We start from the raw sequence: 72,089 nt of genomic DNA, 5'->3' as shown, positions 1-72,089 counted from the left end.
CTGTGGGTCCCGGCCGCACTTAGGACTATGTGGATTATGTAATTAGACAAGGTGATCAAATAAACACAGAGAATATAAAGGTTGGAGAAGTTCATTATAACACAATTGGTACAAATCTTAAGGACTACAAGGATACAACTACAATGTTTAAACGACTAAATGTAGATATCAAGTATATAAAAAGGGGAGGGGGGGGGTCCTAAGTTTTTTAGCCTAAAGTTTCACCCCGTGCAACATAAATAATACTTCACAACTCCTTTTAGATAGAAGTTGCTCATATTATTCAGCGGGCACAGACTATCATCTCCTGCTACCCGATTACTATGTTAAAGCTGTTTACCTAAAGTGTTCTAATTCAGTTCTAAGTCGTGTCCTATACGTGCACTACCCGTCCAATGCCTATGGCCCAGGAGGCTTTGGACCTACTATTTGGATGGTTCTAGACTTTACTTAGGTTGCTCAAAAATGATAAATCTAAGCGACACTCAAAACATGTAGGACTGCACATAAAGACAATAAATGACTCAAGTTGGCCTCCATATATAAGCAACAAATGCACGCGAGCAAGTTCATATTATAGGCAGTAGACAAATTTCAGAATTAAGACGAATTCGAGTCTTTAAGTCCTATAGACATGCTCCTATGTGATTTTGATTTTTCAAGCATACATGCAGTGCTATTCTTCTGGAACAACGAATTTGCAGATTATAGGTATTATAAATCCTATAAGCATGATCTCTAAATTGTTTGCACAATGAGGCAATAAAACCGTTTGAAAGCTTAAAAATTATCCGCGTTTGATTTTATTGGCATACTTTCCAGGCGAGTAAAGTATCCTATAGGCAGGATTTCTAAGAGTTGGCAATTGAAACTGATTCTATAATACTTCATCCCTATAGGCATGTTTTCTAGGCGAGCAATATAATGGAAACAACAATAACAGTAGCCAATTAATCAATTAAGGTCCTATAGACATGATATCTAGATGAGGATCATAAGTTAATATAATCCTACAGGCATGTTATCTAGTAAATACACTGCAATAGCACAAATTGAAGGAGTGGAGACCTGATTCCTATAGGCATATTGTCTAATAATGCATGACTGTAAACATAGTGAAACATGTTGAGTGAGTGTGTGATTCCCTATAAGCATAGTTTCTACTAGTGCACATGAAACACCAAATAACATATATGGCAGATTGGATAGAATAACAAGTAGGTCACATAAACCCTATAGGTATCTTCTCTACACTTTTATGCAAACATTAGAATATACATGTTTCCCCAATTTCACTAACACCCCAATTGTTTGTTTACAAATTATTACAGGCCCAATTAATGAACATAAATAAATACTATACACGAGAAAATTGCAAGCCCAAGAGCAGGTCCCAAAAGAAAAAATTAAGAAGACCCAGCACTGCCTGGGCCTTCCACAAGCTCAACCTTCTACAAATAGCAGGCCCAGATGCGAATTCAACTCAAAGAAATAGAGGTGTCAATTGTACAGCCCAAGCCCAGGTTTTGGAACCATGTTAGAACCCAGATGGAGCCTCACTTACCAAACAATTGGGAGTTGACGATTTGACAAATACACATAGCAATTACTTTAAAGAACTTTGGACCCACTAACAACAAATAAGTGACAGAATTTGAAGAAATGCATTTTGTATTTTAGAAGCAGACATAACAAGATTGATTAAACAAAAGACATACAAGTTAAGAGGATCAATAAGGCTTAGATTCCTCATGGCAAGTTGATATAACAATACTGACATTCCAGACTCGATCAATTAGGAGGAGATAGTATATTGAACAGAAGAACATATTGAGAGAGTTAGGGGATTCAGGTTTTCTAAGGTTATAAGATAAACATATCAGAGTGTACAATGCCAAACAAGTCCAGAATAGGGCACTGACCTAAAGGATTTCAAATGTCTATCTGGTACAATGAAAGTTCTAGCATGACAGTTCTAATAAGGTCACAAACATCATATCAACATACTAGTAGTATAACTTGGTCAATAGCATGAAACTTAACATGGTGGGGATAGATCATAGTACAAAGGCTTTACAAAAACTTATGGCATATGAAAGGCAGATTAACTACACATTAACATGTCAGTTGACCATACATAAGAGAGAAAATGTGACATTTACCCTAAAGTCTTAAATGATGCTGAAGATCAGGATTACAGATAGCAAGGAAACATGTTTAGGCTAGATCTTAAGACAGTGTGAGATCCATATAGTTGTGACCAGTTTGCAAAGAACAATCGACTAAACACAAGACTCAGTAATTCATTCAAAGTAAAGGAATGTCTTAAAAGTTGTGACCAGTTTCATAAGAGTTTTAGCATAGTACCCAAAGCAAGGCATGAAAAGGATTCTATAACTAACAACATATAGTCAGTTTCATTAAAAGAACATCCATAATAGGCATGCATTGAAACTCAAAACTCAAACATGTTCGGATACTAAGAAAAAGACAGAGGTATGGAACTAATTCTAGAGGAAAACAAGGAAATTCAACATAGAAGTGCAGGATATAGTGAAGAACACATATTATCCTAATGCAAACTAAGAACAAACTGGAATCTACCACATGTACTAAAATGCATTCAACTATCAAAGAGTACAGAATGACAGGAGAGTATCATAATAGTGCAGTATCAAGGATTCACTACTAATAAAGGAACTAAATCATGCTCACAGAATTTTAAACGTCCTAAATACCTAGAACACATAGAGATATACAGAAGGAAAAATACTGAATATTGCAAGAGTTAAAGGCACTAACCAGTAGCAAAATTAAACGAGCAAAAGAATAAAGATTTTAGAATACTGGTAGCAAGAACCCCAAATCTCCGATGCTTCAGAGTTCACAAGAGCCTCATAAGGGCCCCGAGCAGTGCTTGCACAGGAGGAGGTTGATAATATTATGGCCTTGGCTTTTAGCTGGCCAAAGAGCCAAGTGTTTTAGATAAGATGAACGAGTGAGGAAAATATATTGAGTGCAATAGTCGTGGAAACTTTTTCGTCCTCTAGAGGGGAATTGGGAGGGGTTTATATAGTAGTAGAAATCAAGCAAACAAACAAGGAAATACTATAAAATCAAACATAAATAAGGAAATAATAACATGCAGAATTAATTTAATCGGAATAGGAGAAAAATTAGGTAAACCCTAGTTCATGATGGAGAACCAAAAAATAGTCAAAAATCTCACTGAATCGAACCCGTACGACCTTGCCATGATGCAAATGGACGAAATATCGTCCAAATACCAAAGGGTGAAGCTGATCTTCCTTGATTCAAAGATTGATATTTGCCAAAAATGGGACAAATACTAAGTAATACCACAATCTTGTAAGTAATATTGAGGTAACACATAAAAGGTAAGAAAATCACAGAAGGAATCCATGATTGAACCGGATTCAGAGAAGATTGAGAAAGGGCGGCTAGGGTCTCTGAAGGAGGGGGGAGAGCATTTAGAGGCGGCGGACGGGTGAAATGGGTTAGGGTTTTTGGGTGAGGGGATATAAAGAGATGGGTAGATTAATTATGGGCTGTTGATCATTTGAGATCAACGGTCAAGATCAAAATGGGAAGCGGGGCGGGTTATTTTAAAGGGTACCGACCGTGTTGGGGAATTAGGAGTCGTTTGGCTTGGGCTTGGGGATTGGGCCTGGGATTTGGTTCTTGTTTGGTCCGAAAATTAGCTCAAAACTTGGGCCAGCTTTTAAATAAGAGATTAAAAGGGAAATAATTTAATAAAAAGTAGTTAAATAAATATATAAAAATGCTATTTATGTAAATTAATACTTTAAAATAATAGCAGAAGATTATAAAAATGTAAAATATTATTTTGCCTTTGAATAAAATGACAAATGCAATAAAATTATAAAATATAGGCTATTATTGTAGGATTGTGCGAATAGCCTAAAAATTCCAATACAATTATATAAAATGAAGTAAGAATATTTGAAGCATGTATATAGGTGCAAATATTAGTTTGGATGATTAAGTCATCACAAGAAATAACTGGAAAATATTCAGGTAATTTAAATGCAAGAAAATTAATTTTAAAACACTAAAAATTATGAAAAATTATAAAAATGCTCATATAGATCTTGTAAATTAAATAGTGATGCAGAATGACATTTTGAAAGTATACATGCTAGTTGAAAAAATATGAGGGAAAAATTGGGTATCAACACTAAGCGATGCTCCAAAAATGCCATCCCACGCGTACTGACCTCCGAACGGCTTGAAACTAGCCAAAAAGCAACTCAAATGCATCAAATAAAGTCAAAGAAAACAAACCTAATCGATAAAGATCGAATCTTTAATCAAAGCACAAAATCAACCCAAAAGTCCAACCCGGGCCCGCGCCTCAGAACTCGATGAAACTTATAAAATCTGACAACTCATTCAATTACGAGACCAACCATACTAGTTTCGCTCAAATCTGACTCCAAATCGATGTTCAAAACTCAAAACCTCACTATATGAAACGTTAGGCTAAAACCCCCAATTTCTCTTTAAAATTCATAATCCAATTACCAAAAACGAAGATAGAATCACGAAATAAAATCACGAGTGAGTCAAGAATACTTACCCCAAGTTACATGGTGAATTTCCTCTCCAAAGTTGCCCAAATCGAGCTCCAAAATTCCAAAATGAGAATAAAACGACCAACTCTCGAAAATATAGCTTCTGCCCAGCGATTTTCGCTTTTGCGAACCAAAAGTCGCTTCTGCGGCGTCGCTTTTGCGACAAAATTCACGCATGTGCAATCACAACTAAGCAGCCAAACCCTCGCACCAGCGGAACAGTATCCGCTTCTGCGACATCGCATGTGCGAGCTCCTCTTCGCTCCTGTGCAAGACCCCGCTTCTGCGCCCAAATTCACTGCACCCGCACCTTCACAGATGCGAAGAAACCTCCGTTTCTGCAGCTCCTGCTCCCAGCAGAATTCCCACCTCTGCGATTCCACTGATGCTGTTGTGGCTCCGTACCTGCACCGATAACTCTGCAGTTTCAGAAAATAAGCATGCTTTTCAAGTATGTCAGTGAAAACCCAAATCTTTTACCGAAATCACCAAAATATGAGTACGCTTGCAAAACTGTGATTTTTTCCAAAACTTTCAAAAGGTAAATGTTTCATTTTCAAATGGAATGAGGAAAGTACATCTCTATGCCTACATGTCAATGTGTATGTGAAGTCATGAATGACGCAATGTCGTACAACATGAGGAAATGCATCTCTATGCATGTATGTCAAGTGTGCATGGCAAATGCAATGCAACTCAGTGATAAAACCATATGCATGCTCTCGGAGTATCAATTCACCCCGTCATCCCAGTCACTCAGTCCTCCCAATCACTCAATCCTCTCAATCGCTCGGCACTCGCACTCGGCACTCGCACCCAGTAGGTACATGCTCTCACTGGGAGTGTGTACAGACTCCGTAGGGGCTCCTTCAGCCCAAGCGCTATACCAAGCCAATCATGGCATAAATCAATAAAACATGATGCACCGTGCCGCACGATCCTATCATAAATCAATAATACATGTTGTGGCGTACATCCCGATCCCATCAATATCCTCACCATCAGGCCCTCGGCCTCACTCATTCATCAATCTCTCCAGTCTCTCGGCCCACAATGTCATAAACATCAGCCCAAAATGATGATGTGATGTATCAATAAATGGTAACAGAGATTGAGATATGATATGCAAATGAATGTGTATGACCGAGTATGTAATTGCAATGTAAGCAAATAACTCAACAACAGAAATGACCTTAGTGGGTCCCAACAGGATAAGCATATAGCCTAGATATGGTTTCTAACATGGATCAAAGCTCAATTACTCTAGCACGTAGAGATTTTATAGATACAAATAAGATTAGGTAACTACACAGTACCACATAAATAACAGATTCACAATTCACACAGTGCATGCCCACATGCCCGTCATCTAGCATGTGCGCCACCTCAACACCAAATACATATCACGTATATTCAGGGGTTCATACCCTCAGCACCAAGTTTAGAAAAGTTACTTACCTCGAACAAGCCAAATCAAATACCGAGAAAGCTAATAGATGCTCCAAAAATTCCATTTCACTCGTACTGACTTCCGAACGGCTCGAAACTAGCCAAAATCAACTCAAATACATCAAATAATGCCAAAGGAAACAAACCCAATCGATAGAGGTCGAATCTTTACTCAAAAGCCCAAAATCAACAAAAAATCAAACTCGGGCGCGCACCTCAGAAAAACTTACAAAATCCGACAACACATTCAATTTTGAGTCCAACCATACTAGTTTAACTAAAATCTGACTCCGAATTGATATTCTAAACTCAAAAACTCACTCTATGAAAATTTAGGCTAAAACCCCCAATTTTTCTTTATAATTCATAATTCAATTACAAAAAATGAAGATAGAATCACGAAATATAATCAAAACTGAGTGTAGAACACTTACCCCAAACCACGTGACGAAAATTGCTTCAAAAATTGCTTCAATCCGGGCTCCATAGCTCCAAATATGCTAAATGACCAAACCCTCGAACTAAAAGCTTCTGCCCAGTCCTCTTTGCTTTTGCAAATAATGACCCGCTTCTGCGGCGTGGCTTCTGCGACGTGAAGCCTGCTTCTGCGGAAAAGCTGGAAAAATTATTCTTCGCACTTGGTAAAAACATTCGCTCCTGCGCAATCGCAAGTGCGGCCACTAAACGCGCATCTGTCCATGGGATCGCCTCTGCACCCAAGGATTGTGTTTCTGCGCACACGCAAGTGCGCCTCTTCCTTTGCATCTGTGATGATCTCCAGCCAAGCCTGTTTGCGCTTCTGTGACCAATTGTCCGCATCTGCGGACTCGCATCTACGTCCATTCTTCCCCAGATGCGGAAGCACCGGAACCAGCATACCTTCAACAATGTAACATAAAACAAAAATGATCTGAACCTCGTTCGAAACTCACTCGGGCCACTCGGGACCCCGTCCGAATATACCAAAAAGTCCCATAACATAACACAGAACTACTCGAGGCCTCAAATCACACATAACAATATCAAAACGACGAATCGCACCACAAATCGAACATAATGAACTTTTGAACTTTCAACTTCCAAAACTCGCGCCGAAACATATCAAATCAACTCGAAATGAAATCAAATTTTGCACACAAGTCCCAAATGACATAACGAAGCTATTCCAATTCCCCGAACCACAATACGAATCCAATATCTTCAAAGTCAACTCCCGGTCAAACTTATGAACTTTTCAAACCTTCAAATTTCCAACCTTCTCCAATTAGTGCTGAATCCTTCTAGAAATATCCAATTGCAAATCTGGACATACACCCGAGCCCAAAATCACCGTCCAGGCCTAACAGAATCATCAAAACTCCATTACTGGATCAAATTCATAAAAAGTCAAACTTGGTCAACTCTTCCAACTTAAAGCTTAAATCATGAAATTCATTCTTCCAAATCAATTCCGATTAACCTGAAAATCAAAACCGACGATTTATATAAGTCATAATACATCATACGGAGCTACTCATGCCCTCAAACTACCGAGCAAAGTGCAAATGCTCAAAACGACCGGTCGAGTTGTTACACTGGGCGTAGAGCCATTGGGAACAAATGGGTTCTCAAAGTTAAACGCAAAGAGGATGAGTCAATAGAAAGATACAAGGCGTGATTAGTGGAAAAATGCTTTACTCAAGAACCTGGAATACATTATAAAGAAACATTTTCACCAGTTGTGAAGTTTACCTCAATTCACTTATTTTTGGCTATTGTTGCATGTTTGAATTTAGAACTACACCAAATGGACGTGAAGACAGTTTTTCTCAATGGATAACTAAACGAGAAAATCTACATGGAATAACCTGTAGGCTTCATCATTAAAGGCAAAAAAAAAGGTCTGTAAATTAAAAAGATCTATTTATGGCCTGAAAAAATCTTCAAGGCAATAGTATTTGAGATTTCACAAGGATGTGATCTCGTATGATTTCACCAGGATTAATGAAGATCATTATATTTATGTGAAGAAGTCCAATGGGATGTTTGTAATTCTTTCTCTTTACGTGGACGATATTTTATTGGCCAGAAAAAACTTAAAGTATTTGAAAACTATCAAGTCTTGGCTCACAAAGTCACTTGACATGAAAAATATGGGTGATGCAGACTATATCCTTGGATTTAAGATCCAAAGATATCGCTCCAAAATATTATTGAGTCTATCGCAAGAAACTTATATAAAAATAAATTGGAACGTTTTCGCATGAATAGTTGCAAATCCATGGATACTCAAATAGCGAGAGCTGAAACTTTAAGCCTTGAAATGTGTCCCAAGACTGAAAATGAAAAGGAAGACATGTCTCGAGTTCCGTATTCAAATGTTGTCAGGAGCTTGATATACGCTATGATGTGTACTCGCCCAGACATTTGTTATGCCATAGGTATGGTTAGCAGGTATCTGGAAGAAATCATTAGAAAGTTGTGAAGAGAATTTTCATATTCCCGAAGGGAACTGCATATTATTCACTATGTTATAGTGGAAATGATTTATACTTGAGAGGATATACAGATGCTGATTGGGCTGGTGACCGGAATGATAGAAAATCAACATCCAATTATGCTTTCTTACTTAATGGTGGTGCTATTTCATGGAAAAGTAAGAAACAAACTTGTACTGCCCTTTCGACGATGGAAGATGAGTTTGTGGCTTGTGCGTTAACAGTACAAGAAGCTGTTTGGTTGAAGAGATTCTTTGAACATTTGGATATTACAAAGAATTCTCAGGGTCGCATGACTCTTTATTGTGATAGTCAAGCGGCTATTGCATACAAAAGATCATAAATATCACAACAAGACCAAATATATTGACATCAAGTATAACTTTATGAGAGACATGGTAGCAAGTGGAGAGATAAATTTACAATATATTCCTATGCGAATTATGATAGCTGATCCTTTTAGAAAGGCAATATCTAGAGACGTTTTTGAGAAATATGTTATGGCTCTAGGTTTGCGAAGGATATGACCATGTTTATGTATTGTAAAATGAATTAATTATTACAATATACTCATCAATATTTGACTCTTGAATTTATGTTCATATCTAGTATACATGTGATGATATTTTATTGATAAAGTATGTCGAATAAGTCGCAAGATTGACTCTCTCACACGAGTAATCGTCTCTTACATTGAGAATAAGAGATGAGACCTTATAGAACCTTGAATAATGTGAGGTCATATTTCACTTGTAAAGGTCGGTCTTGACAACTAGTCAGACTTACGAATTCCATCATTGAATTATGACTTGTTTTGTAAGCCAGAAGTTTCTCTAAAGAAGATGGATTGAGGATTATTGAAGTGACGAATTCGGGTTAAGACATTTGTAGGTGTTTAGACCAAGATCTGTACGGTGTTGAATAAGTAAAACAATTACACACGCGCACTAATATATGGTGAGAATACTGTAACAACTGTTTCATACCACGTGTGCTAACGACCAATGGGATAATGGAAGAATTGATCCCTTCTTCTTCATTGTGTGAGATCCCCAAAAGTTATATTAACTTTTATTGGAATACCCTTTTACCTTTTACTGTTTCTTGAAGTGCCAATCGATGTTGCTACTTTAGCATGTCACTAATAGCCATGAGTGATTCGGCAATGCAGTGCATGTCTAGGAAAGCAGTTGATTTGGGATGGATAGTTTTAAGTGGAAAGGGAAGACAACTAAAATAAATAATATAACTTGTATTCATAGGTCGACCATTGCACTTACCATAGGGTAATAAGTATAATTGTGGATAAAGTTATTCATGAACTCGAGTTCACCTCTTTTCGAGGATGAGGGATCGGATAACAAGCTATAGGAGTAGCGAATGATGTTTGGGGTATTGCGAGTAATAAGATCCTTATGCTACTAGTGAATCCTTTCCGTATGTGATTGGATTTTTACATAGAGCTTTAGTACAACCTTAATTGGTTTTGCAATGTTACGGCTCTTAGTGCTCGCAGGTCGCACCAACTATTTGCCAGTATGAATTGTGTATCAAAGACATCGGTCTAGCCCACTATGAGAGAAGTCGGAGATGTTGGATTATGGGTCACGGGTCGCTCCATGTGGGCTGACCCGACCCCGTTAGGAGAGATAAGTAAGAGAGGTTAAGAGAAATTACGACACAATCACAAACTCCCACTAAAGTAAACGTGCAAAAGGGAGTGGTGAGTTATCTTCCTTAACCGTTATTACTCTGCCTATTTATGTACTAAGTACATTACGAGAATATATACCAAGTGACTTGTAAAATAATGAGGGTTTTAGAGCAGGCAACTGTCAAACTCTTGTCAAACAATGTAAAATTATTACTTATATAGAGAGAAAAAAAGTAACGATTGTATGATGGATGAAGAATGTATAATATCATCTAACAGAGTAGTATTAAAATTATATATATTGAGAACTAACTTAGATACATGATAACTATATAACAATGTTAAATATTATGTTTAGAAATCTATTTTTCAACAGTCCGTGAGTTCATAAAATTTATCTTTCAAGAGTTAACATACAGTTAATGTATAAATTAGATTCTACAAAAACATCTTATGACGAGCCAACATATTTTGAATTTAAAAATGACAAAGCTGTATGAAAACGATATAAAAAAGTGAAAATCCAAAAAGTGCTCAAATGCATATCATATAACTGGTTGTTGTGGCAAATAAGCCAGTGCCATGGCGGAGACTACCCTTACTGTTGGTTGAGAACCATAAGATAGTAGATACTACCCTTCAACAGTCAAATATCCGATAAGAATCTTAGGAAGTTACAATATTCTATTTTGGCTGTTTCAATATGGCACATAAATGTGAAACATGTTATCATGTAAAGCTTTGTCTAAACTTTAAAGCTGTTTCCAAAACATTGATGGCAATGGGGCGGGGCGGGGCAGATTTTATTTGATGCGGGGCGGGGCGAGTTTACTCTTGTGATGACCCAAAATATCATCTTAAAATTTAATAATTAATTCTGTATTCTAAGACCTCGAAAAGTACTATTTATCACTCCTCGACTTGTGTGCACAGTCCGTATAATTTTCTGGAAAGTTTTTATGTGAAAAATAGATTAAGATGTGAAATAGAGCCTTAAAACTCAATTGAGTTGACTTTGGTCAACGTATTAAGCAAACATATCCGAATCAGTGTTTTGACAGTTCCGGTAGGTCTGTATCATGATTTGAGAATTGGGCGTATGCCCGAAATTTAATTTGGAGGTCCCTAGCTCAAGTTATGGTCATTTAACGAAAACTAGTAATTTAAAGGCTAAAGATTTTCAAAAGTTTGACCACAGAGTTGACTTTTTGATATCGGGGTCGGAGTCCGATTCTGGAAATTGAAATAGCTCCGTTATGTCATTTATGACTTGTGTGCCAAATTTGAAGTTATTCCGGATTCATTTAATATGTTTCGGCACAAGTTTTGAAAATGAAAAGTTTTAAAACTCTTAAGTCTGAATCGAGGTGTGAATTATAATTTCGATGTTATTTGATGAGATTTGAGACCTCGAGTAAGTCCGTATTATGTTACGGGACTTGTTGGGATATTTGGATAAGGTCCCGAGGGCCTCAGGTGAGTTTCGGACGTGTTTCGGATCATTTTTGTAAACACTTGCAGGTCTGGTTCTGGTGTTTCGCACCTGCGCAAGTTTGGCCGCAGGTGCGTGGCCACTTCTGCGATTCATCGATCGCTTCTGCGCTCCTGTTTTCGCTTCTGCGGTACCGCTGGTGCGACTACATTGTCCGCAAATGCGGACCCAGACGTGGTAACTCAAGTTCGCAGATGCGAACATTTGCCCGCAAATGCGATAGCGCAGATGCGGAAGTCCTAGGCAGAGAGTTTATATTCGAGGGTTTCGCCATTTTCTCCACATTTTGAGTTTTAGACTTCGGTTTTGGGAGATTCTTCATGGGTTTTTCAAGCAAATCGACTGGGTAAATATTCTTCACCCAAAATTTATTACATTCCATGATTATATCTTTATTTTTATCATCAAATTATTGTCTTGAGTTGAGAAAGAAATGGGGATTTTGAAGAAAACTTTCAAAACGAAAATTTAAGATTTGAGGGTCCATTTGATATCGGAATTTGATAATTTTCTTATGGTTGGACTCGTCTTGGAATGGGTATTCGAATTTCGTAAGTTTTTTTTGAGATTTGAAACGTGAACCCCACTGTCGATTTTTAAATGAATTTCGATTTTATCCGAAAAATTATTAAATTCATATGGACTTAATTCCTATGATTTATATTGAGTTTATCGAATTGTTTGTGAATAGATTTGACGCTTTTGAAAACAAATTTAAAAGGAAAAGTTGTGGTCGAGTAATTGATTGAAATTTGCAAAGCGAGATAAGTGTCGTGGTTAACCTTGACTTGAGGGAATAGAACCCTTAAATTATTTATTATGTGAAATACACGTGAACGACGTATAGGCGCGGTGACGAGTGTCTATACGTCGTCAAATTAATTGTTTGCATAATTATTTGAAAATCATAAATCATTTTAAATCATGAATCAATTATTATATTAATTGTTTCACTCATATTCTTTGTCAAATATTAATTCTTGAATTCCTGCAATAATTGTTACATGCTATTTGATTTATGTGTCTTAATTGTTATTTGACATTTAGTATACTAAATATTAACTGCCTATTTTCTCTACGATTTTCACAATTAATTGTTAATTGCCATTGTTTGTTCATAAATAAATTATAATTATTGTGCACCTTGATGCTTAATAGTTTATATATATATATATATATATATATATATATATATATATATATATATATATATATATATATATATATATATATATATATATATATATATATATATATATATATATATATATATATATATATATATATATATATATATATATATATATATATATATATATATATATATATATATATATATATATATATATATATATATATATATATATATATATATATGGGATCGGGTTGCCCGCCGCAACAGACTTATTAAAAAGTTTATATTGGAGGATCGGGTTACGCGCCGCAACAGACTTATTAAAAGTCAATATTGGGGGATCGGATTGCACGCCGCAACAGACTTATTAAAAGTCCATATTGGGGGATCGGATTGCACGCCGCAACAGACTTATTTAAAAGTCTATATATATACTTGATTATAAATAAATATATGGGAGGATTGAAAATGAATATGTTGTGTGAGCTGGTTGCACGCTGCAACGGAAATTGATTGAAATAATAATTGTTTATGACTGCTGAGTTGACTTCAACTATTAAAAATGAGTTACCTGATTTATTTCTATTATTATTGTTGTTACTAATATTGCGTACACGTAATGTAAGTGACCCACATTAGCCTCGTCACTACTTCGTCGAGGTTAGGCTCAGCACTTACCAGTACATGGGGTCGGTTGTACTGATACTACACTCTGCACTTCTTGTGTAGATTTTGGAGTTGGTCCCAGCGGCGTACCATAGACTTACTCGGATTTCAGCTACCAGAGGAGACTTGAGATATAACTGCACGGCGTCCGTAGTTCTGAAGTACCCCATCTACTTAACTTTAGATGTGTGTTTGTTTCCAGACAGTTTTATTTTATTGAGACCTTTATTTGTATTATTCTAGAAGCTCGTGCACTTGTGACACCAATTCTAGGATGATATTTAGATTTCGTTATTTTTATGGATTATTTACTATATTTCAGACTTTACTTTAGTATTTGTTTCTTTGATAGTAATAAATTTAAAAATGTTTTTAAAATTGATTATATTATTCTAATGTTGGCTTGCCTAGCAAGTGAAATGTTAGGCGCCATCACGGTCCCGAAGGTGGGAATTTTGAGTCGTGACAGTTGGTATCAGAGTACTAGGTTATATAGATCTCACGAGTCACGAGCAAACTTAGTAAAGTCTGAAGGATCGGTACGGAGACGTCTGTACTTATCTCTTAGAGGCTATGAAGTTTAGGAACAATATCACTTCTTTCTTACTCTGTAGTGCAAATTTATTCTATCATCGATGATTAAACCATTATACCCTTATTCTCTCGCAGATGGTGAGAACACGTAATACATTTATCGATGGACAGGAACCAGAGCCCCCGGTGGCAACTATGGCCAGGCGTAGAGGTCGAGGTCGAGGTCATGCTAGAGGCCGAGGCAGAGGCAGAGGTAGAGCTCAGTCTAGAGCTCAAGTAGCTGCACCTGTTGTAGAACCTCAGGTAGACCTTCAGGAGTAGGTTCCAGTTCATAATGTACCAGTTGGACCAGTTCAGGTCCCGGAAGGATTCATAGCTACTCTAGTACTTCAGGACGCTCTAGTCCGTTTGGTGAGTCTTATGGAGGCTGTGGCCCAAACTGGTACATTTCCAGTGGCACCAGCCATCTCACAGGCTAGGGGAGGAGCACAAACTCCCACTACTCCCGCTCCGGAGCAGATGGCTCCCAAGAATCAGGCTCCAGCAGCCCTGCCAGTTGGGGAAGTTTAGCCAGTTATTGCGACATAGACCGATGATAGGCCCGCCATGTCTTTTGAGGCCTTATTGAGACTGGATAAGTTTACTAAGCTCTTTCTAGTTCACTTCAGTGGTACACCTCCTGAGGACCCACTGGATTATCTTGATCGCTAGCATGAAGTGCTGCGAAACATGGGTATAGTTGAGATCAATGGGGTTGATTTTGCTGTATTTCAGATGACGGGTTCCGCCAAGAGGTGGTGGAGAGATTATACATTGGCCAGACCAGTTGGATCGCCTGACCTTACCTGGGAGCAGTTCTCTCATCTATTTATGGAGAAGTTCCTTCCTATAATACTAAGAGAGGATTAGCGCAAGCAATTTGAGCGTCTACAGCAGGGCAGTATGACTGTCACTCCGTATGAGTCCCGTTTTGTGGATTAGGCCCGTCATGCTCTCCTTTTACTACCTACTGAGGGAGAGAGAGTGATGAGGTTTATTGAGGGACTCACTCACCCTATCAGGCTTCAGATGGCCAAGGAGACCAGAAGTGAGATTTCGTTTCAGGCGGCTGCTAATGTCGCGAGGAGGATCGAGATGGTTCTTGCATAGGAGAGACGATAGAGGTCTGATAAGAGGCCTCGTCAGTTCGGTGGTTTTAGTGGTGCCTAATCTGGAGGTAAGGGTAATTTTGGTAGGGGTCATCCTCCCAGACCGTTTCATTCAGCACTTCATGAATCTCACGATGCTTCAGGGAGTCACGGTCCTATTATGCCTTACTCTGGGCAGCCATCATTTAGTGCAAATGCAGCTCCTATTAGTGCACCACCACTCCAGAGTTACTACAACGGTTATTCGGCCCCTTCGGGTCAGCTTCAGCTTCAGCAGCCACGGCATCAGGATGGGTGTTATGAGTGTGGGAACATTGGTCACATCAGGAGATATTGCCCTAGGTTGGCGAGTAACAGATCTCGGCAGGATTCTCGTGCCATCATACCAGCACCGGTTGTTTCGCCGCCTGCTCAGCCAGCTAGAGGTAGGGGTCAGGCAGCTAGAGGTGGAGGTCAGGCCATTAGAGGTGGAGGTCAGGCCATTAGAGTGGAGGTCAGACCGTTAGAGGTGGAGGTCAGCCAGTTAGAGGCCGTTCCAGGGACGCAGTTCAGAGTGGTAGGGCTCAGCCCCGACTTTATGCTTTTCCAGCTAGGCCTGAGGCCAAGTCATCTCATATTGTGATCACAGGTATTATTCCAGTTTGCCATAGAGATTCTTCAGTTCTATTAAACCCAGGATCTACTTATTCATATGTGTCCTCCTATTTTGCTTCATATTTAGTTGTGCCTTGTGATTCTAGGAGTGCTTCTGTGTGTGTATCTACACCGGTGGGAGACTCTGTCATAGTAGATCATGTCTATCGTTCATGTATGATTACTATTGGTAGTCTTAAGACTAGTGTAGATCTTCTACTTCTTGATATGGTAGATTTTGATGTCATCTTGGACATGGATTGGTTGTCCCCTTATTGTGCTATATTGGATTGTCATGCCAAGACAGTGACCCTAGCCATGCCGGGGTTACCTCAGTTATAGTGGAAAGGAACTCCTGGTCATTCTGCCAGTAGGGTTATTTCTTATATGAAAGCTCGGCGTATGGTAGAGAAAGGGTGTCTAGCCTATTTGGCTTATATTCGTGATCCCAGTGCGGATGTTCCTTCTATGGACTCAGTACCAGTTGGTTGTGAATTTCCAGAAGTATTTCCTATAGATTTGCCGGGGATTCCACCCGACAGAGATATTGACTTCTATATTGATTTGGCTTCGGGCACTCAGCCCATTTCTATTCCACCATACCGTATGGCCCCGTCGGAGTTGAAAGAATTGAAGGAGCAGTTACAAGACTTGCTTGATCAAGGATTCATTAGAACCAGTGTCTCGCCCTGGGGTGCACTAGTATTATTTATAAAGAAGATATATGGTTATATGCGGATGTGTATAGATTATCGACAGTTGAATAAGGCCACTATCAAAAAGAAATATACGCTACCAAGAATTAATGACCTATTTGATCAGCTTCAGGGTGCCAAGGTATTTTCGAAGATTGATTTGAGGTCTGGTTACCATCAGTTGAAGATTATGACATCTGATGTCCCTAAGACAGCTTTTCGGACTCGGTATGGGCATTACAAATTCCTAGTGATGTTATTTGGGTTGACAAATGCTCCAGCAGCATTTATGGATTTGATGAATCGGGTGTTTAAGCCCTATTTGGATTCTTTTATGGTTGTATTCATTGATGATATCTTGATTTACTCCAGCAGTCGAGAGGAGCATGAGCAGCATCTTCGGAGTGTGCTTCAGACTATGAAGAATAATCAGTTATATGCCAAATTTTCAAAATGTGAGTTTCGGTTAGACTCAGTTGCCTTTTTGGGGCATGTTGTATCAGCAGAAGGCATAAAGGTGGATCCTAAGAAGATAGAGGCTGTTCAGAATTGGCCTAGACCTACTTCAGTTATAGAGATCCGGAGTTTCCTGGGTTTGGCAAGTTATTATCGTCGGTTTGTGGAAGGGTTTTCATCTATAGCAAGCCCATTGACCTGACTGACCCAGAAAGGTGCCCCATTCAGATGGTCAGACGAGTGTGAGTTGAGCTTTCAGAAGCTCAAGACTGATCTAACTACGACGCCAATGTTGGTATTACCCACAGGTTCAGGATCTTATACGGTATATTGTGATGCATCTCACATTGGGCTTGGTGCAGTATTAATGCAAGATGGCAGGGTGATTGCATACGCGTCGCAGCAATTGAAAGTTCATGAGAAGAATTATCATGTTCATGACTTAGAATTGGCAGCCATTGTTCATGCGCTAAAGATTTGGAGGTATTACCTCTACGGTGTCTTGTATGAGGTATTTACTGATCATCGTAGCCTTCAATATCTGTTCAAACAAAAAGATCTTAATTTGAGGCAGAGAAGATGGTTGGAGTTGTTGAAAGACTATGATATCACCATTTTGTATCACCCCGGAAAGGTCAATGTGGTGGCCGATGCTTTGAGTAGAAAGGCTGTGAGTATGGGCAGTCATGCGTATATTCCGGTTTGTGAGAGGCCATTAGCTGCAGATGTTTAGACTTTGGCTAATCAGTTCGTGAGGTTAGATATTTCAGAACTCAGTCGGGTTCTAGCTTGCACAGTCGCTCGGTCTTCTTTATATGAGCACATCAGAGAGAGGCAGTATGATGATCCTCATTTACTTGTCCTTAAGGACACGGTGTGGCACGGTGATGCCAAAGAGGTTGCTGTGGGGGAAGATGGAGTTCTACGAATGCAGGGTCGTATTTGTGTGCCTAATATTGACGGGCTTTGTGAATTAATTCTTGAAGAGGCACACAGTTCTAGGTATTCTATTCATCCAGGTACCGCCAAAATGTATCGAGATTTGTGGCAACATTATTGGTGGAGGAGAATGAAAAAGGATATAGTTGCATATGTAGCTCGGTGTCTGAATTGTCAGCAAGTTAAGTACGAGCATCAGAGACTTGGTGGTTTGCTTCAGAAGTTAGAAATTCCTGAGTGGAAGTGGGAGCGTATCACTATGGATTTTGTAATTGGGCTCCCATGGACGCAGAGAAAATTTGATGCAGTCTGGGTCATTGTGGACAGGCTAACCAAGTCAGCACATTTCATTCCAGTGGCCGTTACCTATTCTTTAGAGAGGTTAGTTGAAATTTACATTCGTGAGATTGTCCGCCTACACGGTGTGCCCGTGTCTATTATTTCAGATCGAGGTACGCAATTTACCTCACACTTTTGGAGGGCTGTACAGCATGAATTAGGCACGCGGGTTGAGTTGAGTACAATATTTCATCCACAAACAGACGGACAGTCAGAGTGCACTATTCAGATATTGGAAGATATGCTTCACGCTTGTGTTATAGACTTTGGAGGTTCTTGGGATCAATTCTTGCCACTTGCTGAGTTTGCTTATAATAATAGCTACCAGTCGAGCATTCAGATGGCTCCATATGAGGCATTATACGGAAGGCGATGCCGATCGCTAGTTGGTTGGTTTCAACCGGGAGAGGCTCGATTGTTGGGTACCGATTTAGTACAGGATGCTTTGGATAAGGTCAAAGTTATTCAGGATCGACTTCGTACAGCTCAGTCTAGGCAAAAGAGTTATGCCGACCGTAAAGTTCGTGATATTGCATTCACGGTTGGAGAAAGAATATTACTCCGGGTTTCACCTATGAAAGGTGTAATGAGGTTCGGAAAGAAGGGCAAGTTGAGCCCTACGTATATTGGACCCTTTGAAATTCTTGAAAGGGTGGGTGAAGTAGCCTACATGCTTGTATTACCACCTAGTTTATCAGTGGTTCATCCGGTGTTCCATGTGTCTATGCTTCGAAAATATCATGGTGATCCGTCCCATGTGTTAGATTTCAGCTTTGTCCATTTGGACAAAAAATTGACTTACAAGGAGGAGCCCGTGGCTATTCTAGCCCTGCAGGTCCGACATTTGAGGTCTAAGAGTTATCCTTCAGTTCGAGTGCAATGGAGAGGTCAGCCGGTAGAGGAATCTACCTCGGACATGCGGAGCAAATATCCGCACTTATTCACCAGCTCAGGTACTTTTTCTAACTTCGTTCGAGGACGAAAGTTTGTTTTAGAGGTGGAGAATGTGATGACCCAAAATGTCATCTTTAAATTTAATAATTAATTCTGTGTTCTAACACCTCGAAAAGTACTATTTATCACTCCTCGACTTATGTACGCAGTCCGTATAATTTTTCGGAAAGTTTTTATGTGAAAAATGGATTAAGATGTGAAATAGAGCCTTAAAACTCAACTAAGTTGACTTTGGTCAACATTTTCAGCAAACGGATCCGGATCAGTATTTTGACAATTCCGGTAGGTCCGTATCGTGATTTGAAAATTAGGCGTATGCCCGGAATTTAATTTGGAAGTCCCTAGCTCAAGTTATGGTGATTTAACAAAAACTAGTAATTTAAAGGCTAAAGATTTTCAAAAGTTTGACCACGGAGTTGATTTTTTGATATTGAGGTCGGAGTCCGATTCTGAAAATTGAAATAGCTCTGTTATGTCATTTATGACTTGTATGCCAAATTTAAAGTTATTCCGGATTCATTTAACATGTTTTGAAAATGGAAAAGTTTTAAACTCTTAAGTCTAAATCGAGGTGTGAATTGTAATTTCGATATTATTTGATGAGATTTGAGACCCCGAGTAAGTCTGTATTATGTTATGGGACTTGTTGGGATATTTGGATAAGGTATTGAGGGGCTCGGGGTGAGTTTTGGACGTGTTTCAGATCATTTCTGTAAAAACTTGCACGTCTAGTTCTGGTGTTTCGCACCTGCGCAAGTTTGGCCGCAGGTGCGTGGCCGCTTCTGCGATTCATCGATCGCTTCTGCGCTCCTGTTTTTGCTTCTGCGGCACCGCTGTTGCGGCTATATTGTCCGTAGATGCAGACCCAGACTTGGTAACTCAAGTTCGTAGATGCGAACATCTTCCCGCAAATGCGATAGCGCAGATGCGCTTATTTGTCCACAGATGCGGAAGTCCTCGGCAGAGAGTTTATATTTGAGGGTTTCGCCATTTTCTCCACATTTTGAGTTTTAGACTTTGGTTTTAGGAGATTCTTCGTGGGTTTTTTCAAGAAAATCGACTGGGTAAGTGTTCTTCACCCAAAATTTATTACATTCCATGATTATATCTTTATTTTTATCATCGAATTAGTGTCTTGAGTTGAGAAAAAAATGGGGATTTTGAAGAAAACTTTCAAAACGAAAATTTAAGATTTGAGGGTCCATTTGACATCGGAATTTGATAATTTTTGTATGGTTGAACTCGTCTCAGAATGGGTGTTCGGATTTCGTAAGTTTTTTCTAGATTTGAGATGTGGGCCCCACTGTTGATATTTAAAATAAATTTCGGATTTTATCCGAAAAATTAGTAAATTCATATGGAATTAATTCCTATGATTCGTATTGACTATATCGAATTATTTGTGAATAGATATGACGCTTTTGGAGATAAATTTAAAAGGAAAAGCTGTGGTCAAGTAATTGATCGGAATTTTCAAAGCGAGATAAGTGTCGTGGTTAATCTTGACTTGAGGGAATAGAACGCTTAAATTATTTGTTATGTGAAATGCATGTGAACGACGTATAGGCGAGGTGACGAGTGTCTATACGTCGTCAAATTAATTATTTGCATAATTATTTAAAAATCATAAATAATTTTAAATTATGAATTAATTATTATAATAATTGTTTCTCTCCTATTGTTTGTCAAATATTGATTCTTGAATTCCTGCAATAATTGTTACATGCGATTTGATTTATGTGTCTTAATTATTATTTGATATTTAGCATACTAAATATTAACTGCCTATTTTCTCCACGATTTTATAATTAATTGCTAATTGCCATTGTTTGTTCATAAATAAATTATAATTATTGTGTGCCTTGATGCTTAATAGTTTCTCATTGGACGTGGTATTTATTGGAGTAATTTTTATTACATTTATGAGTTGTTTAAAGTTATATTGGGGGAACGGGTTGCACGCCGCAACGTAGATGAAAGTATATATATATATATATATATATATATATATATATATATATATATATATATATATATATATATATATATAGATATTGGGGGATCGGATTGCACGCCGCAATAGACTTATTAAAAGTCCATATTGGGGGGATCGGATTGCACGCCGTAACAGACTTATTAAAAGTCCATATTGGGGGATCGGATTGCACGCTGCAACAGACTTATTAAAAGCCCATATTGGAGGATCGGATTGCACGCCTCAACAGACTTATTTAAAAGAAAGTGTACATATACTTGATTAAAATAAATATATGGGAGGATTGAAAATGAATATAATGTGTGAGCTGGTTGCACGCTGCAACGGAAATTGATTGAAATAATAATTGGTTATGACTGTTGAGTTGGCTTCAACTATTAAAAATGAGTTACCTGATTTATTTCTATTATTGTTGTTGTTACTACTATTGCGTACAGGTTAATGTGAGTGACCTGCCTTAGCCTCGTCACTACTTCATCGAGGTTAGGCTCAGCACTTACCAATACATGGGGTCGGTTGTACTGATACTACATTCTGCACTTCTTGTGTAAATTTTGGAGTTGGTCCCAGCGGCGTACCATAGACTTGCTCGGATTTCAGCTACCAGAGGAGACTTGAGATATAACTGCACGGCGTCCGCAGTTATGAAGTCACCGTTTACTTTACTTTAGCTGTGTGTTTGTTCCAGACAACTTTATTTTATTCAGACCGTTATTTGTATTATTCTAAAAACTCGTACACTTGTGACACCAATTCTGGGATGGTATTTAGATTCCGTTATTTTTATGGATTATTTACTACATTTTAGACTTTACTTCCGCATTTGTTTCTTTGATATTAATAAATTTAAAAATTATTTTAAAATGGATTATATTATTCTAACGTTGACTTGTCTAGCAAGTGAAATGTTAGGCGCCATCACGGTCCCAAAAGTGAAAATTACGGGTCGTGACAACTCTTATGCGGGGCAGGGTGGGTTAAAACAGTTTTTAAAAATTTTAAAGCGAGGTGGGGCGGGTTTAACGCGGGTTCAATGCGGGGCAGCTATGAATTTTTTTATTTTGAAATAAAGAAATCACTTCACCTACGATTTTACATTCTTTTTTAGTAGCAATTTAACATTCGGTCTTTTCCTAGTAAGCATTCTTGTTTCTTTATCTTGTAATTGTTTTATTTTCAATCTTTTCATATTTAAAAACGATAATGGTTACTATTTTAGAGTGTTCATATCGAAAAACATGGCAATGAAATACAGTATGAACTGTTAAAAAGAATGGTTATAAAGCTTTTAAGATTTGTTTTATTTTAGCTCTATTTTGCGGGTAGTAATTAAATATTCCTAATTAAGGATGAACGCAAAATTGAAAAGGAATGTATTATGCATATAACAACTAACTGATTAGGTGAAAGAATCTTGTCTCTCTTATTTCATGGGCAGTGTGTGGTTACTTTATACATTTGAAAAATTATGTTACTACTAGTGAGATTAATTGGTATGAGCATATAGTTTCACACTACGACAAAGAGAAAAATATAATTTCTTGAATAATATTAAACTCTCCATTTTATAAAATAGTAAAATATCAAACTAGTTTGTTTTAGAAAAAAATAAAAGAAAAAAGAAGAAAAAAAACTTAAGTGGAGCGGGCCGGGGCCGGGTCCAAGCGGAGCGGAGCGGATTGAAAACTGAAAAAATAATTATGCGGGGCGGGTTGAAATTTTTGTGGGTTTTGCCAAACCCACCTTGCCCCGCCCCGTTTCCATCCCTAAATTTTGTGTATCACCATTTTATTCTTACATATAGTGCATGTGGGATAAGGAAAGTCAAAAGCTCAAAATTATGAGAGGCCTTCGATTGTTTTGTCATTTGATCGACTATCTCGCGGTTCACTACAATAGAGCTTTAATTATAATTGTTCGAAGCAATTTTAGAGAGAATTGTTTTTACAATAATTAGACCTGAGCTTAGCAATTGGCCCGGGCTAATCCTAACTAGTTGTAAAATATGGCAGTAACAGTTACGGAGAGTACACCTATGAAAATCTTAAATAAATGTCTCAAATAAGTCTCAACTTGCCAACATCTAGCCATTAATCATAGATTTACTAAAACTAGCCAAACATATATGAAAATTAAAAACTCAAATAAATAAGGTTCTGTCTCTCCAAGAATCACATACAAATATCTCCGTCCATATTTTTAAGCGTGATTAGCAACATTAGGTGCAAGACAGAAAGGAAATTTCATAGATGAGATAACAAATAAGGTGATAAAATACATACATATATACATATATATATATATATAAATAAGATTCCAAAAATCTAAGCAAAAAAGGACTGTTTTCAATGGGTATGGTTGAAATTCATTAAAAACATATAGATGAGTCAATATACAAAATTTGAGGAAGATTGGAGGTGATTTGGACTAATTTAGTATCAAAATTCGTAATTAAAATCGAGTTCAAAAAATTCTTCTGCGACACATGTATCAAACTTGTATCACGCATGTATCTCACACACGTGTATACATGTGATACATATGTGATATACAGTGTGATACACATATTATTATTTTTTCATGTTCATCTTCTATTTCGAATTTTCAATTCAATTCACCTCAAAACTCCATCAAATCATCTCAAAACTGAGATTCAAGCTCCTTGAGATGTACCCTATCAATTCTAATAACACCCATTCAAAAAAAAGCCAAATATTGACCTTTTTTTGCTACAAATACCTAATTGGCTAATATTGATAATAGTTGGCTAATATTGATAATATTTTATGAATTTACCAATTTTTATAATAAACTATTTATAAATGTACATAGTAGTTTCCCTACATCCATTCCCACCTTCTAAAACACATAAAATAAAAGAAAACGAGAGCCCATTTGGCGTTTGGATTAGCGAAAAGTAGCTTTTTGGGAAATTTACCTTAGTAGACAAGTTTTAAAGTATTTATTTTTTGTCAAAATACATAATTTACCCATCAACCTTATAGTAAAAACACCGTTACACGCTTCTACTTTACGAAAAACCTTTTATACACTTAACCTTTCAAAAGTATGTCTAGGACACACTACTTTTGACCAGATAGCACTTGCGTATTTACACACGAAAAAGCTCGTGAAGCCCGTAAAGAAATCCCATTTTTTTTGTCTCCCCTCTCCACAAGAACCCCTCTCCCTCCCCCTCCCTCTCATCTTCTTCCTCATACCACCTTCTCCCTCATCTTCTTCCCCAAAATAGAATTTTTGAAAGAACATAAAATTTTAGATCTAAAATTGAGCAGTTTTTGTTGGTTTATTGTCAAAATATTGTGAAAATTATTTATTTGTGATATATTTAAAAGGTTTAACAGTAGTATTGAAGGTTTGGTGAAAAAATCTAGAATCCATCATTGTTGGGGTATGAAAAAAGCTTGAAAATTTAACTGGGTCTTGTTGATTATTGGGTTATTGAACTCAATTTGTTGCTCGATTATTTTCGGCTAGTTGTTTAGATAGTATAGTTGAATTTTGGTGTTGTTTAAAACTTTCTCACAAACAACCATGGTGGTAGCAACAATGATGTTTAAGATAGAAAATGAGAAGATGAAGAAGATGGGTATTAATTGTAATTTCTAATATATTTTTTCCTTTTTAAAGTCAATGACACGTGTCACGATCCTATTAGAGCGTGACTTTCACGTTATCTGAAAAATTGGTCAAACCAAAAAGTGGTGTGTCTTACGCATACTTTTAAAAGATTGAGTGTGTAAAAGGTTTTTCGTGAACGAAAGGTTTGTAACAGTGTCGATGGGTAAACTATATATTTTGTATTTTTTTCAACACAGGCGGTACCAATTTTATAGGTTTTTTTTTTTTTTTTTTACCACTTTTTAACATTATTTACTACTAGTACAATTGGGTAGAATCTTAAATTTATTCCTTTTAAAAGTGGGATCCTGTTCCCCTTTTATCCCACTAAAACAGGTGTGTGTATATATATACTAGTTTTGTATTAGGTATATACAATTACTATGGAAAATATCAAACAGTAATTTATTATATGATTTATATCTTCACTTTCAACACATTATGTATATATAAACTATCACTTCTTAGCAAATATTATCTAGAGAATACAACCAAAACAAAGAGAATTATATTAGACAAACATAATATGGAGATGAGGACACGGAGTATAGAAACGATAACTTTTGATAAGGATCTCTTTTAGTGAAATGCTTTAATTTAGGGATTTTATTTTATTGTAAACAAGTTAAGTACCGCATGGAATGTGGATCTTTTTTGGTATAGTATGTAAATCCATTTTTAGTACCAAATGTAAAAATAAAATCATTGGTAATCAATGTTAATTGACCTTATAAAATCACTGGAATGTAAAAATCCCTACCATTTTTGCATTCAGTTTCAAAGCAAAGTGCGTCTATTATCAATTGCTTAGCATGTTTATTTGATAAAATGCCTCGCCTCACGTTCGCTTCTTTTAAAACACTGGTAAGTCTATAATAAATTTTTACCCTACTTTTAAACTCCCCCACCCCCATATAGTCTCAGGAGCTCCGACTTGCTCACTCGCTTGTTCTCGGTATGTCTTGTGCAGTAGTATTTTTCTTCTCACTTTCAATTCCCTGTTTAATTTGCTTCCTTACTCCTCGTAGCATATGCTATATGTAATATCTATTTTCCATCTTTATTGCACTCAAAAGTGAAGTTTGAAAGATGATACTTCTTTCTATGTACAGATTAATAAAATGCATTGATTCCCATATACTTGCATACTGTAACGGCATAGAAATGATAATGTCCTCTTATTCAAAATGTGATAAAAAAGAAGAAGTTAACATTGCAAGGAGATGCGGATTTAGGATATAAGTTCAATGGATTCAGCCTTTAAGTTTCTTAGCATTGAGCTTATTGTATTCTTAAAATTATGGATTCAGCCTTTAAGTTTCTTAGCATTGAGCTTATTGTATTCTTAAAATTATAGGTTCAGACCTACTATGCGGTGCAGTTTTAGAATTTTTACCAGTCTCCGTCAGTTGGAAAGATCTGAGCGTTGTCCCTCCTTTGTCATACATTCCGTAAGCAGATATTATTGTCCATGCCATGTATTTAATATTCGTGTGCTCAAAGACCAGGATAGCATTACTTAAACTCTCAGTTTCGAAGATCATTCCAATCACTCCATTTTTAACAGGGACACTTGACTAAAATTGAACCTGATAATGCATCCCATTGAACTCTTTCCCCCGTCTTATTGCTGCAAGCTACAAATCTAAAATGTAGGCAACATCTGCCATAATTCCCTCTAGTTCTCATTCTATTGAACATTGTGAACATACCTCAAATTGACTACCTGAAGCAATAAGGATATTCCATGTTAAAATATCTCTAGCATTTATGTTCTTGAACTGCCCCAATGAATGCTCCATTTTTCCACCTTCGGCAAGCATGTTTATTATGATATTGCTTGCAGTAGCAATCCTCCACTTATTTCCGGGCCATTTGGTCTTAATACAGCCAAAGGTCATCAGGTTCTAGGAAACAACATTTGGTACAGCTACTTTTACAAGTAGCTTGACCAACAATCCATTCTTATGCACCAATTACCACAAGATTATTCTTGTTTACACTAAGCTTATTTGCCAAATAAGTCTTTAGCCGAGGGTCTATCGAAAACAGCCTCTCTGCCCTTCGAGGATAGGGATAAGGCTGCGTACATCCTACCCTCCTCCCCAGACCCACTTACGGGAATTCCCCGGGCCCACTTATAGGAATTCACTGGGCTTCTTGTTGTTGTTGTTGTTGTTTACATTTGCCAAAGAGAATGCGGAAATGAGGCATCTAAATCCACCAGGATCATATGGAAGAGTGGCTGCTATTCGTATTTGTGAGGTTGAAAATTGCGCAACAAGGTAATCTAAGGAGGACTTGCAATTGTAGGCTTCACAACTGATTCAACTTTCCAAGGAGGTGAAGTTCTTCTCACAAACTCAGTATCATTCCTTTCTTCCTCTTTGTAAACTCTGTCATTTTCAAACAGAGCACCATTCTTAGTTAGTGACACCAATTTCTCAACCTTCAGGCTGCTGCAATTATCAATTTTCACCTCCTTAAATTCTCCAACACCCTTCTCATCATTGGAACACATTTCTACATTCTGATATGCTTCAATCTCAATGTTTTCTTCGTTAATTCTTGCAATCATGTTAAGTGATTCATTCAGTTTTACCACTGTTTCTGAATGATAAAAAGCAAGAACATTCTCATGACAAGTATCCTCTGCTCCATCATTTTGTGAATACTCACTAATTAATGAAACTCCAAAACTCCTATCTCACTTTAGCATTTCCTCAAGCATTTGTGAGCCTTCTTCATAGAATTTTCCCGTGCCTGAAATCGAGAAAAGTCTTAAGGGTTCGGAATTCACCTTCTTAATTTGGGAAACTAACAAGGCTTTCTCTCCTTCAATGGCTTGGCTTCAGCCAATCGCTCCCTCTTCTGTGAAATTCTGTCTCATCCATATATTCGGCTCACAAGATGGAAACATTCTTTCCTTCAATGGCGCGGCTACTTCAGATATATTCCTCTTCCACAAGCTTTGGAATACCAACTGACGACCCAACAACAGTAGAATTCTGTTCAACCTTTGTTAATCTCGTCTCGTCCGGCAAGGGTGCAACATTACTGAAATTAGTGGCAACAGAAGCAATAAATTCTGAATCAGTTGCTTGCTCAATCAACTGTACACAATTCTCCTTGCTATTGCTACTGTCCTCCTCATCAGTTGGCATTTCATCGAACAGTTGTGCGCATATTTTTGAAGACTTGTTTTCCCATACACAGTTAGTGATGAGGTTTCTCTGTCTCGTTCTAATAGAGTAGAAACTAGCATCGGGCCTTCCATAGGAGCAGGACTTCTTGTAATTTTTCTGAAACTCTCATAGGAGTAATATTATTTGATTTGGTAGTTGTTGAATTTTGTTTATTTAATTTTTTGTTTGGTTGTGGTTGTTTCTGCAGAGATAGAATAGTGAGGGACTGTCAACATGTATATAAAACAGGTAATTAGAAATCTATGGCCCTAAGTATGTGTCAACAATTAATTGCGTCTATGAATTTTCATGTTGGTTTGGATGCGGAATTTGCAAGAGTGTTTTCTTAGTGATTTTTCATATGGGGTATCTAAACTTCTTCCCTTGTAGGTCATCATCGAAGGGTTTAAGAGCTATCGGGAACAAGTAGCCACTGAAGATTTCAGTCCGAAAGTTAACTGTGTTGGTAATGTCATTTATACCCTTGGTGAAGTTTAGTCTGCCACATTTTTGTTTGAACTGAGAGATGTTTTAAATTTTCTTCTGTGTGCAGTTGGCGCGAATGGATCTGGCAAGTCGAACTTTTTCCATGGTGGGCTACCCTGATGTTTTTCTGGCTTATTGATATTTTGATGAGTCCATGTTTCTTTAATTTTTTTTATTTTTTTTTCTGTTCTGCAGCAATTCGTTTTGTCGTAAGTGACCTCTTTCAGAACCTGCACAATGAAGAAAGGCAGGCTTTTCTTCATGTATGTTCAGTATTTAATCTTTAGAAATCTGCAGTAGTTCATGTCCTTTAATACGTTTACAATGTTTGTAATATACCCCTTTTGCTGTACAGGAAGGAGCAGGTCACCAAGTATTATCTGCTTTTGTGGAAATTGTATTTGATAATTCAGACAATCGAATGCCGGTAAAGTGTTGTCTACCTGCACCTTTATGCCATTTTTTCTGTACAAGCAGTACTGACCTTGCTATATTTGCCTTCGTTGGCTTATATATGGAGTATAATTTTGGCCATTCAGTGTTTCTAGTGACGGAGTCAGGAATTTTACTAAGGGGTGTCAAAATATAAAGAAGTAAACATATAAAGAAGCTAAGGGCAGTCAATATACAGTATATATACATAAAATAAATTTTTGACTTAGCTATTCAATGTAATTTTCCGGTGAAGGGTTGTCAGTTGACACCCCTTAGCCTAAGGTGGCTCCGCCACTGAGTGTTTCATTCCTTTGGCTAAAGTATGTAAAACCAATTGTTTACTGGAATAGCCTGTGAACTTAAGATGTGATGGCTTCTGTTGGCAACAGTGGAATAGATATTTACTGCTTTGTGGATGTTGAAATTGTATTACATTTTGACAGGTTGATAAGGAGGAAGTGCGGCAGAGAAGAACAATCGGTCTCAAGAAGGATGAGTATTTCTTGGACGGTAAACATATCACGTAAGTATCTTATGAGTGTTGTTCATTGCCTCTGCTGTCAGCTGCGTGATAGAATCTTTCATTATGTTGCAGGAAGAAAGAGGTCCAGAATTTGCTGGAAAGTGCTGGGTTCTCTCGGTCCAATCCCTATTATGTTGTGCAGCAGGGAAAGGTATGTTACATTAATATTGTTTTTCTACTTCTTATTCATGTCTTATATTCTCCTCATGTTTTCTTGCAGATAGCGTCATTGACGTTAATGAAAGATTCAGAACGGCTTGATCTGTTGAAGGAAATTGGAGGGGCGCATGTTTATGAGGAGAGGCGTCGAGAAAGTTTAAAACTCATGCAGGAAACTGGCACGTTATTTTTGAAATTTATACTTCTTGGATATTAATGTTTTTGTTGCTAACATTTATGTGAATCAGGTAACAAGAGAAAGCAAATAATTCAAGTTTTACAATACTTGGACGAGAAATTGAATGAGCTTGAACAAGAGAAGGACGAACTTAAAAAATATCAACAGCTTGACAAGCAGCGCAAATCTCTGGAATACACGATTTTTGACAAAGAACTTCACGACGCACGCCAGAAATTGAATGAGGTAGAGTACTCAAATAGTAGAGTTGAAATATCAATGTGAATGTTTGCTCTTGTAGTTCTAACCTATCACTTGCAGGTAGAAGAGGCTCGGAAGAAGGTGTCTGAGAACTCTACTACGATGTATAAGGCTCACGAAAAGTCCAAGGAGTTAGAGAAGTTGTCCAAAGATCTGACAAAAGAAATTCAAAATTTAAGCAAGGGAAAAGAAGCAGTACAGAAACAGCGGACAGAGGCTATCAGAAAGCGCGCCAAGCTTGATCTTGATTATAAAGACCTTCAAGAGAAGATGTCTACAAATATTAAAGCTAAAGTACTCTTTTATTGTATGACAATAATTGTTCTTCCCAACTGCATGATTATAATGGCAAATAACTATAACGATAAATTGTCATTTTATGCTTTCTGTGATTCAGGATGATGCACAAAAACAACTCATGCTTCTGGAGAGAGAAATTCAGGAAACAAAGAATGCTCTCAATGATATCAGGCCTTTGCATGAGAAACAAATAAAAGAGGAGGAGGACATTACTAGAGGGTATATCGATTATATGAGGCACTTTTTTGAACAAGATAGAGTCTGATAGCCAAACTTTTCAGAAATTAGAATAAAACATTAACTTTTTATTTTTCCTCCAACAAGAGTTCTGGTCCTCGAGCATATGAAGTTTCAAGGTAGACAAATGTTTTATGGGTCTTGGTGTCCATTAAACTATTTCATCAAGGACAAAAGAAAAATAATCAATGCCGGTTTGCTAATTTCTTGTTTGTTGCTTCTGATACTTAGTTTTTCTGTATAAGTATAATCCTATTTGTATCCCTTGATGCTGATGTTCATTTTATATAGCTTTATGTGAACCAAAGATGCAAAATATTTGGTCAAGTTGTTTCATAGTATGTGATTCTGTCTTGTATTATCTTCCTGGTTTCTTTTTTATCTTACACTGGTTATTACTGTAATTTGACAACCTTGGTGCCTTAAATAGGATTATGGATCGTGAAATGAAAGTTAGCATTCTTTACCAGAAACAAGGCCGCGCCACCCAATTTGCCAACAAAGCTGCTAGGGACAAATGGCTCCAGAAGGAAATTGATGAATATGAACAAGTTTTATCTTCAAACTCAACGCAGGTAATATTCGTTGTTAACATTTGTTAGCACATGGAGCTATTGCGGCGTTTTCTTACTCTTCAAGCCTTTCATTATGAATGATTGAGGACTCTGTGCTACATGTTGTATGTAAAGTGTCTTTGTCACTTTGAAGGCTTTGTTTATCAATATACGCTGAATATGCAACCTTGATACAAATGCATTTGCAAATAGTATGAAGAAAAACTTACGATCAATAAAGTATATGCAAATGCACCAAGTTTAGAATGTGGGTGATGCATGTGAGTGCAAGGTAAAGATGAACAATGTTAGGGTTTCATTTTCTTATGGTTCCCAGCCAAAAAAAAAAAAGATGAATAGTTCTTTTAGGTAAAAGTGATACATAAAAGATGGGCATCGGCCCAAGACATAAAGAGTCCAAGGAAGTGCATCTCAGAGGTTATTGATCTTGTCCGTTTTGTTATGGATTATTCCTGTCATATGCATTTCTTGGTAGGAAGCTCCTTTTTTCTCTCTTTACTTGTCAAATATTCGTTTATCTTTTGTGTTCGTCTGAAATAAGAAGCTTCATGTTAACAACAAAACTGAGGAAAAGGTTAATACTTATTACCAACTTAATTGTCTTAACTCCTTTTTCTATCTCAGGAGAGAAAGCTTAAAGATGAAATTGATCAGCTCAATAAGGACATGAGAGATCTAGATGATATAATCAACCATCGTAAAGTTGAAGCAGACAAAAAAGAATCCCTCATATCTGGTTATCTAAAAGCGTATAATCAGTATAAAGTGGAGAGAGACAAGCTGCATGATGAGCGGAAGTATGATTATTCAGTCATGTTAGGCTTATATGAGTGTTTTCGAGCAGCATTATTTATCTAGAAATATCTGAACTCTGCAATTTCGTATTTGTGCTCGTCTCAGGTCCATGTGGAAACAGGAAACTGAGCTCACTACTGAAATTGAACGGCTCAAGGCTGAAGTTATGAAGGCTGAGAAAAGCCTAGATCATGCAATTCCTGTTGTGAGTAACCACTATAACATGTCATCTATGTAACATTCTTGGGTTATGTAGTTCCAATCTTATAAGCTTGGTACTTTTTGTTTTGCCCGTGATTTCATCAATGATAAGTAATCTGGTCTTCTAATATTTAACGCCCGATTGCCAAATGTCCTGGCATGAAGTCTATATGATTTTGTTTACGCAACATTTTGCTGGGTAGTTTGGTGCTTCGAAATGCTCTTGGTATAACTAGGTGTTTTCATAAATGCATGTAATGGGCGTTGTGTATTCACCTGGAAGGATGGTCCAGTCGAATACCTTGGTCTTGACTCTTGAGCCTAAACCAGTTGTAGAAGTGTTTGTTATCCCGAGTTGAGATAGTTGAAGAAATAAATTTTTCTGGAGCAAAAGAAATAAAATATCCCAAGAACTGTGATGTATCAGTGAAATACAGGTGTTTCGTGTCACAACCGGCAAGACCTATTCATAGAGACATGCTAAATCGAGTATTATATAATGTCTATTAGGTTAAAAGAAAGGATCACAGGAAAAATCTTACCTAGGTGGTAGTACCAGATGCATAGCTACAATAAGAGCTAACATAAATAGGAAATATACAAAACAAAATTGTGAATGGTCAAATGAGCCCGGAAAATGGATAGGTGTTAGGAATAAACCCCCTACAAAAATAATATTCACAGTAATAAAAGCGGAATAATCACGTAGCACCGAGATACAGTAATTAGCAAGAAAAAGAGTGACAACGACACCAAGACCTTTACATGGAAAACCCTTTGAATAAGAGAAAAAACCACGGCCCCAAGACGAGCAACTGATATCACTATAGCAAGAAATTTTACACTTTGTAGGTCCGAGTAAAATACTCCAAATACCACTACAACACTCAAAAGAAATAACCCTCTTTTGATATTCTCACCTCACTACAATATCGCTTACTCTCTATTTTTTTCACAGACTATTTTCTTATACCTTGTCTGTGAAACCTCACTCTTTCTTTTTCTCTTTGTTGGTGTGTAGAAATGAGAGTTGAAGCTCTCCTTTTATAGCCGAAGCCTCACTCTCCAAAGCCTACTATATTTGACAATTTGCACACACTTTTCCTTCTTTTTTTTCAATATTGACAATTCAACAAAGTTAACTACCAAACCAAAAAAAATTTCCTTAAGCACATGCCTCTTACTTTGGCTATTGAATGAGATGGAACCCATCAATCTCCCCCTCCAGTCTCATTCATCTAGAGGACGTAGCACTGTCTTCTAGTTTGAGTGCATGCCGACAAGTTCTTTGCATAGCTTGAACTTGTCTCTTGGTACCACCTTGGTCAACATATCAGCAGGATTTTCACTCGTGTGAATCTTTTTGACCTGTAAAGATTCGTTCTCCACCTGCTCACGAATCCAATGATATCTCACATCTATATGCTTTGTTCTTGCATGGTACATGGAGTTCTTGCTCAAATCTATTACACTTTGACTGTCACAATAGACGACATACTCCTTTTGATGCAATTCCAGTTCTTGAAGAAACCGCTTGAGCCATACCATCTCCTTGCCAGCTTCTGTAGTGGCAATGTACTCTGCTTCAGTTGTTGAAAGTGCAACACACTTCTGTAATTTAGATTGCCATGATATAGCTCCCCCTGAAAATGTTAACAAATATCCAGTAGTGGATTTTCTGTTATCAATGTCACCTGCCATATCAACATCTGTATAGACCTTCAAGATTGGATGAGATCCTCCAAAGCACAAACAATCTCTTGTGATACCTCTCAGGTACCTGAGTATCCACTTGACTGCTTCCCAATGTTTCTTTCCCGGATTTTCAAGGAATCTGCTAACAACACCAACTGCATGAGCAATATCAGGTCTGGTGCATACCATTGCATACATCAAGCTTCCGACTGCTGAAGAATAAGGAACTCTAGCCATGTTCCCTTTCTCCTCCACACTTGTAGGACACATCTTCTTGCTCAACTTTAGATGACTAGCAAGAGGTGTGCTGACTGTCTTAGCATTCTTCATGTTGAAGCGTTCCAGTACTCGTTCAATGTACTTTTCCTGAGACAGCCACAACTTTCTGCTTGTTCGCTCTCGTACTATATTCATACCCAGAATTTGTTGTGCTGAGCCCAAGTCCTTCATATCAAAAGACTTGGACAAATCTCCCTTCAACTTTGCGATCAGCCCCTTGTCTTTTCCTACAATTAACATGTCATCCACATACAACAACAATATAATAAAGTTATTTTCAGAAAATCTTTTGAAGTATACACATGGATCAGAATATGTCTTTGTGTAAGTTTGACTTTTCATGAATGAGTCAAACTTCTTGTACCACTGCCTTAGTGCCTGCTTCAACCCATAAAGACTCTTATTCAGTTTTCACACCATGTGTTTCCTTTCAGCTACTTCAAATCTTTCTGGCTGCTCCATATAGATCTCCTCTTCCAAATCTCCATGAAGAAATGCAGTTTTCACGTCCAACTGCTCCACTTCAAGGTCTAGGCTAGCTGCTAAGCTCAAGATTGTTCGAATAGAAGTCATTTTGACAACAAGTGAGAAAATTTTGTCAAAATCAATACCTTTCTTCTGCTCGAAGCCTTTTACTACCAATCGAGCTTTGTATCTGACCAGCTTGCCATTTCCATCTTTCTTGAGTTTAAAGACCCACTTATATTTGAGTGGTCTTTTACCCTTTGGAAGTTCAACCAGCTTGTACGTGCCATTTTTCTGCAAAGATTCCATCTCCTCTTGCGTGGCTTTCATCCAATGGTTCTTTTTTGGATGGGACATCACCTCCTTAAGACTTTCTGGCTCCCCTTCATCACTGATGAGGACATACTCCGTGGAAGGGTACCTGCATGACTCTACCCTTGGCCTTTCTGATCTCCTCAGAGGTTGAGGTTGTTCTTCTCCCTGAGTGGGGTGATCCACTTGCTCGACATCATCATCAAGTTGCTCCCCCTGCTCAATAACCTCACCAGGTTGCTCCCCCTGCTCGGCAACCTCGTCGGTCATACTTTCTACACTTATGCGATTGTTAGAAGTAGAAGGAATACTAACAAGGTTAGGAATAATACCATTCTTAGCTTTCTCTAACATATCATCAGTAGTTCCAATTTCACTTTCTCGGAAAATTACATCTCTGCTTCTGATGACCTTCTTCTTTACGGGATCCCACAATCTATATCCGAATTCTTCATCTCCACATCCGATGAATATACAAGGAACAGATTTATCATCTAGCTTTGTTCTCTGTTCCTTTGGTACATGTGAAAAAGCTTTGCAACCGAACACCTTCACATGCGAGTAGGACACCTCCTTGTTGGTCCAAACTCTCTCTGGGATGCCAAACGCCAACGGAACTGATGGACTCCTATTGATCAGGTAACAGGCTGTCTGAACTACTTCACCCCAGAATGACTTAGGCAGTTTAGCCATTCTGAGCACGCTTCTCACCTTCACAATGGTGCAGTTCATCCTTTCGGCTACGCCATTGTGTTGTGGGGTTCCAGGAACTGTCTTTTCATGTCTGATCCCATGGTTCGAGCAGTACTCTTCAAATTCCCTTGAAGTGTACTCACCTCCATTGTCACTTCGGAGACGCTTTAGCTTTTGGCATGTCTCCCTTTCCACCATAGCATAAAACTTCTGGAAAACTTGAAACACTTGATCTTTGGTTTTCAAAATATAAACCTATAATTTTCGTAAAGCATCATCAATAAAAGTAATAAAATATTTGTTATCGCCCATCGATTCAATTTTCATTGGACCACAAACATCAGAATATACCAAATCAAGTATATTCAATTTTCTTTCAGACGATGTCTAAAATGAGACTCTATACTGCTTACCAAATAAACAGTAGTCATAGGGTTTTACCGTTGTACCTTTGGCATAAGAAATGAGTGATTTCTTGGCAAGAATCTACAATCCCTTCTCGCTCATATGACCCATTCTTTTGTACCACAAATCTGCAGAAATCTCATCTTGTGCCGCGTTCAATTCACCTTGGCATATTTCTGCATTTGTCCTGTACAACGTGCCATGAGCAACTCCCTTTGCAATCACCAATGATCCCTTGGTGAGTCTCCACTTTTGATTTGCAAAATAGTTTTCGTATCCATCTCGGTCTAAAGCAATTCCCGAGATCAAGTTCATCCGCAAATCAGGTACATGTCGCACATCCTTCAGAACCAATGTGCATCCAACATTTGTCTTGATACAAATGTCACCAATCCCTGCAATCTTTGAGTAACTTGTGTTACCCATTCTCACAAGACCGAAATCACCTACTACATATCTGCAAAAAAGATCTCTTACTGGTGTGGCATGGTAAGATGCTGTTGTATCAACCACCCATTCCGACTCTGGACCTGATAAGTGCATGCATTCCTCTTCCTCGTTTATACAGAGAACAACATTATCATTGTTTTGCACCATGGCGGCTGTGTTGTCGTCATTCTTCTGGCCACTAGTTTCACCTTTGCCCTTCCTTGGATTTGGGCAATCTGTTTTGAAGTGACCTGGTTGATCACAATTGTAGTAATTTCTAGCTCTTGATTTGGATCGGTTCTTAGACTTCCCACGAGCTTCGGATCTACCATAGTTGCTTGAACTCCTTTGATAACTCCTGCCTCTACCTTCTGTGATGAGAGCATGTCCTTGACTTTCAGGCTTCTTTCTCATCTTCTCATTGAGTAAAAGAACCGATGTAACATCTTTCAACTCAATGGTAGTCTTACCGTGCAGGATGGTTGTTGCCAGATTATCGTACGAAGATGGCAACGAGTTCAACATTAAGATGGCTTTATCTTCTTCCTCGATTTTCACTCCGAGATTGGTGAGCTGTGTGATTAGTCCGTTAAACACATTTAAATGTGACAAAAAATGCGTACCTTCACCCATGTGTAGGGTGTATAGCTGCTTCTTCAGGTACAATTTATTTGTTAGCGTTTTAGACATGTATAGGCTTTCCAACCTTGCCCAAATGCCACGTGCGGTGTCTTCATCAATGATGTTATTTACCACATCATCTGATAAGTGTAACCTGATTGCACTTGTAGTCCTTTCATCTAAATCAGCCCAATCCTCAGCTTCCATGGTATCATGCATTTTGGCATCAGTATCTAGTACCTTGTGTAATCCTTGTTGGATGAGCAGATCTCTCATCCTTCTTTGCCATGTTGAGAAACTGCTATCTCCGTTAAATTTTGCCACCTCATACTTTACTCTGGATATTTTTGTTTTCACCGAATATAGTACTACCGATAGTGAATAGTATTTTTGTGAACGAGCAGAACCTGTACTCTGATATCAGTTGTTGGGAATAAACCCCCTACAAAATAATATTCACAGTAATAAAAGCGGAATAATCATGTAGCACCGAGATACGGTAATTAGCAAGAAAAAGAGTGACAACGATACCAAGACTTTTACGTGAAAAACCCTTTGAATAAGGGAAAAAATCACGGCCTCGAGACGAGCAACTGATATCACTATAGCAAGGAATTTTACACTTTGTAGGTCCGAGTAAAATACTCCAAAGACCACTACAACATTCAAAAGAAATAACCCTCTTTTGATATTCTCACCTCACTACAATATCGCTTACTCTCTATTTTTTTCACAAACTATTTTCTTATACCTTGTCTGTGAAACCTCACTCTTTCTTTCTCTCTTTGTTGGTGTGTAGAAATGAGAGTTAAAGCTCTCCTTTTATAGCCGAAGCCTCACTCTCTAAAGCCTACTATATTTGACAATTTGCACACACTTTTACTTCTTTTTCTTGAATGTTGACAATTCAACAAATTTGGCTACCAAACCAATGAAATTCAACAAAGTTGGTTACCAAACCAACGAAATTCAACAAAGTTGACTACCAAACCAAAGAAATTTTTCTTAGTCACATTTCTATTACTTTGGCTATTGAATTAGATGCAACCCAATAGATTCTTAAGTCCTCTATATACTTCTAAATAATTAAAGAATAAACCTTGAGACATTTAAAATTTCACTCTCTGAATAGGGACCTTCTCATTTCAAAGCATCTATTTCACTCGTGATATTGATTGTTAGATCTTCGTTCTGAGGGAAGAGGAATAGAAGACGGAACTGGGACGGGTGATTAACTATGTCATTTCTATGTTCCTAGATACCTGAAATGGCATGTATTACTGCACTATAAACATGCTTGGTTTTTCATCTTTTTTTTTTTAATTCTCAGGATATCAGAAGGGGTCTGAATTCTGTGAGGAGGATATGCAGAGAATATGAAATCTCTGGAGTACATGGCCCAAATTTTCAGTTGATTCAATGTGAAGAAAAGTTTTTTACAGCTGTTGAAGTTACTGCTGGAAACAGGTATCGGCTAAAGTTCTGCCGGGGACAAGGAGCTGCTGATTATTGTTCTATGCAGCTTGCAAAGCTACAAGCCTACAACACTGCTTTGCATCCGTTCGATGCCTATTCTCACACGACTTACTCTCTCTATCTTTGCAGCTTATTCCATGTGGTGGTTGATAATGTGAAATATCAACTAAAATTATTGGACACCTCAATGCACAAAAAGGTGGACGAGTTACATTTATTCCACTGAACAGGGTTAAAGCTCCACATGTTAATTATCCACAGAGCTCTGATGTTATTCCGCTTCTGAAAAATTTGGTGTTTTCTTCTATATATCAGAAGGCATTTGAGCAGGTCTGTTACCAAAATTTTTAGTTTCATGTTGTATTGCAATATGCTCATATCACTTCAGTCATGACCTAACCAGCCTTTTGTGTTTGGTCCTTTGGGCTTTCATGTAGATTTTCACTTGCCTAATCTGTTTAGAAACAGAACAATTTCAATATTCGTTCATATGCAGATATATAGTAGTTCTCTATTAGATCTTTATACACTTCATCTATGATCCGGAAAAAGGAAGCTTTTAGGTTCTGGCTGCATTATTTCTTCTCTACCCTTTTAACTGAAAGTATGACTGGATTGTAAAGTAACCATCCATGGTTCATTTTGTATCTGTGTTCTTTTAGCTTTAGTATATTCAGTAGAGCTGTTGCTACTTCTCACGTTTCTTGTTCCAGTAAGAGTTCCTATATTTATCTTTGCCAGGTGTTTGCTAGAACTGTAATTTGTCGAGATATGGATGTTGCTACCAGGGTTTCTCACACTCATGGGCTTGACTGTATTACCGGGGAAGGTTAGAACTTGAGACACCTTATTTGGACTAGTTTGATTGGTGTTTAGTTGCATTAGTCTGATCTAACTGGACTTCTTTATGCAGGTGACCAAGTTAGTAAAAAAGGTGGCATGACTGGTGGATTTTATGATTCTAGATGCTCAAAATTGAGGTTTATGAGCACCATCAAACGGAATACGGTGTCCATCAACCTGAAGGAGAGTGAACTTGAGGAAGTTAGAGATAAACTTCAAGATATCCTTACCGAGTTTCAACTTCTACTAAAATTTACATTTTAACATTGTTCAGCACTCCTTTTATTTTAGCATGTTATTGTTTTCGGTTTTGCTTCTACTATTGCTCAACATGATTCCCTTGACTTCTTCACACACCACTCATTTTGTGCTGGATACCACACATCTTTGACTACGTCACAAAACCAATGGTTTTAACAATTGTGAAACTTTTAGAAAACTAGTAGTTGCTAGCAACTCTGAAACTTTTACTCGTATGATATGGTTTGAACTCAAACTAGAAACTTTTTTGCTGAAACACTCGCTAATGTTCTTTTCTCATCATTTTAAATTGCTAAAGGGGCTTACCGTGCACAAAGTGCTCCTTGGCTAGTGCAAGGTAGGGGGAGAGTGGCGTATAGCATATACAACCTCCCCTTTCCTTTTGTGCAAGGCTTTTGCCATACCTCGAACATGTGACCTCCAACTTGTGAGGTCATTGAAGGAGCAGCTTTGCTGTTGTGCCAGGGTCTGTTCACATTCATTTGAATTTGATACAGCGGTTAAAGTCATGTGCATTTTGTATAAAATGTTATTGAATAATCCGAAAATGTCCTCCTCGCGGGGGTTTAGGTGGGGACAACTTATGAACTGAGCTCCTAAGTTGCTCGGACACGGGTGTGGATCTAGAGGTCGGATCCTTCTAGATGTAAATTCTAGGATTTGGGGATACGGATCCTAGTACGGATACAGGTGGGGGGATCCGACTAAAACTAATTCAAAAAAATAAAAATATCTAAATTATGTGTGGAATACTCGTATAGCTTGTAAAATGTGGATTTCTTTTTTATTCTCAAGTTGTAGATAAGTAAAAGATTGATTTCCTATATGAGGTATGCTATTTTCTTCAAATTTACCCTAATTTGGTTATGATTTTATGAATCAAATTGTATCTCGTCTCGAATTTTTCCGTCCATCATGGTCAAAGTACCCCAAATTATTTGACCACTGCTGTGTTGGAGCAACTTAGCTGAACTCATGGTAGCTTCTATTTATTTGAAAGATAGAGACTGAGACGTACTAAAAAGCCATCAGTCAATTCACTTTAAGTGTGGAGATATTTTCAGGTTGGCATCGCTCTGCCACGTTATAATCAAGTCATTCTACTGGTTTAAGGCACCAGAGAAAGTTAAGGACTGAGAGGTAGGGTGGAAAATCTGAAATGGCAAAAACCTGTCAAAGTCAGCCTGTGTGTTGCATGATCTCACTAAAACTATTGGAACATAAGTCTACTCACTTGAGCTTCAAACGTATTAAAGCAGTTAATGGGCACTTAGACTTGGTGGAACTTCAATATGTGCGGCACTAATGTATATGTCATTCAGGGTTTTTGTTTTATATAAATTGGAATAAAAATTTCCATTTTTGTTCTACTGAACATGCAACACTTATTTCCTTTCACTTCGGAAGGGTTGCAAACAATCCTTTTGTGTGGATTAAACAGTTACAGGCGATGACAAGGTCATATACTTCTCCTTTCTTGGTGTCTCGAGCTTTATTTATCATGTGTTCAAAGGATGTTCATTATATTCATTTTACCCTTTATGCTTTCACTTAGCTTTTCTCGCAGATAGAACAGAAAATTAATAAACTTTTGGCTGAGCAGCAGAAAAATGATGCTGCCCTGTCTCATGACAAGTCTGAGTTAGAACAGCTTAAACAAGATATCGGTAATGCTTACAGGCAGAGACAATCCATCTTAAAATCTATTCAAAAGAAGGTGCCTCCTCTTGAAAAACTTTTGGATCTCTTGCCTCTAATGGTGTTTCTTCTTCAACCATAGACTGTTGGTTTTTGCAGGAGAAACTGCTTGGTAATATTTTGAGTCAAATAGATCAGCTCAGAGATAGTATAGGTACGAAACAAGATGAAATGGGAACAGAACTTGTTAATCATTTAACGCCAGAAGAGCGAGATTCTCTGTCGCGCTTGAACCATGAAACCACGACTCTGAAGGAGAAGCAGATTGCGTGCGGGGCTAATCGGATAGAGGTTTGTTGACGTCAGGATTACTGAAGTCAATATATGACATATCGATACAAATCACTTGCTGACTTTTATCGGCTTTTGTAGACTGAAACTAGAATAGAGGAGCTTGAGATGAATCTGTCAACAAATCTTGAAAGACGAAAACAAGAGTTAGTGGCAATGAGTTCTTCTGTCGACATTGATATGCTACAGAGTGAAGTTGAGAGGAAGAATCAGGAACTTAAGGATGCAGTCTCACTAGTTGACCATTTGACTGAAGAGCTTACAAGTGAGTCCTGTTTTTTTATTTTAAAATCTTTGGTATCGTATATGTTCAAAAATTTTAATACAAAAATGGCCTGCACAGAGGTTTCTGGAAGTATAGATGAACGATACGAGAGGCTAGAGCAGATCAAACAGGAAAAGGATAGTCCGAAGGCAAATATTCTCCATTATATTTCAACTTCACGTGGCCTGTTTTGCTTTGTGCTAATACAAAATTTTCTTATAGGATCTAAATAAGTATCAGAATACACTTCAGGATGAAGCAAGAGAATTGGAGCAGCTACTAAGTAAACGGAACACCTATCTTGCCAAGCAAGAAGAGTACTCGAAGAAAATCCGGGAACTAGGTCCTTTATCTTCTGATGCCTTTGAAACGTATTTCTCTTCTCTAAATTTGCGTATATCCTTTTTGGCATTTGAATATGGAGAACTCTATTTTGCTTCTATTTTATTGTTTATTTTGGATAGATCTTCTTTTCAGTGCTAGAAGCTAAAAACAGGCAGATATACTTACAACCGTTAGTGACTATAATAATCAGAAACTGTGTTTAAAAGACGGAGTTTTAAGGTGAAGAAGAGGTGAATCTCCTGATGGGATGCCCTGTAGGTAATGAATTTACAAAATCTATAGGATATTAGACTAAGACCTAATGAACAATTTGCCTCTTTAAATATTTTCTTTGTGCGTGTAGAAGAACCTCTAAAGCATATAACTAATTCGAAGGTATAATCTCACAAAGTGTTACTGCATTGAAGCTATTTGGCCTTAGCTTGCCTGAGGAGTGTCTTTCAAATCATTTTTCATCAAAACATTGTAAACTGTCATATAAGTCCAGTTTGAACTTTTTCAAGTGTGTGAATATAGTTGAAACGATACAATTAATTCGCATAATAAATGTGAAATAGCTTGTATTTTTGCAACAGAGTGTCAAGTACATATTTCTGATACATTTGAGTGCCATTTGCCAGCTACATGATTGACGAAGTTAGGGAATTGTGTGAAATTCATGGTGGTTGAAAGTGAGAAGCGGGAAAATGTCTAGAGTGCTGTCTTATCTTAAAACTCTTAGAAGAGCCTGTGTCTCCATCTCTTTTCATGTGTTTGATCTTGTTCATACTTGTGTGTTTATGGATTGTGTTATTCAAGAGTAAGGCAGTAAGCAATCATCCTTTTATCTGCTTGTTAGAACTGCCTTTCTTTTTAGTCTCTTTTTATGCTTCATCAAAGGGCAGCCCGATGCACAAAGCATCCCGCATTCATGCAGGGCCGGGGAAGGGCCGCACCTTTAGGGGTGTGATGTAGACAGCCTACCCTAATGCAAGCATTAGTGTCTGTTTCCACGGCTCGAACCCGTGACATATAGGTCACACGGAGACAACTTTACTATTGCTCCAAGTCTCCCCTTTTTATGCTTCATCAAAGGAAGAAATTTTAGTCCTGTTATTTTTTCCTTGTTGCTCTGCATACCCTTCTATTTTTTTTGTGTGTGTGTGGGTCATGCCTTATAGTAACAAATAAAGGGAGGTGAGATGTATACATGCATATATTACCTTAGACATGTGAATTGGCTTTTGTTCTTCTGACATAATGGTGGGAACTGTTTATTGCTAAACATTACGACGGTGTTTGTAAATGTAATATTAACGCCATTATTTTGGTGATTAATGTAAATTCTAGGTACAAAAGAAGGAATGTAAAGGAATTATATAAGATGCTGCACAAGTGTAACGAGCAGCTGCAAAAATTCAGTCATGTAAACAAAAAAGCACTTGATCAATATGTAAATTTCACCGAGCAAAGAGAAGAACTCCAAAGAAGGCAAGCTGAACTGGATGCTGGTGATGAGGTATATAAATCATGTATTTTTAGGATCTGAACTTGTATGTTTATGTTTGATAGTAATTCTGAGCATGGCTTCCTTCATTTGCAGAAAATCAAGGAACTTATATCAGTTTTGGACATGAGGAAGGATGAATCAATTGAGCGCACGTTCAAAGGCGTGGCTAAACATTTCCGTGAAGTATTCTCTCGAATTGTTCAAGGAGGCCATGGATTCTTAGTTATGATAAAGAAAAAGGTTTGTTTTGATTGTCAGATAGCACATTATGTGTCAAAGCACTCATTATAGTAAACTAGCAATAAACAGATTACCATTTTGTGTATATGATAATTCTCATGGGGAAATTAAACTAAATTTTACACAAATGAGTTTTTCTAATAGTCATGTACATCAACATCAAATGTACACATGTATAAACAAAGTGCAAATATAGACTTATAAGAAATATTAAATTTTGGAAATAAAAATGTCTTACTGAGAGTAATCAATATGGTTGTATATGGCCAAGTACCTCTCCACAGCGGATGGCGAATTATAAGTATTTATGCTAGATAATATGCACTTTTGGACAAGAGTGGGTTGCTCAAGTGGTTAGCACCCTCCACTTCCAACCTAGAGGTTGTGAGTTCGAGTCACCCCAAGAGCAAGGTGGAGAGTTCTTGGAGGGAGGGAGCAGAGGGTCTATCGGACACACTACCCTCCCCAGACCCCACTAGTGGGATTATACTGGGTTGTTGTAATATGCACTTTTGGGTTACATATCCCGTGGCTAGTTTATTCCTCATTTTCAATTTGACTTCATAGGACTAATGGCATTTCTTTGGTGCATGTGTTCTCATTTTCTTCATAGAATCATTGAAGCTCCACCGTTTTGAAATAGGTGATAGAATATTTCTTTACCTCCTCTTCATTTCTTGTTTAGTTTGAAAGCTAAAACATGAAAGAACTCAAAAACTAGTTACACTCTGATATGTTCAACAACAATCTTTTTATGCTGTGTTGGTACCTTTGTCTAGGGACAATCTTTGAAGTTGCTTAGACCTCTGATTGAAAAGGAAACAGTTCTTGGATCATTTTTAATCTTTATCTCAGCTATAGAGACTTCAGAATGATTATACATAAAGTAATTATCTCTTTAACTCTTATATTCAACAACTTAATGCTTCTGTGGAATGATAATGATCATTTGAGTCTTTTGTGTTGTTGTTTCTAGGATGGTGAGGATGATGACAATGATTCTGATGATGATGCACCTTGTGCTGATATGGACGGAAGGGTTGAGAAATATATTGGTGTGAAAGTGAAGGCATGTATTTCTCGTCATTATTGAATTCTATATTGGAGCGATAATTCTGACAATCACACACACAGAAAAAAAAAAGTATGGTCATGGATATCCCGTGCTGTTTACAAACTTTGAAATCTGCATCTTGTGAGCTAATTTTCGTCTAACTCGATGTTCTTGCGATAGGTGTCCTTCACTGGACAAGAAGAAACACAGTCAATGAAACAGTTATCAGGGGGTCAGAAAACTGTGGTAGCGCTCGCACTTATATTTGCCATACAAAGATGTGATCCTGCCCCATTTTATCTCCTTGATGAGATTGATGAAGCACTAGATACTCATTACAGAACAGCTGTGGGGAGTATCCTCCTAGAGTTAAAATTAGTTCCTGCATTCCTTCTCTCTGCAGTCTTTGTGCTTACGCCCTTGCTATATTGCTCGGACTTTCCAAATATACTGTCACACCCGTGTCAGATCCTCCAAAACTGCACCTGTGCGACATTTTTGAAAAGTCCGAGAAACATAGCCTCCTTGTTTCCTTTGACTATAATTTTCTAGATATGGTTCGTGATTTGGCAGACAGGGGTAGCACGCAATTTATTACGACAACATTCCGGCCGGAGCTTGTGAAAGTAGCTGATAAGATATACGGTGTGATACACAAAAATAGAGTTAGCTGTGTCACCGTTATCTCCAGGGACAAAGCCTTAGATTTTATTCAGCACGATCAATCTCATAACTGATTCAGGTGAGCATTACTTTTATGATATAATTGTTTGATGTATCCCCAAAAATTCTTGGGGATATAGTCAATAGGAGTGAGCAGAATTGGCGCCATTGCAACCTCCTTTCTTTTAATAAGAAAATAGAAAGAAAATAATATTAGGGAATTGAAAAGTATAATCTAGGATAAACAGATTTTTGATTTGTGTTTAGTTAATCTATTGAAGTTGTCTTATTGTGTTAGTTCTGTAGAATACTGATGCTAACTTAAAGATTATAGTGCTAATGGTTATTGACCTCGTATTTCTTTAAATGTTGGCCACTTTATTGATGTGGTGTTCTCTCCATAAAAACACAGTTATGTAATATATAAACAGAGACGCTTTGTTTATTCATCTATTCCATTATATTCAATATTTTGGGCTCTATTTTATTTCGAGGAAAGCCTGGTGAGAGAAGCAGATCATGAAAAATTGAGGGGGAAAAAAGAAAAGAATAGTAAAAGGAAACTATATAACACTGTAATTCCCAGTTGCACAAGTTTCTGCTAGGGTGCCTTCATTTCCATTCTGACCCTAATATAATCCTTCTTCAAATAAGTAGGAGTATTATAGAACGATATAGTTCATATGCTGGTCGCAATTTCTACATAAACACACTATGAATCATTCAAGACTCATATATACATAAATACATTATGAGATTTCAACACTCATAAGTCATAATCACATCAATCGTTTGATTTAAGATATCAGATGCTGCCTTTAATGGAAGCACTATATCCAGCTTGATCATCACAGTACATAGACCAAAGCATTACACTGCCATATTTATCAGTCCTAAATTACTGGAAGAACTTGTTTAGTTAAATGATCTGAAGGAAAGAAGCCACTTCCTGCAGCAGGCAATCCTAAGAAAATTCTCTTAGCAGGAATTGAAGTCCTTGGCTTCCATATTGCACTTTTGCGGTTACTAAGATCCCTTGAACTATATTGGCCTGTTTTGAGTGCACCTCCTATCCAGGCATCAGGAAAAGGACATTGTGGTGCTGCACCCATATAAACCTTATTATTACCAGGTTTCCTATATGAAGAGAGAAAACGAGCAAGGTCATCCCAATGCGCGTTTATTCCCCCTTCGATATCAAAGTCAATTCCATCCAAGAGGGCGAGAGCTCGACTTTCCTCCTAAGAAGTTGTTCCAGAGATAAGTAGCAAAGCATCCTCGGTGGAGTTGAGGTAGTAGCTACCAACCCATCCTCCATTAATGGAGAGCAGTGTTGAAATTGTCAAAAGTCCCACATCGGTGGATGACAATTTTGAATGGGAATTTCACCCTATAAAAGGAGGCCTAATGTTTAGGATTTAAGTACACCTCTCATTTGCCTTTTTTATCTTCTTAAGGCATTTGTATTTTCTCTCTTTAATATTATTTCACTTGTAATTTTGGAGTGGAATAAAATATTGATTGTGTCCGAGGAAGTAGGCAAAATTGGCCGAACCTCGTAAATTCTGGTGTTCTTTTATTGTTGTCTTATTTTCTTGTTTATTATTTAGTGGTTGTCATAATTTTTGGTATAATAGTTGTGACTCATTCACACTATATACATTTGGCTTCCGCAACAATTGGTATCAGAGTCAAGGTACTGTCTAAGTATGCTCTGTGGTTGCAGCATAGTCTGATCTTCCACATCAGAAAAGATCTATCTTGGTAACTGAGTCAAGATTCTATCTGAGTATGCTCTGTGGTTGCAGCTTAGTCTGATCTTCCACACCAGAAAGGAAATAATCTTGATTTGTGTCGTCAGCTACTAAATAATATTTGTGTCAAAATGGAAGACAATAAAACAAGAAGAATCTACATCAAGTGTCAATAATACGTCATCGTTGGCATCTTCGCTTATGACAAGAATTGTGTCAAATGCGAAATTTGCCGTAGAAATTTTTGACGGGTCAGGACATTTTGGGATGTGGCAAGGCGAGGTTCTAGATGTTCTTTTTCAACAAGGGCTAGATCTTGCCATTGAAGAAAAGAAGCCAGATGTTATTGGAGAAGAAGATTGGAAAATTATCAATCGTGTTGCTTGCGGTACCATTCGATCCTACCTTGCTAGAGAGCAGAAATATCCATACACAAAGGAAACTTCTGCAAGTAAATTATGGAAAGCACTGGAGGATAAATTTTTGAAGAAAAACAGTCAAAATAAATTGTACATGAAGAAGAGACTGTTTCGCTTCACCTATGTTCCTGGTACCACAATGAATGAACATATCACCAGTTTCAATAAGTTGGTCACAGATTTGCAAAATATGGATGCAACTTTTGATGATGGTGACTTGGCCTTGATGTTGTTGGGGTCACTTCCTAATGAGTACGAGCACCTTGAAACTACTCTACTCCATGGAAATGACGAAATTTCTCTCAGAGAAGTTTGTTCGGCTTTGTACAGCTATGAACAAAGAAAGGGAGAAAAACAGATGGGCGGAGAAGGAGAAGCACTAATTGTGAGGGGTCGTCCTCAAAATCAAACGAGGACTTAGAAGGGAAGATCCAAGTCGAGATCTAGACCCAGCAAAGATGAATGTGCCTTTTGTCGAGAAAAGGGGCACTGGAAGAAAGACTGTCCGAAGTTGAAGAATAAGGCCAGACATAACAATGGAAAGGCCATTATGGATTCAAATGTAGCTGATTGTGATGATTCAGACTTCTCATTAGTTACAACAGAGTTATCAACATCATCAGACATATGGTTGATGGACTCGGCTTGTAGCTATCATATGTGTCCCAACAAGGACTGGTTCGTGAATTTTCAAGAAGGAGAATATGGAGTCATCCACACAGCGGATAACAGCCCTCTTACCTCATATGGCATTGGTTCAATAAGATTAAGAAGCCATGATGGAATGATCAGAACATTAACAGATGTTCGATATGTACCGGGTTTGAAAAAGAATCTCATCTCTGTGGGAGCCCTAGAATCAAAAGGGTTCAAAATCATTGCAAAAAAATGGAGTGATGAGAATATGCTCTGGTGCACTAGTGGTAATGAAGGCCAATCGGAAGAACAATAACATGTACCGCTATCATGGTAGTACAGTTATTGGGACAGCGACAGTGACATCCAGTGATGACAAAGAGGCAGAAGCAACCAGGCTATGGCACATGCGCTTGGGACATGTTGGAGGGAAATCCTTGAAAGTTCTATCTGATCAAGGATTGTTAAAAGGCGTAAAGACTTGCAACTTGGAGTTTTGCGAGCATTGTGTCAAAGGGAACCAGACAAGGGTTAAATTTGGTACAGCGATCCATAATACTAAAGTCATTTTGGATTATGTACACTCTGATGTTTGGGGTTCTTCCAAACCACCTTCATTGGGTGGGAAGCACTATTTTGTAACTTTTGTTGATGATTTTTCCTGAAGAGTGTGGGTGTATACAATGAAGAGGAAAGATGAAGTGTTGGGAATTTTTCTCAAATGGAAGACGATGGTGGAGAATCAAACAGGCAGGAGGATCAAGTGTATTCGCACAGACAATGGAGGTGAATACAAAAATGATCATTTCAATAAGGTCTGTGAAAATAATGGCATCGTCCGACACTTCAATGTCAGACATACACCACAACAGAATGGAGTGGCAGAACGTATGAACCGGACTTTACTGGAGAAGGTACGGTGTATGTTGTCCAATGCTGGCTTGGGCAAAGAATTTTGGGCTGAGGCAATTACATATGCATGCCACCTCATTAATCGTCTACCATCTGCTGCTATTGAAGGCAAGACACTATTTGAAAAATGGTATGGAAAACCTGTTGTAGATTATGACTCTTTGCACGTGTTTGGCTCAATTGTATACTATCATGTGAAAGAGTCAAAATTGGATCCGAGAGCAAAGAAGACTATATTTATGGGGATTATTTCTGGAGTCAAAGGATACCGCTTATGGTGTCCAGAGACAAGGAATATTATATTCAGCAGAGATGTTACCTTTAATGAACTGCCATAACAGATAAGGTGACAGTTGAAGATGTCAAACAAACTGGTGGTGCATCAAAGCAGGTGGAGTTTGAGGAAAAATTTATTTTTCCTACACAAGAAGCAGAGGAGGAAACTCATGAAGATTACCCTCTGGAAGAAGAGCCAGTAGAGAGGGAGATTCCAACTCAGGAACCTCGACAACAACTTGAATCAATAGCAACCAGCAGGCCAAAAAGGACAATAACGAAACCTGTTCGTCTCATAGAGACGGTTGCTTGCGCAACCTCAATTGTAGCTGATGGTGTTCCTACCACTTATAAAGACGCAATCCAAAGTTCAGAAGAAGGTAAGTGGAGGATTGTCATGAATGAAGAAATGCAGTCCCTTCATCAGAATCATACATGAAAATTGGCCAATCTCCCGAAGGGAAAGAAAACAATTGGGTGCAAATGGGTATTTGCAAAGAAAGAAGGATTTCCTAACCAAGAAAATGTTCGCTACAAAGCAAGATTGGTGGCCAAAGGATATGCTCAGAAGGAGGGAATTGATTACAATGAAGTATTTTATCCAGTTGTAAAACATTCCTCCATTAGAATTATGTTGGCTTTGGTAGCACAGTTGGATTTGGAACTAGTTCAGATGGATGTAAAAACTGCGTATTTACATGGAAACTTGGAGGAGGAAATCTACATGAATCAGCTAGAAGGATTCAAAGTTGCTGGAAAAGAAAATATGGTATGCAAACTTGAAAAATCGTTGTACGGATTGAAACAATCTTCTAGACAATGGTACAAGCGATTTGACAAGTTTATTTTGCGGCAAGGGTACAAGAGAAGCAAATACGATCATTGTGTGTATTTGCGCAAACTTAATGATGGTTCCTTTGCATATCTTCTCCTATATGTTGATGATATGTTGATAACTTCCAAGAATTCGGAAGAAATTGATAAGTTGAAGATTCAACTGAAGGAGGAGTTCGAGATGAAGGATCTGGGTGAGGCAAAGAAAATTCTTGGCATGGAGATCATAAGAGATAGACGTTCAAAGAAACTCTGTTTATCTCAGAAAGAATATTTGAAGAGAGTACTATAGTGTTTTGGCATAGATAAGAAGACTAAGCCAATTAGTACGCCACTTGCTCCCCATTTTAAGCTAAGTACTACTATGTCGCCAAAGGATGAAACTGAACAGGAGTATATGTCAAGGGTACCATACGCAAATGCTGTTGGTAGCTTGATGTATGCAATGGTTTGTACGAGACCTGACATTTCACAAGCCGTTGGAGTTATTAGCAGATATATGCATAATCCAGGAAAGGAGCATTGGCAAGCTGTGAAATGGATTCTACGGTATATTCATAGTACTGTAGATGTTGGGTTAGTTTTTGAGCAGGAAGGCAATCGGTCTGTAGTTGGATATTGTGACTCAGATTTTGCGGGTGATCTGGACAAACGAAGGTCAACTACTGGTTATGTGTTTACTTTTGCAAAGGCACCAGTTAGTTGGAAGTCTACTTTGCAGTCAACAGTTGCTTTGTCTACAACAGAGGTAGAGTACATGGCTATTACAGAGGCTGTGAAGGAGGCAATTTGGCTTCAGGGGTTGCTAAAGGAGCTTGGTATTGAACAAAAAAAAATTACAATTTTTTGTGATAGTCAAAGTGCTATTCAATTAGCGAAGAACCAAGTTTATCATGCAAGGACGAAGCACATTGATGTTCGGTATCATTTCATACGAGAAATCATAGAAGAAGGTGGAGTCACGATGAATCATACTACGGAGAACCCTGCTGATATGCTGACAAAAGTGGTGACTGCGGTCAAGTTTCAACATTGTTTGGATTTGATCAACATTGTTGAACACTAAAGATTGAAAATGAAGATACAACCAAAATTTGTTATTGAGAGAAAATTGAAGATGTGGAATTTTGCCAAGGTGGAGATTTGTTGAAATTGTCAAAAGTCCCACATCGGTGGATGACAATTTTGAATGAGAATTTCACCCTATAAAAGGAGGCCTAATGTTTAGGATTTAAGTACACCTCTCATTTGCCTTTTTTTATCTTCTTAAGGCATTTGTATCTTCCTCGTAAATTCTGGTGTTCTTTTATTGTTGTCTTATTGTCTTGTTTATTATTTAGTGGTTGTCATAATTTTTGGTATAGTAGTTGTAACTCATTCACACTATATACATTTGGCTTCCGCAACAAGCAGAACATTAACGCCTCCCGCTTGACATTATTTGAGCTTAACTTAGTGCAACCACCAAGGATCACAATGTCCTGCTAGATTGATCATCCGATTTTGGCCATTCCCAAAAGTGTAAAGAAAAGCTAAGTTAACAAATTTTGTAATTCCAAGTGGCAAAATTTTCTGCTAGGGTGTCTTCATTTCCATTCTGACCCCAACATATTGCAATTCCTCCAGCATCTGAAAGGTTAACTGATGTTAGAATTAACAGGGGAAATAGTCAGAGGAACTAGCTGGTTTAAGTTCCATTCTCAATTTCTGATTCTTAATGAGTTAGGAACAATGTGTTGTTTTGCGCTCTATACTTCAAAACTAATGGAATTTATAGGAGATGCAGGACTCCTGTCATTTGTTGTTCGTATAGTATATTATGTTCAATTCTAGTGGTCATTGCCTTAATTTGATATTAGTATTTTAACGTATACGAATACGATGTGCACTTGCAGATAAATTAATTAGTGTGACGCATATAATCAATCTTTTCTTTTTGTTTTGTGCAGCACTAGGCAACTTTTTTTTTTTTTTTTTGGTTCTTCGTGAAAGCTGAATCAGACCATAAGAGAGGCTTTTAGATTCCACTGCGTTTAAAATACTTTGAAGCCAATCTCAAACTTCTACACAGGACATAATAGTATTCTATCTCCTAATTCTACCTATCCTTGCTACCCAATTTGATTTGTGCGGTAATTGTATATTTGTACGTGTCAGGAGTCTTTGTGTGTGGGGGGGGGGTGGGTAATCCTTGTTTATCCGCACTAGGGGTTGCAAGCTGGTCGGGTCGGGCCGGGTTGAAAATGGGTAATGCAAAAACGGATAAATTATCCGACCCCGTCCATAGTTAAAGTCTTGGTTAAATTAAAAATATTTATTAGCTAAAAAGTGATGGTAGGCGAAAAATATGGATTTTTGACTACTTTGCACCTATTATTTGCTACATTTTAATTGTGTTTGAGCTAAAATATAGATAATTTATACTCATTGCGCATTTTCTATTATGTAGGTTGAGACCTAAGGCTAAGACGGTTTTTTTTAGCTAAAGTAAATGAAAGAGAACTTCGAAGTCTAAATAGAAGTTCGTGAGTTAAACCGGGATCGAGTTTGAGGTGCAAAGACTAAGAGCCCGTTTGGACATAAAATTTGATGAAAGTTTTTTCCAAAAAAATTTCACTTTTTTTCGAAATCAGCGTTTGTTCATAAAATTTCCAATTTTCACTTGAAGATGTATTTTGAAAATTTTCGAAAATTTGAAAAACTCCAAAAAATTATTTTTTAAAATTTTCACTCGCAAAACTTCAAAAATAACCCAAACTGAAATTTATGTTCAAACACAACTTTAAATTTTAAATATTATTTTCACTTAAAAAAAAATTCACCATTTTTTTAAATTTTACAATTCTTATGTCCAAACGCCTACTAAGTATACATAGAAAAATTGAAAAGAAAACAATGTCAAGGGAATGAATTAAGGAGGACACGTTGTATACCCCAACTTGAAGCACCTGGTGGTTATGCAAGAGTTCAAACAAAGACTAAAGTGCAATTCTGCTATTTTTCCAAGGCTGACTCACGTGATGTCACCCAAAATGCAAGAATTAGGCAACATGCATTCTTTTAGTTAAGATTCTGTAAAGTGCCACTAATTCGGCGTGCAGTGCGTCGCGCGGGCGGCGCACTAGTGCTCAGAGAGTGTATTTCAGTCCAGGTCCGTTATTTACACGATTTTTGAAGGGGATTCGACTTAGCATAGTTTTGAAGATTTACTATGGCTTGAAGACAAAAGATTTTATCAATTCTCTTGCCAACAATTGATGCAATACCAAAGTTTGTATCGTAAAGTTATTTTTGATATTTTCTATATTAAACTTACTTGAGATGACTTTCTACATTATTATGAAATAATTTACTATAGTGTTTGACGGATATAGTATTTTGATTGCTATTTGTGGATTTAACTCTGGTTTAATTGTGTGAATACGCTGGGGAGGTTTGAATTGATTGCAAATTTGTTCACCGATTTATTTAATCGAAAGAGGAATATTTTGGTGATTATCTTGCATTATTTTATTTGGTTTAACTTAGTGATTCTTCTAAGTAATCGGGAAAACTTTTTGAATTATTAATTAAACCAAGTTAGGAGAATATTAGAGAGACGTTTCCTAAAGACTAGTCATGTAACGACCCGACCGGTCGTTTTGAGCTCTAGCGCGTCGTCCGACGGTTTGAGGCCTTGTGTAGCTTCACTTCAGGTATTATGACTTGTACGTGTGGTCGGAATTGAATTTTGGGAAGTTCAGAGTTGATTTGGAAGGAAAATTCTAATTTCGGAAGCTTTAAGCTAGAAGAATTGACTAAGGTTTGACTTTTGAGTAAACGACCTTAGAATCTGGGTTTGAACGTCCAATAGGTTCGTATGATGATTTCAGACTTGGGCGTATGTTCGGGTTGAGTATCGGGTGGCCCGATAGTATTTCAGCGCTTATTGTGGAAGTTGGCATTTTGAAGGTTTTAAGAATTTCTTAAGTTATTTAAATCATTCAAAGGAAATCAATCAATACTCTCTTCTCTCTCAGCGTATGATAGCGTGTTTTTGCTAACATATGCTGAACAACAACGGGGAGGGGTAGGCCGAAGAGAAATACGACTACGATTCATCTTGTGGATTATACAGGAACTGGGAACAACACTCAGATCACTGGAACGCAAAGTTTGGAGATCACAGATGCAAAGAAAATTTCAATGGAACGGTGGCTGTCATTATCAGCCACAAAGGAAGGTATGCAAACACCCCCTGCTATGAGTCCTTTACCGATGATTGATAGTGCAAAGGTAACTATTGGCAATCAGTGGGAAAACGTCAACCCTAGCTCAGGAAAAACTGGTCTGCATGCGAGCAATTCAGAAGCAAATACTGGTAATCAGTTGAAGAACGGCAACCCTAGCTCAGAGAAAATTGATCTGCCTGCGAGCAATTCAGAAGCAACTACTGGTAATTTGGGGAAAATTGGGGATAGGTTAGAGGATGATAAAAGCAAGGACAAACTAACAGCTGCGAGCACAGAGGTAGACCAGAAGAAGTGGGCTAATTTGTTTGTGGGGAACAGATTGGCAGCGAAAGGAATGGATCTAAGTTTCATTGCACCAACCATAAAAAATGGAGAAGTAATTGTTGAATTATGCAAGGAAGAAGTGGAAGAGGAGACAAGGAAATGGAAGCAAGCTATGATCCTGTATGTTGTTGGAGTAACCCCAACAATAGGAGCTATGGAACGTTTTATTGCTTCAGTGTGGAATTTTGCAACAAAGCCAAAAGTCTATTTTCACAATGATGGTTATTTTGTGGTAAGATTTAACTCTACAGAGGATAGGGATGAAGTTTTGTACTCAGGGCCTCACATGCTGAATAATAAGCCGATAATCATGAAGGTATGGTCAGAAAATTTTGATTTTAATAAGGAGGTATTGCAAACCATACCTGTGTGGGTAAAGTTCCCTAATCTACCACTGAATTGCTGGGGAGCAAAGTCACTAAGCAGGATAAGTAGTGGATTAAGGATTCCCTTATATGCAGATGCTTGTAATACTAAGTTGGATCGAATTACCTATGCTAGAGTGTTAATTGAGATGGATGTTACTAAAGAACTACCTAGGGCCATTAAGGTGACAGATCCTAAGGGAAGAGAATTCATGCAAGAAATAGCTTATGACTGGGTCCCTGAATTTTGTCATACATGTATGCAAGTTGGGCACAGATGCAAAAAAGAAGAACAACCAGCTCAGAAGATTAAGCCTAAGCAACAAAAGCAGAAACAGGAGTGGCAACCCAAAGCTAGCCTTAGTGATAAGGTGAAGCAGGCAAACGTAGTACCTGTTAAGAACAGTGAAGTAGCAATGGTTGTTGGTGCAAATAGCCATCTTGCTAACCCATCTACAAGGATAGCTAGAGGAGAGGAGGAACATATTTGGAAAAAAGCCACAGGGAAATCAGTAGCTAGAAGCAAGGAGATAACAGGAGCTGATGCAATTAGCATGATCAATGGGTTCAACATACTAGCAGAATCTGGATTGCAACTAACAGTTCCAAGGCAAATGGGTGAGGGTTCAAGTAGGCAGAGTAGCCAAACAGGAGTGGAAGGGTATTCACAATCCCTATTTATTCCTGTATGAAGCTGGTTACATGGTACATTAGGGGATTGAATAAGATCCCTATACAGAAAGAGGTTAAGAGGTTTATAAGGAGCAATAAAATAAGTATGATAGCATTACTTGAACACAAAATAAACAAGAAGAAGGCTATTCAAATAATAAGGAAGATCACTACAGGGTGGGATTGGTTAGCCAACTATGAACACAGTAGCAAAAGAAGAATTTGGTTGTTATGGGATGCTAATGAGATAGAATGCTTGGAATTGGGAAAGTCTTCTCAATTTACTCATACTGCAGTTCACATTAAAAGTATGAATATGAGGTTTGATTTTACTGCAGTCTATGGCTTGCATACATTGGAAGACAGGAGATACTTGTGGAGAGACTTAGCTGATATAAATATTAGGCAACAAGGCCCATGGCTAATCATGGGAGACTACAATGCCATCAGGTCAGGGGAGGATAGGCCAATTGAGAATCCTGTACAAGAATTGGAGGTGAGAGATTTCAATAGTTTCATAGATGATAATGCTTTGGTTGAAATGAGGACCAATGGAAGGAATTTCACATGGACAAATGGGCACACGTACAACAAAATAGACAGAGCTTTGGCCAATGCTGAGTGGATGCTGAAAATGCTATATCTAGAAGTATGGGTAATGGATCCAGGATGCTCTGACCACTCACCCCTGAATGTGTCATTTGAAGATAATGAAGAGAAAGTTCCCAAACCTTTCAAGTTTCTAAATCATCTAGCTGAACACAAAGACTTCCTAGCTCTAGTTAGTGGAGCATGGCAAGGGAGTAATGAAGACAATACCATGAAAGATGTATGGAAAAGATTGAAAAGAGTGAAACAAGCTATGAAAGAGCTTAATAATACAGAGTATAATGCAGTAGGAGACAAGATTAAATAGTGCAGGAAACAATTATGTGAGCTGCAGGAACAAATGAGGAGTCCTGGACAACCTGAGAATATGGTTATAGTAGAAAAGTACATAAAGATGCAACTGGAGAAGTGGCTGAGGGTGGAAGAAACTATCATGAAACAAAAGTCGAGAGTACAGTGATTAAAGCTAGGAGATGCTAACACTGCCTACTTCTTTGCAAACATGAAAAGTAGATACTCTCAGAACAAGATCAAGAACTTAATAAGGAGCAATGGGGAAGTAATACAAACAAAACAACTATTGGGATCAGCAGCTGAAAGATTACTTGCTATTAATCCAGTGGTTATGAGGGATGGTACATTGGTGAATAGACAACAACAATTACAGTTGGTAAAAGCAGTATCTAAAGAAGAAATATACAAGGCTCTACTAGGTATTAGTGATAGTAAAGCACTTGGATGTGATGTGTTCAATGCACTTTTCTTCAAAAAGGCATGGCATGTGGTTGGAGACAAGATAACAAATGCAATGATGGAGTTCTTCTCAAGAGATAACTTGTACCAGCCTATCAATTGTACAACAGTGACCCTGGTTCCTAAGGTAACAAATCCAACCAGAATTACTGAATTCAGACCAATATCTTGATGCACTCTCATCTACAAAATCATCTCGAAGGTGATAACTAATAGACTGCAAGGCATAATGGATGATATAGTAGATAAAAGTTAGTCTGCATTTGTGCCTGGAAGATTGATAAATGACAACATAATAATGAGTCATGAACTTGTTAAAGTATATTATAGGAAAGGCTTATCACCAAGATGCATGTTGAAAGTGGATATGAAGAAAGCCTACGACTCTATTGAATAGGATTATATGGATCAAGTCCTAAGGAGTCTGCAAATGCTAGGGAAGTTTGTTCACTGGATTGTGAGATTTGTGAGGAGGGTCTCGTATTCCATCATCATCAATGGGCAGCATTCAACACCTTTCCTTGCTGTTGAGACAGGGTGATCCTTTGTCTCCGTACCTATTTGTATTGGCTATGGAGTACTTCACTAGACTGTTGAAGATATTAAAGATGAATCCAAATTTTAACTATCACCCTAAGTGTGCCAAGCTGAACATAATGCAACTTAGTTTTGCTGATTATCTGTTACTATTTTATAGAGGTGATATTATATCTGTGCAGCTATTATATCAGTGCTTCCAAGAATTCTCACAAGCTTCTGGATTAGTTGCCAATGCTGAAAAAAGTTCCATCTATTTTGGAGGAGTCAGGGATGACATACAACATGAAATACTGCAAATGATAGGATTCTCCAAGGGGAATATTCCAGTGAGATACCTGGGGGTATCTTTGAGTACTAAAAGGCTATCACTGGTGCAATGTCAGCCTCTTATTGAGAAAATGGTAGGGAGAATACAATCTTGGACTACTAAGTTCCTCTCTTATGCAGGAAGAGTCCAGCTTATTAAGAGTGTACTATTCTCCATTCAAGTGTTTTGGTCTCAGATATTCCTACTACCAAAGAAACTGATTCATTTGATTGAAAGCATGTGTAGAAGGTTTCTATGGACAGGAGGTGTGGAGGTCACGAAGAAAGCACTTCTAGCCTGGGACAGATTGTGTTGGCAAAGAGCAACAGGTGGATTGAACTTGTTAGACATAGGCATACGGAATAAAGTTGCTATCTGCAAGCTACTATGAAATTTATGCAAGAAGAAAGATAAAATGTGGGTTCAATGGGTTCATGTATACTATAAGAAATATAATTTAGTGTGGGGAGCTGAGCCAAAACAAGCATCATGGGTGATCCAGAAGATACTTAAAGCCAAGAAATACTTTGAAGAAGCTGGTTACTCAGAAGAAGAGGTATTCAGAATGGAAAAATTCCCAACCAAGGCTATGTACTTGAAGCTGCGAGGAGAGTTTAGCAAGGTTCCATGGAGAAGGTTGATATGAAACAATATTGGGCTACCTAAATGGATACTTATCTTATTCCTGGCTGCATATAAAAGACTACAAACAAGAGACAAATTGAGGAGATGGGGCTGTGTGGAAGATGATACCTGCCCATTATGTCGCATAGAAGAAGAAACTATTGATCACCTATTCTTCAAATGTACATTTTCAACACAAATCTGGACAACAGTGCTGGAATGGAAAAGGTTTCATAGACAAGCGATGGCATGGGATCAAGAATTGAAATGGGCTGAACAACACTGTAAAGGCAGAAGTTCTAATGCTGAAATTTACAGGATGTCACTAGCTGGAAACATGTATTATATATGGAAAGAGAGGAATGCACGAGTCTTTCAGGCAACACAGATGAATGCTGAAACAATCACTCGACTGTTAACACAGGAGATACATTGTAGAGGGAATTTGAAGCAACGTTTGAAGAGAAGGTTACTAGAACTGAACTACTATCCTATTGTTCATATAGATAGGAGTAGTGGGAAAGGAAGAGATAGCTGAATCTGGGACTTATGTCCAGATCAAGCTATGAAGAGAACCAATGTGTAAATATTAGTTGATAATAAAATTATTTAGTTACCAAAAAAAAGAATTTCTTAAGTTTGATTTGAAGTGGACTTTGGTGTTATCGAAGTTCGTTTGAGGTTCCGAGCCTTGGAATAGGTTCGTATTGTGATTTATGACTCGTGCGTAAAGTTTGGCATTATTCCGGAATATTTAAGTATGATTCAGACGCGTTCGTCGAAGTTTAAAAGTTTGAAAGTTTAAAGAAAGGTTTCGATTGTCGATCCATAGTTTTGATGATGTTTGATGTGATTTGAGGCCTCGAGCAGGTCCGTGTTATGTTATGAAACTTATTGGTAAGTTCGGACGGGGTCCCGAGGGTCTCGGGCGTATTTCGGACAAGTCGCAGATCACTTTGGAGCTTGGTTGCATTGCTGAAGGGCCTGGGTACTGATGCAATCGCACCTGCAGAAAAAGGGCTGCAGATGTGACTCCGCAGAAGCGACCAGGCAAGCGCAGAAGCAAATTTGCTAGGGGAAGGCTGGGACCGCAAATGCAGTCAAGTTTCTGCATAAGCGGAACTGCATCCGCGGATGGGGCGTCGCAGAAGCGTGGGCGCAGAAGCGCTGAAGGAGCCGCAGATGCGGTTGGCGACCTTGGCTGGATTCGCGCAGGTGCGAGTTTGATGCCGCAGAAGCGACCATGGGACCGCAGATGCGAGGCAGCGCTGGGCAGACTTGATTTTATAAGGGATTTGGCCCATTTGTTTTTCATTTTCTCTTGACTTGGGTGATTTTTAGAGAGCTTTAAGGAGAGATTTTCATCAACCATTGCAAGGTACGTAATTCCCACAAATATTTAGTGAAATACATGGATTATATGTGGATTTAAGCATGAAAATTAGTAGAAATTGTGAGATTTTGAAAGAAACCTAGAAATTGGTATTCTTGGATTTTGACCATGAAATTGGACATGGAACTTGGAATAAATTATATATTTGAGTTCGTAGTGTTATGGGTAAAGTTTATCTTCGAAAATTTTCGAAATACGGGCACGTGAGCCTGAGGGTTGACTTTATTGACTTTTCGAGCGAAGTTTGAAATTTTTATAAATTGTAAACATTGAAGTATATTTTGATTGTTTTGCACGCTGTTTAACTAGTCTCAGAACGTTTGGCTTTGAATTGAGGAGTTAGAGAGGCGTTAGAGCTGGTTATGGAACTTCGGAGCGAGGTAAGTCTCCTGCCTAACCTTGTGAGGGGGTAACTGCCCCCTAGTTGATGTATTTTCTATGTGGTACTAGTTGTGGGTGCTACGTACGCATGAGGTGACGAGAGTCCGTACGTAGCTAAAGCATGTTTATGTCCGGGTAGACTTAGGACCTTATCATGTAATATTTAAATTATTTGAACTCATTCTGCTGGCTTGATTACTTGAACTTATAATTGAAATTGATTTAGAAATAAATATATGTATACTAGGCCGAGGCTTATCACCTTGAGTTGTTGGCTAGTTATTTGAGAAACGATAAAGATTATATTCACTTTGTGCTCATGTACTGTATTGTAAGCACGTGTCTCGTAATTCGATAATTTTCTTCCTTTCTTGTGGAGCGGGTCGAGCGCCTCGGCAGTATAATAGATGCATCTATGATTCGTGCCGCTCGAACCTCAGCAGTGTACACATTATTCTGTATCGGGCCGAACGACCTCAGCATAATCGTGTGTTATAACGCCGGTAGTACGAACATGCACGAGATTATCTTTCAACTGATGCCCGGTATTTTACATGGTACTTCTTGTCCGTTTGTTGCTGGTACTTGATACATTCGAGCTGATGAGGTAGAATACAAGATTGAGAAATTCATACTTTAAAAGAAATATTTGGAAGATTAGGTAACTTATAGATTTATCCCATTATGGTTGTGTGCTTCACATCTGCTTATTATTTTATTGTATTGCTTTGTTGGAACTCTAGTAAGTGTCGATGTCGACTCCTCGTTACTACTTCTCCGGGGTTAGGATAGATACTTACTGGGTATGCGTTGATTTACGTACTCATGCTGCACTTCTACACTAAATGTGCAGGATCTGACAGGTTCATTTGGTGATCATCTTGACGCGCATGCGCAGCTGTTGATGAGGCTTTATGTGAGCTGCATTCCAGGCTATGCATCGCAGTCCACAGAGTCTCCATCATACTATTTATTTTATTCTGTCTCATTGTCACGACCCATAACTTACTATAGGCCGTGATGGCGCCCAACGTCGCCGTTAGGCAAGCCAATGGTGAACTACCAACTTGATTACGCGTTTTATTACTTTCAAAATCATGCATTTTATCAGATGAAGAAATCAACGCATTAAAATCATGAAAACTTACACTTTAAATAGAATAGATAATAAAAGTGTGTAAATGCTAAGTAAAATCACCACAACATCTAGAACTTTCCAAAAACCGGTGTCACAAGTGCATGAGCATTTACTAAGGAGTACAATAATAATACAACATCCGTTTGGAATACAAGTTAGCCAGAAGAATATAAATTGTAAGCACGTAATTTTTGACCCGCCATGTTCTCAAGCCGCTCAAATATTTTATACATATATATTTGAGTTTATATTAAATTTTGTAGGATTTTAATATGTATATATAATATTTTATTTTTTTGTTTTACCATTTTAAAAATCAAAAACAAAAAAATAGTTTTACTCTTTATCTTATTTGTATTTATTTAAGTAGTTAGTATTTTTATGATGATACTAATTTAGCCTTATTTTAGTTTAATCTTTGAAAATACCAAAAATAGTTTTGCTTTTGCTTTTAATTTTTATTTTAATATTTTATTAAAATCAACCAGGAGTGGTCTTACATTTTTATAAATACTTTATATTAAAGAAGGAAAACTTAGGTTTTTAGTTAATGAATTTCATCATTTTAAAAGCCCAACCTTGAGATGGCCCAATTCGGATCCCTTACCCAATTAAACCAGCCCAATCCCTCAAACCATTTTAAACCCATGACCCGCGACCCACGCCCATCAAATCCATTTGACCCATCAATTTAAGTGATTCAATCTTGGCCTTCCATCCGTTTAATCCAATGACCAAGATATTTCCTTCATACCATATATAAAGCTAATATCATCAAAACCTAGGAACCCTGGAAAAGCCAACAACCATCCCACCTCATCTCCATTCCGTCTATGCCGCCTTCGCCCTTACCCACCTACTGCCGACGCCCAGCCCTGACCCCAAAAACCAAGAGCCATACCCCCACCTCCCTTGACCACGCCGGCTGCCACCAAAGTCACCCGAAAATGAGCCCCTTTCCACCAAAATCCGCCGAAAAACACGCACACACACACAGAGCTGAAGGAGAACTGCACCTGACACCCCTTCTTCTCAAAAAAAAAAAGAGGATGGTAAAATCAGAAACAAAATAGAGTAAGAGATATACGGAGAAGCAGACAGAGAGAGTGACGAGAGGGAGGAGGACGGAGAAAAAACAGAGCATGCCTAGTATCAGAAGAGCCGCCGCCTAACTACACTCGATCTCCATAGAAAATAGCCATTAAAACTATTATGCAACCTCCATAGCTCCATTAACTTCCCATTGTTAACTTCACATCAGAACTCCGATTCCACTCTTATCTTCAAAACTCTTTCGATCGACAAAAGGTACTACCATTAAAGGTCGAATTTCAGTGAGTTTAAGGTCTCGGACGCTCAGATCTGAGTAAAGGGAGGTAGCGAGGCAATTCGGTCAGAGTTCGACGAGGTTTCCAGCGAGGGTTTTCGGTTTAGATCTTGTTCGCGGTCCCGTTCGTTTTTGAGTCTTAGAGCCATCAAGCAATCAAAGTTCAAACTCGTTGTTTTAAGGTCAGATTCTTACTCATGCCTTTCTTAAAATTCTGTGTATTAACTTTTGATGAAATCAAACAAAAGCAGTGTATTAATTTGGTTGGCACTCATATTGCTTTCATATTCCTTTTATTATTAGCTTTAAGGATTATTGTTAGATCATTAGCCTATCATTCATTAAACTTGATTAAGAGGAAGAAAAGAATGATAGTTCACTTATAGCTTAAAATTAGTGGTTTGTTGGATTTTGTCGTTTAATTGATAAATTGGCCGTGGGGGTTTGCCTGATTTAAAGAGCAAAATCACATTTGGACTCCTTAAGGCAAAATTGTCATGGCAGAGAATTGAAAAAGTTAAAACAATTTGAGCTTTGGATCATTTCTATTAGTTCTTTATTTCGCTATACCCATTTGATCGTTAGGAGCATGCTTAGGCCGACCACATCCGGGTAGGCAAACTTTAGGTCTTGTCTTTTATTTCATTCGAGGTAAGAGGTCGTTCCCTTTAGTTTATATTTCGGAAAATATCTCGAAGAGTTTGTAAAAATTTTACCCGGAGAATGCCCCGAAGTACATGTAAATGAAGGCCAGAGACTGGATGATGCGTGGAAGCGTAGAATAGAACTTTAGTATTTTATTTTATTTTTATTCCTTTTATTAGGTGGGGACGACCTCAAGCCTCTTGTGTGTTTATTTTCCTTTCTCTATATTTTTTTACCTCAATTTGAATATTTTAAAAGCCAACTAGATCGAGTACGCAACCGTGACTTTCACGGGACTCGGGGAATGCCTAACACCTTCTCCCCGAGTCAAGTGAACTCCCTTACCTAGAATTTCTGGTGTAATTGGTTTAAGAGTCAAAATATGTTTTGAAGGAAAATTGTTATTTAAAAAATAGTGACCTGGCACACCGAAATCAAATGTCAGGTGGCGACTCTGAAAATCCTTTAAAACACAATCCTTTGTCACTTTTAGGACTTGAAAACCCTTTTGAGCTTTCAAAATCGTTTTATTATTTTATAGTGGGGTTAGTGAGGTGAAAAAAAAAGGGTGTGATAGCTTTAGCGACTCTGCGGGGGAGTTGCAGGTTCGAGCTGGTACTTGATCTTGTTGGCTTTTTAGAATATTCGGTTGAGGTTTTTATGTTTTACTTTATGTGATTTTTATTTTGTTTATGCCATTTTATTATTTGCTAGCTGTTTATGTGTTTACAATTTTTTTTATTTATGTGTTACTGCTTTATAACTGTCATCATATGCATTACCCGGTCAATTCTTTCTGCAACAAGTCTCATAGTGCACGTCGCGTACACGAACGTATGGAGTGGGTGGAAAGCTTGAGCAGCCACCATCGACCATACGCTCCCCCGAATTGCCTTGTCTAGTGAACCCTAAACTTTGGTCAGCCTTTAGGTCATTCTTATTTGCATCATATCATTTAGACCTAGCAGGGCTTGGTCCCAGGTGCCGTATCCCTTTGTAGGAGGCCTATCCAAATTTTGTCAACATGGGCTCGCGGCCACAAAAGATATTTAATCATCCCTAAGTGCTACATGCTGCATTCTTTAAGGATAAAGGGGTCATTTGACAGGCCAATGTTGGTTGAGGGTAAATGAGAAAGAAAATAAGGTGAAGTATAAAAATGAAGCAAGTAGGGCCCAGTTATACTTTTCTTTCACAACCTTTTCAAGAAAAGACCAAAAAATAAAAAAATGAAAATGAAAAAATTCAAAAAGATTTTGCACTTTCCCATCATTTCCCAAAAAAGACAAAAATATGTTTTCTCCAAATTAGTTATTTTTTTAGTTTTCTTCCGTATCCAATCTTCACGAACTACGCATAACTGGTTCTCGTCTTTCGGGTCGGGATACGTAGGCAGCCCACATAGGGTCCGGTCTTCCTAGTGAGTCTTAAGTTCTTGTCTTCGAGGGTCATAGCCAAATCTTGCATGTCTAGCCACTTTTGACCACATCGGCCGTTTTTGTAAAATAGGGCTATTTTCTCAAAGTGGCTTGTTAACCTATGTCTTAGAGTCCTAAGTCCACAACATGATGTTCTATCAGTCTAAGGTTCATTCCTGTTGAATTTGCATGCTTAGCCATTTTTCGGCCACATAGGCCATTTTCGCAAAGTTGGGTCATTTTCACAAAGCAATTTTAGGGACCGCGATTTCTGAGAGTTTATGGGCCTTCGTGAGGTGTTTCCATATTTTAGAGGTCGTCCTAATTGAGTTTTCACTTCTAGTCACCTTTTGGCCTCGTTAGCCATTTTGTAGAAATAGCCCCACTCGCATCTTGCATGTGCCTAATAGGAGGTGTTATGGCTCACATAGTGTCTCGAGTCACTAACTTTATTTGGTCTTATTTTTTTCATTCAGGTATGGATCCATGTACCAGAGCTCGAGCATGACAGATACCCCAGGGCCATCGCATTTGGGAGCTTGTTTCAAGTGACTTTTTATATTTTTTTGTCTATTTTCATGTTTTCTTTTACTTTCTTGTCTTGTCTAGTAGTTTTGAGTCTTTTAGGTGGTGTAAGAGTTTATCGAGTCTTTTTTCATCGTACTTCACATTTGTATTTGAAAAAAAAATAGTTATAAATGAAAAATCCAAAAAGTTTTTTGTTTTTAGTTTATTTTATCCATTACTTTTCCAGAACTACGCTTGGTCTGATTCATGTGGAACATGATACGCAAGCAACCTACATAGAGTTTGATCAAATCATTATTAAAAAAAAAAAGAAAAAAAGAGAATGAAGTTTTGGGACGTGAGGGGTGAGAGAAAGAAAATAGTGATAATAAGAAAGAAAAGAGAGGAAGGAAAATGAGCAAGCCAAGAAGTTCTAGAAAAGAAAGGAAAGAGAAGATTGAAATGAACAAAATTTGGATAATGCCAAATGACCTTGTGACCCTCGAAGTTATTTTAGAACCGTTAATTGTTGCTAGGTACATTGCACGCAATGTGATATTTCTATATGATAAATGCTCTAACGCTAACATGTTGTCTTTGTTTTGATCTTCTTTGGTACTTTCATTGTTATCATAACAGAAGGTGGTTAGTTTGTGGCATTCTAGCGAGTCATCCATATAACACAAGGTCAAAGAGCAAGATAGCCATGTCTAGCAAAGACTTGGACACATGTGTTGTTGATCTGCCTAAGGAGACTGTTGAATGAGAATCTGAGTTGAAAGAAGAGGTCCTAAGGTTGAAAGGACAGATGGACGAAATATACCAAGCCTAGATTAGTGGGCGTCCACCATTGTTTCCCACTAACTACACTGAAAGCCTCATCACTATTCCGCCATTGTCACAAATCCAGATTCCCACTGCTGCTGATATCTCCCCACAACCTTTTCACACTCCACCCCCCAAAACCACCTCATATCCCGCTCCTTTGACCACTCATGTTTTTGTAGCTCCTCCACCAGCTACTCTTCCTCGATCCTCTAGAGAGACTGTGTTCAAAGTCCCCGATGCCCAACACTATGCTCCAGAACCAACTTTCAAGGTCTCGGATCCATACTCTGACGTTCCTCATTTTGAGCCTCCCGGTGAAACTGAAAAGCCTGCTAAGATAGTGGAGCAAGATGAGATATCCAGGAAGGTGAAAATCTTAGAGCAGTCTTTAAGAAACATGCAAGGGATAGGGAGACAAGTGAGCGTGTCTTACAAAGATTTGTGCTTGTTTCCTGATGTCCAACTACATGCTGGGTTTAAGATACCAAAGTTTGATTTGTATGACGTATATGGAGATCCCGTGGCCCATTTGAGAGGCAACTACAGTAAGATGAGAGGCGCCGGCGGGAAGGAAAAATTATTAATGGCGTATTTTAGTCAGAGTCTGAGTAGGGCAGCTCTAGAGTGGTACACCTGCCAAGACGCTATCGGATGGTACACATGGGACGATATGGCTCAGGCCTTTGCCCGGCACTTTCAGTACAATATAGAAATTGTCCTGGATTGCATGTCCCTCACAAAGATGGAAAAGAAGCCTAATGAAAGCTTTAGGGAATACGGGCTCAGATGGAGAGAGCAAGCTGCCCGAGTCAATCCCCGGATGGAAGAAGACGAGATGGTCGAGTACTTTCTTCAAGCTCAAGAGCCTACTTACTTTGGGAATTTGATCTCGGCTATGGGTAAGCCTTTTAATAATGTGGTAAAAATGGGAGAAATGGTAGAATATGGGCTAAAGTCAAGCAAGATCATGAGCTATTCTGCTTTAAAAGCCACAACACAAGCAATTCAGAACGACACAGGAAGCTTGCTGGGTCAGAAGGAATATGATGATGTTGCCATGGTTGTCTCAGGATCACGACATGGCCCAACGGGTCTGCCTCACCAATATACTTAGCCTCGACCCCGACCCCAACCCCAACCCCAAACCTATCCCCGAGCTCCATATAATCCACCTTAGTATTATCCTCCGAACAACGTTCGGTCATCTGTCCAACCACCGGGTTACTCCTTATGGCGAGCGCCAGCACTGCATAATACACTCTTGCCTTCATAACATTTTTTAGCATCCAACAACCCTAGAAAATAGGGGCATGGAGGGGAACAAAGGCAAAGAAATAGTTTCACGCCAATCAGAGAATCCTACACAAGCTTGTTTGAAAAGTTAAAACATTATGGACTGATTGAGCCGCTCCTCGACTATACTCCGGACCCATATGCAAAAGGTTTTTATCCTGCTGTACGGTGGCTCCTCGGCTATAATCCGGACCCATATGCAAAAGGTTTTGATCCTGCTGTACGGTGCATGTACCACTCTAATGTCCAAGGGAATAGCATTGAAGATTGTCGTGCTTTGAAAAGGGAGATAGAAAGAATGATTCAAGAAGAGAGAATTGTGATCCAGGACAGTGACATCCAGAATATCGCGTAGAATCATTTACCTGCACATGATGATGCACACTTTGTGGGGATGATGCGTGGTGACATGGAGTATGAGAATCCTTTCGGGAACTTGCTGACTAAAGTTAATGATTTTGAAATGGGAGAAGGCCCTGATGATTATGATGAGCAAATTTGTGGCTAAATGTCAAGCTTAGCAATTGAAAGGTCATTCCCTCCTTACTAGGAAGGAATCTGGGTAGCTTGTTTTGATGTTTTTTCTATTATCTGGGTTACTTCAGGGTTGTGATCCAGATTTTATTTGTTTTATTGAGTCAAACCCTTCCATCCCTCTATTTGTGTGAATCTTGTCTGTCTGTTCTGTTGCTATTATCCGGGTTATTTTAGGGTTGTGACTCGGATTTTAGGTTGTTTGTCTTGTCGTTAAACCCTTCCATCCTTTACTCAATAAAATACAGTTTGTCCTTTTGTGTCATTCTGTGCTTAGTTCTCTTCACGCCAGTTCTAGTGACATGACATTCATGCGGAGATTTTAGCCAGATCTTGAAAACCAGTCTAATCATGGAATAATGAAACACAGTTTTGAATATGATAAAAAGATGCATTTGAGGAAACAAGTAAAGATTCACGCATTCTAAGATAACCTGAAGCTTGAATTGAGTGAAATTGAGGCAGTTGGTGTGAGAAATCAAGAGGTTGATAAGAGCATACAACAAGGAAATGTCTTACAAGTAGTTTGAGGTAGATCAATCAGTATTGAAATGCATTCTTCCACATCAAGATAAGGTTGAGTCAAGTCTGCTTCGAACTAGCAAGGATCATTCATTGGGACAAAGGTATTGCTCATTGGCACTTTTTGTTTGTGTTGATGCCATCAATAGATACTATGTATGATTTCTTTGCTTATCTTCGATTGCATATTTGTACTTGGCATTTTTAAAGTTTGGTATGACGAAGGCATTTTATTCTGTTATCCAAACACTTTTATCTTTTGCTATCCCTTTTGAGCCTTAATTTGTTTTGTTTCATACCCCTTTTTTGGAATCAGAAGTAGAGTTAGGAACTAGAAAGGAAAAAGAAAAGAAAAGAGAAAAAAAAGGAGAAAAGAAAAAAAAGGAAAAAAAAGAAAAAGAAAGAAAAGGAAAAGAAAAACAACAAAATAAACCAACTTTGTGTTAGAACTACATTTGACCTGATTCCTTTTAAGGATACGTAGGCAGCCTTACTCTGAGGTTAGGTCCCAACAAAATAAAAATCCAAAAAAATTCCCTAGACTCAATGAAACTGGGGCAGATGTTTTAGTTTTACAAATAGATCTGATTCCAAAAGTTGTAAGTTAAAACCCCTTCCATTTTAGTTGTTTTGAGCCTTTATACCATCCTTTCTTTTTAACCCTATCCAAAGGCCTACATTACGGTCCAAAGAAAAACCTTCCGACCAATCTTTGAGGATGCCAAAGAAAGTGTGTGGTAAAAGTATGATCTTCCTGCATCATGGGTAATACCTTGTTCTCAGCACAAAGAGAGAAAATGATAAAATGAGAGAGTCTTAGTGGTGAAAACCCTCACGGGCACTGTAAGGCGACGGTGAGCTGAGAAAAAGAGCAAAATGAGAGAGGCTTGATGGTGAAAATCCTTCAGGGCACTACAAGTCGACTGAGGATTGTGGATCACATAGGACAATTGGAGCGCTGAAGCACAATTTCACAAATTAGTGGCATAACAAGAGTTGAAGATTAGACTCGCTTGACAGATCAGACCGCTTAATCCAAAATGCATGTCATGATCAATGGAGTTGGCCTTCAAATCCGATTAGTTTTTTACTTTGTTCTTTTTCCTGGGTAAAACTTTTCTTGTTAGATACCGTCTCTTCTCGTTTTTCTCCTTAATTTGTTCCTCTTGTTTTGTTTGAGTCCCTTTTAAGTCTATTTTTGTCGAAACAAGTGAGAAATGACTTCAAAATCTGCTACCAGCTTTTAACCACATAAAGCAGAGTCTGGCAAGCACATAAAAATGGCATAAGACACAGGAGAATAGTGTGTGCACTGAGTTGGTGATAATAGATGTTCTTTAGGATTGATGTAAAATGCAAAGATTTGGTGAATGTTAGAAGACGAGTGTAATGCATCAGGCATAAGGTATTGGACTTGAACGAATCAGGAATATTTCTTGTGATAAGGGTTGTCCGCAAAAGCGGTCGGCCGATAACAAGCACTGTCTTCCAAGTTGAAGTCCAAGTTGATCGTGACAAGTGCAAGAGAAATCTCCCTCGTAGTCAAGGCCACAAACTAACCACCATGTTTTAAACTCACAAGTTTTCTTTGTCTGAAACATGGATGAAGGCTATGTTCATACCAAAGCTTGGAAGCTTGAATTTTTCAGGTGTAATGCCCCCAATTCTGCTTACGCAATGGCTATTGAGAAGATCACACCTCCTAGGCATTTTCCCTAGTTGAGAGGAATCTTTGGCTTTCCTTGATTTCAAGAGTCCCGCCTGGAGAATAGGGTTAGTTTTTAATTTTTAAGTTGTTAATCTTTAGCTTTCTTAAAGTTCAAGGGTCCCGTCTGGAGAATAGGGTCAGTTTTCAATTTCGTTAGGTTGGTAATCATTAGTTTTCCTTGAGTTCAGGGGTCCCGCCTGGAGAATAGGGTCAGTTTAAATCTTTCAGGCCATGCTTTTTAGGAGATGCACTTCCTAATTTTGTGTTAAAAGGTTTCACCCCTAGGAGATGCGCTTCCTAGTTTGGGTCATTCAAGTTTTATCTCTAGGAGACGCATTTCCTAGTTTTGGTCATTTAAGTTCATCCCCAGGAGACGCACTTCCTAGTTTGAGCCATTCAAATTTTATCCCTAGGAGACGCACTTCCTAGTCTGGGTCTTTCAGATTATACTTTTTAGGAGACGCACTTCCTAATTTTTGTCGTTTAAGTTCATCCCTAGGAGACGCACTTCCTAGTTTGAGTCATTCAAGTTTTATCCCTAGGAGACGCACTTCCTAGTCTGGGTCTTTTAGATTATACTTTCTAGGAGACGCACTTCCTAGTTTTGATCGTTTAAGTTCATCCTTAGGAGACACACTTCCTAGTTTGAGTCATTCAAGTTTTATCACTAGGAGATGCACTTCCTAGTCTGGGTCTTTCAGATTATACTTTTTAGGAGACGCACTTCCTAGTTTTGGTCATTTACGTTCATCCCTAGGAGACACACTTCCTAGTTTGAGTCATTCAAGTTTTATCCCTAGGAGATGCACTTCCTAGTCTGAGTCTTTCAGGTTATACTATTTAGGAGGCGCACTTCCTAAATTGAGATTTTACCCCTAGGAGACGCACTTCCTAGTCTGGCTCTTTCAAGTTATATTTTATTTTAGGAGACGCACTTCCTAAATTGAGATTTTATCCCTAGGATACGCACTTCCTAGTTTGGGTCATTTAAGTTCATTTCTAGGAGACGCACTTCCTAGTCTGGGTTTTTCAGGATATACTTTTAGGAGATGAACTTCCTAAATTGAGATTTCACCCTTAGGAGACGCACTTCCTAGTTTGGGTCATTTAAGTTCAGCCCGTAGGAGGCGCACTTCCTAGTTTGGTTCATTCAAATTATACCCCTAGGAGACGCACTTCCTAGTTTGATTCATTCATGTCTCACCTCTAGGAGACGCACTTCCTAGTTTGGTTCATTCAAGTTTCACCCGTAGGAGACACACTTCCTAATCCGAGTCTTTCAGGATATACCTTTAGGAGACTCACTTCCTAAATTGAGATTTCACCCCTAGGAGACGCACTTCCTAGTTTAGGTTATTTAAGTTCATCCCTAGGAGACGCACTTCCTAGTTTGGTTCATTCAAATTTTACCCCTAGGAGACGCACTTCCTATTTTGATTCATTCATGTTTCACC

At 38.1% G+C, this 72,089-nt stretch overlaps 1 protein-coding gene and 2 pseudogenes across 1 annotated transcript; 2 read left to right on the top strand and 1 right to left on the bottom strand.

Moving 5' to 3' along the window:
• The first annotated feature begins 25,915 nt into the window (after positions 1-25,915).
• LOC107808706 (structural maintenance of chromosomes protein 3-like) lies at positions 25,916-46,025 on the top strand (annotated as a pseudogene).
• Positions 46,026-46,379: 354 nt separating this feature from the next.
• LOC107777005 (acidic endochitinase-like) lies at positions 46,380-54,616 on the bottom strand (annotated as a pseudogene).
• Positions 54,617-56,124: 1,508 nt separating this feature from the next.
• Positions 56,125-57,024, top strand: LOC107831867 (uncharacterized). The gene has a single exon (XM_016659670.2). The coding sequence runs from the start codon at positions 56,125-56,127 to the stop codon at positions 57,022-57,024; it is 900 nt and encodes a 299-aa protein (XP_016515156.2).
• The last annotated feature ends 15,065 nt before the right edge of the window (positions 57,025-72,089 follow it).

The sequence above is a fragment of the Nicotiana tabacum genome, chromosome 23 (genome assembly GCF_000715075.1).
Source record: "Nicotiana tabacum cultivar K326 chromosome 23, ASM71507v2, whole genome shotgun sequence".
Lineage (NCBI taxonomy): Eukaryota > Viridiplantae > Streptophyta > Magnoliopsida > Solanales > Solanaceae > Nicotiana > Nicotiana tabacum.
The sequence above is the reverse complement of the archived record's forward strand: the minus strand, read 5'-3'. Positions and strand labels throughout refer to the sequence as shown.

What these genes read in the sequence shown, in the direction of transcription:
- LOC107831867 (XM_016659670.2), top strand. Translation starts at nt 56,125, where the DNA reads ATGAAGCTGGTTACATGGTACATTAGGGGATTGAATAAGATCCCTATA.